General features: G+C 45.9%; 2 protein-coding genes and 1 long non-coding RNA gene across 3 annotated transcripts; all 3 read right to left on the bottom strand.

Annotated features, from left to right (window-relative positions):
• Positions 1-47,041: 47,041 nt before the first annotated feature.
• LOC109767362 (pectinesterase inhibitor 12-like) lies at positions 47,042-47,684 on the bottom strand. The gene has a single exon (XM_020326123.4). The coding sequence runs from the start codon at positions 47,633-47,635 to the stop codon at positions 47,111-47,113; it is 525 nt and encodes a 174-aa protein (XP_020181712.1). The 5' UTR covers positions 47,636-47,684; the 3' UTR covers positions 47,042-47,110.
• Positions 47,685-49,229: 1,545 nt separating this feature from the next.
• On the bottom strand, positions 49,230-64,145 carry LOC141025292 (uncharacterized). The gene is made up of 3 exons (XR_012186772.1): positions 64,017-64,145; positions 61,813-62,602; positions 49,230-50,183 (listed from the first exon to the last, which is right to left on the bottom strand). It is a non-coding gene; the product is annotated as an uncharacterized lncRNA (long non-coding RNA).
• A 5,340-nt stretch (positions 64,146-69,485) lies between these two features.
• On the bottom strand, positions 69,486-71,146 carry LOC109767358 (peroxidase 70). Its single transcript, XM_020326120.4, has 3 exons — positions 70,775-71,146; positions 70,432-70,623; positions 69,486-70,311 (listed from the first exon to the last, which is right to left on the bottom strand). Exons 1-3 carry the CDS (start codon positions 70,988-70,990, stop codon positions 69,751-69,753), a joined length of 969 nt encoding a protein of 322 aa, XP_020181709.1. The 5' UTR covers positions 70,991-71,146; the 3' UTR covers positions 69,486-69,750.
• Between the last annotated feature and the right edge of the window lie 943 nt (positions 71,147-72,089).

Here is a 72,089-nt window from a genome sequence, read left to right as displayed (position 1 = left end):
TTCATGTTCGGATGAGGAAACTGAGCCATCATTCCTTCCATGAACTGGCGGTTCAGCTCAAATTGTTGCATCATTCCAGTAAAGAATTCGGGCGGTGGTGGATCGTTGGCACCACGGCCACGACCAGCGGGTCTAACCATTCTGCTAACATGTAACAGGGGGTAGTTCAGCATTGAGCATTTGCAAAGACAAGGATCATTCATGATGAAACATGCATAATGAAAGTGGTATGATGGATACCACTTCGTAGTCAACACGACAGTGTGTGTACTATTCAGAATACTATTCTAAGAACTATGGCTTATCCAACTTTGGGGTGAATGTGGTCACGGGATCCTAATGTTAGAGTTAGTAAATTCGTTTAACCCGAATGGAAGAGAGATCAGAGTCCCAGAGTATAGACGAGGAGTAAAAGATCCTATTACCATCCAATGGCGACGTGGGCCCGTAAGACACACAGCCATGTCAGTAAAAAAATCAGTGACTAGACTCAACTTCGGCCAAGGAGTTGGAAAGGGGGCTACCTACAGGCAGTCGGCTCTGATACCAACTTGTGACGCCCTCGATTCAATCATACACTAATCATACACGCAAATGTGTACGATCAAGATCAAGGAATCACGGGAAGATATCACAACACAACTCTAGACACAATTTAAAATAATACAAGCTTTATATTACAAGCCAGGGGTCTCGAGGGCTCGAATACATAGCTCGAAAACACAAGAGTTAGCGGAAGCAACAATATCTGAGTACAGACATGAGTTAGACAAGTTTGCCTTGAGAAGGCTAGCACAAAAGCAACAACGATCGAAAAGGCAAGGCCTCCTGCCTGGGAGCCTCCTAACTACTCCTGGTCGTCGGCGGCCTCCATGTAGTAGTAGGCACCCTCGGGGTAGTAGTAGTCGTCAAAGGTGGCATTTGGCTCCTGGGCTCCAACATCTGGTTGCATCAACTGGAAAGAAGAAGAAAGGGGGAAAGGGGGAGCAAAGCAACCGTGAGTACTCATCCAAAGTACTCGCAAGCAATGATCTACAATACCTATGCATCGGTATCAATGAAAAGGGTTGTATCTGTGGACTGGACTGCAGAATGCCAGAAGAGAAGGGGAAAGCCTAGCCTATCGAAGACTAGCATCTTCTGGAAACCACCATCTTGCAGCAACAGGAGGGAGTAGAGTAGCATAAAGTAATGTAGTAGAAGTGTTATCAACCTCGCGGCCAGAGATCCTTTCCTGACTCCCTGCGAGAAAGCAATCCCATAGCCATACTATCCATTTATCACCTCATATCCAAGTCTCGTCTCAAGTATCCAGTTCTAGTTGTATCAATCGGGATACAACTCCAAGTGTCCGTTACCGTAGGACAGGCTATCGATAGATGTTTTCTTCCCTGCAGGGGTGCACCAACTTACCCACCACGCTCGATTAACTCCGGCCAGACACACTTTCCTGGGTCATGCCCGGCCTCGGCCAAACAATACGCCGCAACCCAACCTAGACTTAATAGAAAGGTCAGCACGCCGGACTAAACCTATGCCCCCAGGGGTCATGGGCATCTCCCCGGGAACTCCTGCACGTTGCGTGGGCGCCGGTGAGCAGACCTAGCTACCTCCTTTAAAAAGGCATGTGCTTACCAGTCCAACCCGGCGCACGCCGCTCAGTCGCTGACGTCTATTAAGCTTCGGTTAATGCATACAACGCAGAACGCCCATACTATGCCCACGTGATGGTTAGTGCTATCAGGCCAGAGGCCCCTCGGATCAAATATCCAAATCATAGTGGATTAGGAGCACGCGGTAACAAGCAGAGACTCACGAAAGATGTGACCCCGTTGCCCCGTCTCGAGGACTTGCGGCAAGGGCTAGGAATGCCCGGCCACGCCTCGTAATTATCTCGTGGGCACCCTCCAAGTCAACCCGTCTCCACACCACTCGCGGGTACCCCTCAGGGTCGACCCGCATTTCCAAGTAACAGTGGAAAAGTCCAAGTATCCGTGTGTCCAAACATCAAGGGGAAAACCCGAGGAATCACCCCCGGTGAATTCCACTCGATGTAATCATCAAGGTGAACGTACGAGGAATCACCCCCGAGGCTCACACTTCAGGGTTTGCACGACAGAGTCGTATCGGAAGTGGTTAAGGCGAAATCACCCTCGATGACCACGACCGAATAGCTACACTACAGGGTTAACATCAGAAGTGCTGTAGAGGTCCCACCCTCGGCACTCGTTAGTAACCCAGTAGTGTCGAGCAACTAAGGGGAAAGTGATGTGCGGTGCCAGGGCCTGGTCTTCGATCCCGTTGATCGGGTCTTCAATGATGAAGTAGGGGCAACAAGGACAAGGTGGGGGTCACTGATGGATCACTAACCAACCTATACTAAGCAGCTTAGGATAAGCAGGTAGGTAAAAGTGAGCAGGTTACAAAAGCAGGCTATGCATCAGAATAAGATGAAAACAATAACAGTAGCAAAATCTAATGAAAGCATGAGAGAATGGAATGGGCGATATCGGGATGATCAAAGGGGGGGCTTGCCTGGTTGCTCTGGCAAGGAGGGGTCGTCATCGACGTAGTCGATCACAGTGGCATCATTGGCCTCGAGGTCTACCGGAGAGAAGAGGGGGAAGAAACAGTAAATATAAGCAAACAGATGCAACGCTAAGCATGACATGACGATAAGTAGAATTAGGGTCGACGTAACGTAGTACTACACGTTGCAGACGGAGGGGATAAACATCGAGGATGAATTCCCGACGTTAGGTGGATTTCGGACAAAGGAAAAGAGGGGGAAAGTTCCAAGTTCAGCATTAGGGGCATGTGACAGATGAATGGACCATGTATTCGGATTCGTTGGATTTTTCGGAGCAACTTTCATGTAGAAAACATTTTCATTTGAGCTACGGTTTATTTTCTATGAATTTTGAAAGATTAAACCATTTTCTGGAATTAATTAAATTGATAGAAAAGAATTACTATGTCAGCATGACATCATTGTGACGTCAGCAGTAACCAGCACGGCTGACCAGGTCAAACTGACCAGTAGGGCCCACCTGTCATTGGCAGTGGGCTAACAGCAGATCATTTAAACTTAAACAGACTAATTAGTGACTGGACCCCACCAGTCAGTGACTCACTAGTTTAGCTAATAACTTTTAATTAGGAAAATGTTTTAATTAGGTTAATTATGCGGTGGGGCCCGCGTGTCAGTGACACTGAGTGCCCGGTCAGCATAGTTGACCACGGTCAACATGGTCAACTGAGTCCAGGGTGCCCACGGGCAGCGACCCAGAGGCAGGACCCGCCGGTGCCAGGTCAGCGCCGGAGCAACGCCGGCGAGGCCATCCGCGGCGGCCGAAAGCCGGAGACGGCCGGAATCGCGCTACGGCGCACCATTTGAGTCGTGGTCGGGCGCGTTCGAACGGTGAGGCTGGGCCGCATCCAACCGTGGTGGTGGCGCGGGCCGTAACGGCCGGAATCTTCGCCGGCGGCGAGGGGAGGCGGTGGTGGCGTTCGGGACATCGTCGGGATCGCGCTACGAAGCACCAAACCGCGCACGACAACTTGCGTTCGAACCGTGGAAGCGTTCCGCGTCGACTGGTGGTGGTGCCGGACCAAAAGGTCGCCGGAAACGGGACCGACGACGAGCTATGGCGGCCGCGCGTACGGGACCTCGACAGAGGCTATGCTAGGAGGCATGGGGAGGCACGTGCTCGGTCTCATTGGGCTCCTGGGAGCTCCATGAGTTCGACGGTGGCCTCAGGCGTCGGCGACGTCGACCACAATGACGGCCACGATCTCGTCGGCGGCGAGCAGAGCACGGATGTGGCGACAGCTAGCTACGGCGCGTTCATAGGCTGAAAGGAGGGGAGCAGGAGACGGAGGAGTGATACGTCTCCGTCGTATCTATAATTTTTTATTGTTCCATGCCAATATTATTCAACTTTCATATACTTTATGGCAACTTTTTATACTATTTTTGGGACTAACATATTGATCCAGTGCCCAGTGTCAGTTCCTGTCTGTTGCATGTTTTTAGTTTCGCAGAATATCTATATGAAACGGAGTCCAAACGGGATAAAAACGGACGGAGCTTATTTTTGGAATATTTGGAAAATCTGGGAGAAAGATCAACGTGAAACGGTGTCCGAGGTGGGCACGAGGTAGGGGGGCGCGCCCCTGGCCCTCGTGGTCCACCCATAAGGCGGTTTATGCCCTTCTTCGGCCGCAAGAAAGCTAATTTTTGGTAAAAGAATCACGGCGAAGGTTTCAGTCCAATCGAAGTTATGAATCTCCATATATACCCGAAACGGTCAAAGGACAGGAGACGAGAACGCAGAAACAGAGAGAGACAGAGAGATAGATCCAATCTCGGAGGGGCTCTCACCCCTCCCACGCCATGGAGGCCAAGGACCAGAGGGGAAACCCTTCTCCCATCTAGGGAGGAGGTCAAGGAAGAAGAAGACGAAGGGGCCCCCTCTCCCCTTCTCTTCCGGTGGCGCCGGAACGCTGTCGTGGCCATCATCATCACCGCAATCTTCACCAACAACTTCATCACCATCATCACCAACTCTTCCCCCCTCTATGCAGCGGTGTAACCTCTCTCTTACCCGCTGTAATCTCTACTTAAACATGGTGCTCAACGCTATATATTATTTCCCAATGATGTATGGCTATCCTATGATGTTTGAGTAGATCCGTTTTGTCCTATGGGCTATTTGATGATCAAGATTGGTTTGAGTTGCATGTTTTATTATTGGTGCTGTCCTATGGTGCTCTCCGTGTCGCGCAAGCGTGAGGGATCCCCGCTGTAGGGTGTTGCAATATGTTTATGATTTCCTTATGGTTGGTGGCGTGAGTGAACAGAAGCACAGACCCGAGTAAGTAGGTTGTTTGCGTATGGGATAAAGAGGACTTGATGCTTTAATGCTATGGTTGGGTTTTACCTAATTTAGTTGTGTCTTTATCTAAACAGCCCCTAGCTTTTATTTACGTGCTCTTTATTTTCTTGCAAGCCTATCCAAAAACACCTACAAAGTACTTCTAGTTTCATACTTGTTTCCGGTAAAGCGAACGTCAAGTGTGCGTAGAGTTGTATCGGTGGTCGATAGAACTTGAGGGAATATTTGTTCTACCTTTAGCTCCTCGTTGGGTTCGACACCCTGACTTATCGAAAGAGGCTACAATTGATCCCCTATACTTGTGGGTTATCAAGACCTTTTTCTGGCGCCGTTGCCGAGGAGTCATAGCGTGGGGTGAATATTCTCGTGTGTGCTTGTTTGCTTTATCACTAAGTAATTTTTATTTGTTGTTCTTAGTTGTTCTCTATCTTTAGTTATGGATATGGAACACGAAATACCAAAAAAATTAGGTGTACTTGCTGCTCATGGAGATGGGAAACCTCCTAAAACCCTCGATGCTGGTTATGTGAAAGATATTATGTACTACTTTCATAATCCTGAGAAAACCCCATTCAATTATGTAATGGGAGTAACGTTGGATCAACGTGAATACTTTAGGGATTATCGCTTGACTCAAAAAGGGAAACTATTATGGGATCAAATTCATTTATTGAAGTGGTATGCTAGGCAACTATGCTTGAGATATGATCATACTTGTTGCTCTAGGATGAAGGCTCCACACCTTCCCTTTTCATGCAAATTTGATGATAATAAAAGCATAGCTTCTTATTCTAATGGTATATATGATTACTATGATGTGGAACAAATAGAAGAATTTGTTGCTTTTAAGGGTGCTTATGAAATTGAATCTATGTTTAAAGAGTTTGAAGATTTTGATGATGATGTTCATAGACCTGAAAATTTAGCTATCCTCAAATATTGCTATGATAATTATGAATACAATTCCGATATTAATGCACTTATTGAGAAAGTCTCCGCTGTCCAAGAAGAGATTAATATTTTGCAGGAATCTATGGAAGAAGAAGTTGATGAAACTGTCAGCTCATTGGATGAAAAAGATGAGGAGGAGAGCGATGAACAAAAGGAGGAAGAGCGGATTGATCACCTGTGCCCACCTTCTAATGAGAGTAACTCTTCAACTCATACCTTATTTAATTCCCCTTCATGCTTACCGAAGGATGATTGCTATGATGATTGTTATGATCCCGTTGATTCTTTTGAAATATCCCTTTTTGATGATGCTTGCTATGCTTGTGGCCGAGATGCCAATATGAATTATGCTTATGGAGATGAACTTGCTATAGTTCCTTATGTTAAACACGAAATTGTTGCTATTGCACCCACACATGATAGTCCTATTATCTTTTTGAATTCTCCAAACTACACTATATCGGAGAAGTTTGCACTTATTAAGGATTACATTGATGGGTTGCCTTTTACCGTTGCACATGATTATTTTGATAGATATAATATGCATGTGCTTGCTGCTCCTACTTGCAATTATTATGAGAGAGAAACTATATCTCCACCTCTCTATGTTTCCCACACGATAAAATTGCAAGAAACTGTTTATACTATGGATTGGCCTTTACTATGTGTACATGAATTGTTCTTTTATGACATGCCGATGCATAGGAAGAGAGTTAGACTTCGTCATTACATGATATATGTTACTTTGTGCTCACTACTAAATGCCAAATCATTGCTAATTAAAATTGGCTTTGATATACCTTGGGATCCGGGTGGATTCACTACTTGAGCACTATATGCCTAGCTTAATGGCGTTAAAGAAAGCGCTGCCAGGGAGACAACCCGGAAGTTTTAGAGAGTCATTTATTTCTGTTGAATACTTTCATATAGTTTAAAAACAACAAAAATAAAGAGGGGAACCCATAACTTTTTCAAAAAGAAAAGCGAAAGTGAGAAGGACGAGCATTGTTGAAGTGGGAGCTAGCCTTGAACTTTGTTCATGCTCACGGAAACTTTGTGAATATTGATTACAGAAACTTTCCAACAAAAATAATTATCCCCTTGTACAATTCCATTGTATTATAAAAATAATGTGCCAAGGTTTGCCTTTAGGGTGTTTACAATGCTTGTTGGTTTGTACGGTGCAGGACAGAAACTTTGGCTGTAATGCACGATTTTTAGTTTTTTACTGGAACGTCAAATGGTTCTGATTCTTTTTGCACTGTATTTCTATACAAAAATTTTATTTTTCCTAATTTTGGCAGAATTTTTAAAGTACCAGAAGTATGGTGAATGTTCAGATTATTACAGACTGTTCTGTCTTAGACAGATTCTGTTTTTGATGCATAGTTTGCTTGTTTTGATGAAACTATCAATTTATATCAGTGGATTAAGCCATGAAAAAGTTATATTACAGTAGACACAATGCAAAAACAAAATATGAATTGGTTTGCAACAGTACTTGGAGTAGTGATTTACTTTTATACTAACGGATCTTACCGAGTTTTCTGTTGAAGTTTTGTGTGGATGAAGTGTTCGATGATCGAGAAGGTTTCGATGTGAGAAGAAGGAAGAGAGACAAGAGCTCAAGCTTGGGGATGCCCGAGGCACCCCAAGTAAATATTCAAGGAGACTCAAGCGTCTACGCTTGGGGATGCCCCGGAAGGCATCCCCTCTTTCTTAAACAAATATCGGTATGTTTTCGGATTCGTTTCATTCATGTGATATGTGCAAATCTTGGAGTGTCTTTTGCATTTAGTTTTAACTTTTATGCACCATGCTGGTATGAGATAGTCCTTGGTTGATTTATAGAATGCTCATTGCACTTCACTTATATCTTTTGGGTATGGCTTTATAGAATGCTTCATGTGCTTCACTTATATCATTTGAAGCTTGGATTGCTTGTTTCTCTTTACATAGACAACCGCCATTTGTAGAATTCTCTTTTGCTTCACTTATATTTGTTAGAGCATGGGCATATCTTTTGTAGAAAGAATTAAACTCTCTTGCTTCACTTATATCTATTTAGAGAGATGACAAGAACTGGTCATTCACATGGTTAGTCATAAAACCCTACATAAAACTTGTAGATCACTGAATATGATAAGTTTGATTCCTTGCAATAGTTTTGCGATATAAAGGTGGTGATATTAGAGTCGTGCTAGTTGAGTAATTGTGAAATTGAGAAATACTTGTGTTGAGGTTTGCAAGTCCCGTAGCATGCACGTATGGTGAACCGTTATGTAACGAAGTTGGAGCATGAGGTGTTTATTATCTTCCTTATGAGTGGCGGTCGGGGACGAGCGATGCTCTTTTCCTACCAATCTATCCCCCTAGGAGCATGCGCGTAGTACTTTGTTTCGATAACTAATAGATTTTTGCAATAAGTATGTGAGTTCTTTATGACTAATGTTGAGTCCATGGATTATACGCACTCTCACCCTTCCATCATTGCTAGCCTCTTCGGTACCGTGCATTGCCCTTTCTCACCTCGAGAGTTGGTGCAAACTTCGCCGGTGCATCCAAACCCCGTGATACGATATGCTCTATCACACATAAACCTCCTTATATCTTCCTCAAAACAGCCACCATACCTACCTATCATGGCATTTCCATAGCCATTCGAAGATATATTGCCATGCAACTTCCATCATCATCATATACATGACTTGAGCATTTATTGGCATATTCTTTGCATGATCGTAAGATAGCTAGCATGATGTTTTCATGGCTTGTCCGTTTTTTGATGTCATTGCTACGCTAGATCATTGCACATCCCGGTACACCGCCGGAGGCATTCATATAGAGTCATATCTTTGTTCTAGATATCGAGTTGTAATATTGAGTTGTAAGTAAATAAAAGTGTGATGATCATCATTAGAACATTGTCCCATGTGAGGTTATCAAAATAAAAGTGGCCAAAGAAGCCCCAAAAAAAGAGAGGCCAAAGAAGCCTATCCAAAAAAAGAGAGAAAAGGAGAGAAGGGGCAATGTTACTATCCTTTTACCGCACTTGTGCTTCAAAGTAGCACCATGTTCTTCATATAGAGAGTCTCTTGAGTTATCACTTTCATATACTAGTGGGAATTTTCATTATAGAACTTGGCTTCTATATTCCAACGATGGGCTTCCTCAAATGCCCTAGGTCTTCATGAGCAAGCAAGTTGGATGCACACCCACTTAGTTTCAGTTTGAGCTTTCATACACTTATAGCTCTAGTGCATCCGTTGCATGGCAATCCCTACTCCTCACATTGACATCAATTGATGGGCATCTCCATAGCCCGTTGATTAGCCGCGTCGATGTGAGACTTTCTCCTTTTTTGTCTTCTCCACATAACCCCCATCATCATATTCTATTCCACCTATAGTGCTATGTCCATGGCTCACGCTCATGTATTGCGTGAAAGTTGAAAAGGTTTGAGAAACGTCAAAAGTATGAAACAATTGCTTGGCTTGTCATCGGGGTTGTGCATGATGTGAATATTTTGTGTGGTGAAGATGGAGCATAGCCAGACTATATGATTTTGTAGGGATGAGCTTTCTTTGGCTATGTTATTTCAATAAGACATAATTGCTTGGTTGGTATGCTTGAAGTATTATTGTTTTTATGTCAAAGGATAGACTATTGCCTTGAATCACTCGTGTCTTAATATTCATGCCATGATTAGACATATGATCAAGATTATGCTAGGTAGCATTCCACATCAAAAATTATTTTTTTATCATTTACCTACTCCAGGACGAGCAGGAATTAAGCTTGGGGATTCTGATACGTCTCCGTCGTATCTATAATTTTTTATTGTTCCATGTCAACATTATTCAACTTTCATATACTTTTTGGTAACTTTTTATATTATTTTTGGGACTAACATATTGATCCAGTGCCCAGTGCCAGTTCCTGTCTGTTGCATGTTTTTGGTTTCGCAGAATATCCATAACAAACGGAGTCCAAACGGGATAAAACGACGGAGCTTATTTTTGGAATATTTGGAAAATCTGGGAGAAAGATCAACGCGAAACGGTGTCCAAGGTGGGCATGAGGTAGGGGGGCGCCCCACCCCCCTGGGCGCGCCCCTGACCCTCGTGGTCCACCCGTAAGGCGGTTTATGCCCTTCTTCGGCCGCAAGAAAGCTAATTTTTGGTTAAAAAAACACGGCGAAGCTTTCAGTCCAATCGGAGTTACGAATCTCCATATATACCCGAAACGGTGAAAGGGCAGCAGACCAGAACGCAGAAACAGAGAGAGACAGAGAGATACATCCAATCTCGGAGGGGCTCTTGCCCCTCCCACGCCATGAAGGCCAAGGACCAGCGGGGAAACCCTTCTCCCATCTAGGGAGGAGGTCAAGGAAGAAGAAGACGAAGGGGCCCCCTCTCCCCTTCTCTTCCGGTGGCGTCGGAACGCTGCCGTGGCCATCATCATCACCGCAATCTTCGCCAACAACTTCACCACCATCATCACCAACTCTTCCCCCCTCTATGCAGCGGTGTAACCTCTCTCTTACCCGCTGTAATCTCTACTTAAACATGGTGCTCAACGCTATATATTATTTCCCAATGATGTATGGCTATCCTATGATGTTTGAGTAGATCCGTTTTGTCCTATGGGCTATTTGATGATCAAGATTGGTTTGAGTTGCATGTCTTATTATTGGTGTTGTCCTATGGTGCTCTCCGTGTCGCGCAAGCGTGAGGGATCCCCGCTGTAGGGTGTTGCAATATGTTTATGATTTGCTTATGGTGGGTGGCGTGAGTGAACATAAGCACAAACCCGAGTAAGTAGGTTGTTTGCGTATGGGATAAAGAGGACTTGATGCTTTAATGCTATGGTTGGGTTTTACCTTAATGATCTTTAGTAGTTGCGGATACTTGCTAGAATTCCAATCATAAGTGCATATGATCCAAGTAGAGAAAGTATGTTAGCTTATGCCTCTCGCTCAAATAAAATTGCAATAATGATTACCGGTCTAGTTATCGATTGCCTAGGGACAAATAATTTTCTCGTAACAAAAAGCTCTAAAACTAATTTAGTTGTGTCTTTATCTAAACTGCCCCTAGCTTTTATTTACGTGCTCTTTATTTTCTTGCAAGCCTATCCAAAAACACCTACAAAGTACTTCTAGTTTCATACTTGTTTCCGGTAAAGCGGACGTCAAGTGTGCACAGAGTTGTATCGGTGGTCGATAGAACTTGAGGGAATATTTGTTCTACCTTTAGCTCCTCGTTGGGTTCGACACTCTTACTTATCGAAAGAGGCTACAATTGATCCCCTATACTTGTGGGTTATCAAGACCTTTTTCTGGCGCCGTTGCCGGGGAGTCATAGCGTGGGGTGAATATTCTCGTGTGTGCTTGTTTGCTTTATCACTAAGTAATTTTTATTTGTTGTTCTTAGTTGTTCTCTATCTTTAGTTATGGATATGGAACACAAAATACCAAAAAAATTAGGTGTACTTGCTGCTCATGGAGATGGGAAACCTCCTAAAACCCTCGATGCTGATTATGTGAAAGATATTATGTACTACTTTCATAATGCTAAGAAAACTCCATTCAATTATATAATGGGAGTAACGTTGGATCAACGTGAATACTTTAGGGATTATCGCTTGACTTAAAAAGAAAAACTATTATGGGATCAAATTCATATATTGAAGTGGTATGGTAGGCAACTATACTTGAGATATGATCATATTTGTTGCTCTAGGATGAAGGCTTCACACCTTCCCTTTATCGCCATCGGCTCCCAGGAGCAGGAGCCGGAACCGAAGGAGCTGGGCTAGACCTGCCCCTGGACGCGTTGCTGTGCATCTTCCACAAACTGGACCGCGCCCACCTCATGTTCGGAGGCCCGTCCATGGCGTGCCGCTCCTGGCGCCAAGCGGCCCGCCAGCCCGAGCTGTGGCGCTACGTCGACATGCGCGGCCACTCCGGGCTCAACAGGACGGCGTGGCTCTTCGCCATCCCGTTGAGCGCGGGGCAGTGCCAGTGGTTCTTTGGCGATCGCTACGTCGACGACGACCTACTCCTTTACCTCGCACAGCAGTAATTAAGATCTTGTTCCTTGATCATTCGTTTTGTTCAGAGATTTTAATTGTTCAGAAAATTCAGTTATTGTCGACTACTAACAACATACACACGACACATCCATCCTTGCAGTGCACCCTCGTTAAAGAGCTTGTGTCTCATCGGGTCCAGGCACAACAGCAAACCATTTGCAGAGGCACTGAAGAAGCTCCCTCTGCTCGAGGAGCTCGCGCTTTCGAATTGTAATTATAGGCATGCCTGGCGAGCTCTTGAATTCTGCCCACAGCTGAAGCATTATATACATATCAAGCAATCCGTTCACCCAGGGATATATCCACACATTGGTCGACCCCATTCCCACAACATTGAAGCCTTTGCGATTGCACGGTTGCCCAACTTACTTTCCTTGCAGCTCTCCGGAGACAACCTTGACAATGATGGGTTATCAGCCATCCTCAACAATTGCCCACACCTAGAGTCGCTTGACTTGCACAGCTACCCCAATATCCGCATGGATAGCAGTGTGCTCGGATCAACAACAGGAAGAAACTGTGGCGGTATGCCTTAACTGACGACCGGGTGCATTGTTGGGTCGACAAACATGCATCTTGATATGACATCAACTGATGTCTCATCATATTGTGTCAATTTTCCATCAGGAAAACCTATTAGGTGTTGTTGTTTGTACACGTGGCAGGACATGTACCATGACAATGCATGGTGATGATAATGCTTATAACTTTTGGTATAGTGACACTTGTACTAATCATTAATTGTTGCTACTTTGCTTGTGTTGTTGATATCCGTCTTAGAGAGCATGATAGGATTATGGACAAGGGCACACGTAGGTACACTAGAAACAAATGATATCTCACACCATAAATGTAACTGCCCGAATGCTGCCTTCCCCTCTCGCTCAACAATGTTTGTGAAGTGTTCTCTTGCTTTTGTAAGACGATTTTTTTTTGTTTCACATGAGGATTCACCTCGCTGCCTCAAGTTTGAGAGCTCCCCGTTATTAGTCTTCACCAACAGATTTGCGGAAAATATATATACTTCTGCTATGAGAGCAATAGAAGTTATCGATGGTGTTTTAGTTTTACCCACAACGCTGTTGTTGCGATTCGTCCACGTCGCTGGCACCCTCTCCGAGCACCTTGACTCTGCCGCAACGAGGTTTTCATAGTGGCGGTGTTAGTGGAAGGTAGCTATTGCGGCAGATGTTGGGTTCGGAGTAGCCGAGGAGGCCCGTTGTCCTGTGAATTGAGTGGCGAAGGTTTGGGTGACAATGACGAGAAGATAGTGTACAGCTGACTGCATGTACAGTGCAAGCTCTGAGATAAACAGAGTTGAGTGGTCAAACCCAAACCCTTCGCAATTCTCAACTAAGAAAAATTTCTTTAGTGGACATTAAAATCAATTCATACTGATCATAACAACGTCACACACTTAACAATTTACACTTACTAGAAGATTCAAAACTAAATTGGTAATGACCTCGCCTAGGGAAGAGGACCAGCCCAGTCTGATCGGTCTGCAGCGCCAAGTACGATGTCTAATCGTCTCGTTGCGATATGATATTTTTCTTCTTCTTCATGCCAACGAGAGTAGTAACCCTCGGATGTTGACGCCGTCCATATGCAGTATGATAGACGAGATGTTAGGCAATCATTTATTTATGATTTTTTTTACAATTTATAATTTGAACATATGATCTTAACCATTATAGATTTCATTATAATTAGCAACTATATAATGTTATAGTTAAATACGAAGATGAAATATTTATATTGTACAATTTTAACATCAGTCATGAAATTTTTTAATTTCACTAAATTGTAAGCACATACAAGAGTTTAACGGTCTCTTTTTTTGGTTAACTAGATTATTCTATAAAAAATAGAACACAAATCCCAAGTGATGACGGATCAATTTTGTGCTCTTAGATTAATTACAAACATATGTTGGCTTTCGTGTGTATTTTAGTTTCCTTAAACACGACCTTAAATATCATGACCGAGAGCTATAAAGTTGATCAAGATTTCTAGAATATATGCTAGTCTATTTTCTTTGCAAATAAAAGGGAAATTATCTTGAAGGTTGCGATGAGGAACAGGGGGACGAACTGTTGATCAAACATCACCGTGAAAGATCAGACCATCTACACTCACGAATTAGCATCTCGCTAGTCCGTGCTTCATCAGCACCTAACGCCATGCGACACGCCAGCCCGTGTTGTGGCGCCGCAACTCCATGCTCAGCAGGACGGCACGGCTCCTCGCCATCCCGTTCAGCGCCGGGCAGTGCCAGTCGTTCGTGGGCGATCACCACGTTGACGTCGACCTACTCCTTTAGCTCGCAAAGCAGTAATTAGGATCTCTGTTCCTTGTTTTCAGATATTTTAATCATTCAGAAAATTCTGTTACTAACACGACACATCCATCCTTGCAGGGCACCCTCGTTAAAGAGCCTCAGTCTTGTCGTATCCAGGCTCAACAGAGAACCATTTGCAGAGACACTGAAGAAGTTCCCTCTGCTCGAGGAGCTTGCACTTTCGAGTTGTAATGATACGTATGCCTGGCAGCTGCCTGAATTCTGCCCACAACTCAAGCACTATAAACATGTCAATGTCAAGCAATTCTATGGCCCGGGGAAATTTATCGACATTGGGCCCCCATTACCGAACATGGAAGCCTTTGCAATTGCATGAATGCCTAGGTTAATTTCCTTGCAGCTCTTCGGCGACGACCTCGACAATGCAGGGTTTTCAGCCATCCTAGAGTTACTTGACCTGCGCAATTGTCCTAATATCCGCATGGATAGCAGCCTCCTCGTCAACTGTACCCGGATCAATAGGAAGAAACCGTGGCGGTATGCCTTAACTAGTGACCGGGGTGCATTTTGTTGGAAATATAAGCAATTTACCGTATGATTTTATTAAAAAATAATAGATAAAATATAACTAATATAGTAGAGATGAAACAAGTCATGTAATCTAGCAGAGTGAAAGCAAATAGCATTTGCACTTGTAAACTAGAACAGAACATATGTAGAAGAGAGGCTAGAATAAGAAAGGCTGGAGCAAGAAACTGAGACATGATCTTAAACACATAGAACACAAAGAGTACGGAACAGCGCTAGAACCACTGGTCTTGGGGTCGATGTCCTTGTCAGCCATGTCCTCGAAGAGGTTGTCGACGTCGGGGAAGAAGTCGTCGGCGTCCGGAGCGTCCGTGATGAACTGGTCAGTAGTCGCGCAGAGCGCTCCCCAAAAGCCTTATCACCCTTCTCCAGCCTGCAGCCAAAGAGGTGCGCCGTTCGGATTCAAGCTCCACCCCACGGCGCGGCTCATTCCCGCAACCCACGTCGGGACGAGGCGGGCGGCGGCGGAGGAGTGCCCGTGAAAGTTCCTCTTGTTCTCATGCTCATACATGTGGGAACAAACCTCCCTTATAAGGAGGTCCAAGTCCTACCAAACTAGCAATATGAGACTAAACTTTAGTCCCACCTCCTGCCTTGTACAAATGGGCTGCGTGGGCCTACGGATTTAATAGGAATTCAGAAACTGATTGTTGGGCTAGCCCAAAATAGATTAAAATTCCAACAATCCCCCACAAGATCCTAGAGGTACGCAAAATTTTCTTTTGGTTTCAAAACACTGTTTTATATACCGGTACTGCAGTGGAGAATGTTAAGTTGAACTTCCACCTAGAACTCTATGCTACACTAGTAAGCAAATTGAACAGTAGACTATGCCTTGAACTGTAAGTTTTCTGCGAATCTAGCTTCACACCAAGCCTTGACCAATACTAGGCAACAATGGGTCTTCCTCGCGGATGGAGCTTATGCGTCATACTCTCATACCTTTCGTGAGTTTACTAGAGAGCACCCTACATTCATAGATTGCAATGTTTAACAATCAGACTCATATAGGTGTGTTCTTCAAAAGATATTCTGTAGGACAACATCTCTGCTTAAATGAGTCATTTAGAACACATTAAGATATACATCAACCTGCCATGCAAATTAGGAGAGTATTGCATCTTCATAGAGTGGCATTGTTAATAGTAAGGATACTCTCCTCTCAGTTGACCAACAACTTGTCTTCCCCATCTAATTCACGGGATCTCCGATCACATAGACTAGGTTACCACTATGAACAACTCATATTGTGGGTCTCATACTTATCTCCTTCGATGCATTATCTATCACATTGTGTGATAGACCCTTAGTAAAAGGATCTGCCAGAATTTTAGACGTTTGGATATAATCCAATGCAATAACTCCGGAGTTTCTCATTTTCCTGACAGACTTTAACCTTCTCTGAATATGTCTTGATGACTTCATGTTATCCTTTGAGCTACTCACTTTAGCAATCATAGTTTGGTTGTTGCAGTTCATAAGGATACACGGTATAGATTTCTCAACAACCGGCAAGTCATTCAAGAGTCGACGAAGCCAATCTGCTTCGACCGTAGTTGTATCTAGTGATGTGAGTTTTGCTTCCACTGTTGAGCTCGTTAAGATGGTCTGCTTGCAAGACTTCCAAGAAATAACGCAACCTCCATGAGTGAATACATATCTGCTCTGGCCTATATCTCATCAGCATCAGAGATCCAGTTTGAGTCACTGTACCCTTCCAGTACCTTTGGATACCCACACTAGTAGAAAAAGGGCCATTTGTCCCGATTCATAAGGCCCATTTGTCCCGGTTGGGGAACCGGGACTAAAGGGTCGGTACTAAAGCCCTATATGCTTAGTCCCAGTTCTTACACCAACCGGGACAGATGGGCCTCCAAGTGGCCGCTGCGGCGAGCCCAGGCGGGAGGGCCTTTGGTCCCGGTTGGTAGCACCAACCGGGACCAAAAGGCATCCACGCGCCAGCAGCTGGCAGGAGCTGAGGTTTTTGTTTTTTTAAAGGGGGTGGGTATAGGGGGTTTTGGGGGGTTAATTTAGGTGTTTCATATTTTGTGTTAGCTAACTAACTAATAGAGAGAAGTGTCCTCTCTTATCTCCGTGCTTGGTCGACGATACGTACTATACGTATAGAGAGGACTCGACACGCTAGCTAGTAAGCAAATGAAGGAAACCATTAAGTACAGAAGATCGTCATGAACATATGCATACAGAGAGAAGTGATATTGACCTCTCCTTCTCAGAGAGATTGGTCGAACAACAAGTTTTCGTATATCTATCCGACGCTACTGGCTACATATATACAATATAAGATCTCTTACAATATAATCCCCTAATTATATATGAACTCAGGGTCCACATGGTATTCTCCGTCTTTATTGATCACGTGGTCAAGAAAGAATGCCGCCAATTCCTCTTGAATTGCTCGCATGCGATCTGGTGCTAGGAGTTCATCCCGCATCTGAAATATCTATTAATTTGAAGAAGGGGGTCAATACATATATATGAATTAATGAAACTCAACACAAATGATGGTAATAAAATAAAATTGTGAATATTATTGTTTACGCACTTCATATTTTTTTACAGTAACCTCGCTCACAGGTCGTGTGGCGGATGGACTCGCAAACGTAGTATCCATAGTAATTATTCCCAGCTTCCTGTCACAATCACTTTTTACAAGAAATAGAGGTAAATCAAACTGATAAGCAAGCATGCTAAATGGTATTGATGAAACTAGCGCTTGAATCACTAGGAGATGCGCGGAGCTAGCTAGTAGTACTTACTTTCGGGTGTCTAAATCGCATCTTCCCTAGCAGTCCCGGAGCTTTTGCGGTGAATTTTTTCCAAACTCTGCCAGACAAAGAAAACAATTACTTGATATCAGGAAGTGAACAAAGTTGCCGATATGGTGCGATAATGATCGATTTAACTTACTTCTCGAGCATTTCAGTCATGTCCGCATACTCCTGGGGATCTTTTCATCTCGAGTCTAAGACGGTTACTAGTCCCTGCTCAAGCTTAATCTCTAGGAGAATATAGTGGAACCTGCGCACGCATGCATAACTCATCAATTACATTACTATAACCTCGACTAATAAGGGAAACTGAATATGCACAAGACAGTAACACTCACTTGAAGTTGTAAGGAAAGAGTATTATATCTTTGTTTTGATTTATTACCAACGATCGTAGCAAGTTGGCCTCGGTATCTTTGGCTTGAAATTCAACCGTAAATTGATCTATGAGATTTGTGTTAATGAACCCAATATCACCGATTTATCTTTTCTTCAATTGGGCGATCTTCAATCTGCATAATATAGTAAGGATAATTATATATACATGCAATGAAAGAGCTGAGTTATATATAGAGACTTAATGACAGAAGTAGTACTTACAGACAGTAGCAAGTGACCGTTAATTTATCGAGGGCCTTTTGATTGAAAAACTGGAAGAACTCCTCAAATGGAACAGACAACAGATCAATTCCAACGAGGTCATGCTCCTCTTTAACTCTCAGCGTTAAAGTATTCATTCCCCCAAACTCTCTGCAGGTTTTCATGTACCAATCATGGAATCTTCGCATCATCGTTGTTAGAGATCTTTCATCTTTGACGAGAGGCTTCCCGTAATGGTATTTGTGTTCGTCCACCTCCAAGAAATCATAATGTACATCCTCGGGCAGGTAATCTCCAAGATTGGTATTGGGCAAAATCTCCGGATGATTAGCGACGATATCGCTAGACACCTTTAGCGGGGGGCACGATTGGTTCGCTTGTTCGCCGAGTTGGGCAATTTTTTCCCAGCTCGTCGTTCTGCTAACCTTTGATCACTGATAGTACTTCCCGACCGCTCCGCTTCGATATATGACCTTTGAATAATGCGATCATAGTTGGATTGCGACGGAGAAGGTGGTGCTCGCTTCAGGGCATCGATAGTGCGCTTTGCTTTCACCGGATCTATCTTCTCCTCCGGACGTGGATGTTTCTTTGCTTTCACCCCTTGAAAGTAGTCCCTCACTTCGGCTTCCACGATCTTCTTGTTTTCCTCCATGGTCATCTCGTATGGTAACTGCTCTAGAGGCTTGAGAGATGGACCGAATCTGTATTGCCTACCGCCTCTGGCTGTACTGCTAGACGCCGGAGCAGACGGACCGGCTGCGGCTGTCTTCTTTCCTTGCTTACGAGGTGGAGGAGAAGGACTACGACGCGCCGGAGCAACCGGAGTGGCGGCGGGTCTCTTCCGCCCTTGCTGACGAGGCGGAGAAGGAGGAGGCTGGCTGCTCGGGCGCGCCGGCGCAGGCGGAGAAGGAGGCGGAGTTCTGCCACGTGCTGGAGAAGGAGGCTGAGTGCCCTAATCACTCGCCGAAGGAGGAGGCGGAGGAGGAGGCGGAGTGCCCTGACTCGCCGGAGGAGGAGGAGGAGGCGGAGGCGTCCAGTTCAGAAGGTTGATGAGCTCCTTCCGCCATAGGCATGGAGTCTTCAGAGCAGAACCCAGCCAAGTCTCCCCTTCACCGGTAGGGTGGTCAAGCTCAAGGTCCTCAAATCCCTCCGTTATTTCGTCCACCGTCACCCTAGCATATACTTCGGAATTGGCCGGCAGTGAAATGTTGCGTCGGGTTCAGGAGGTCGAACAGAGCCGACAACCGCCTTGACTTTGAAGTTCTGCCATTGCGTCATAAGGTGGCAATGTTGAGACTCCGTGATACCATCCATGGGGTAGCTAGCAGGAACCGTGAAGACAGGCTCCAGCTGAAGCACCTCGGTGGAAGCCACGCTGCTTCTCCGCTGAGATGGTGGGCTAGCTTCAGCAGGTCGCTTGCTGTGAACTGCTTCTTGTTCCTCTAGCCCTTGTACCCTTGCGTGCAGCGCCTGGAGTTGGGTCTGCTCCACTTTCTTCCTCCTCTCCTGGCATTTGTAACCGCCTGTGTCCGGAAACCCAGCCTTCCACGGAACGGAGCCTGGCGTGCCTCGTGTCCGTCCAGGGTGCTCAGGATTCTGAGGGCCATTGTGAGCTCGTCGTTCTCTCTGTCTGGAACGAATGTCCCTTGCTGCGCTGCTTCGATATACTGCTGAAGCTTCTTGACGGGTATGTTAAGTTGGTCGTTCGTCCAAACGCACTTCCCTGATACAGGGTCCAAGGTTCCGGCAACCCCGAAGAACCAAGTCCGGCAACGGTCTGGCCAGTTCAATGTCTCTGGTTCGACCCCTTTATCAAGCAGGTCATTCTCAGCCTTAGCCCACAACGGTCGGGCTTTGAGGTAGCCACATGACCCCGTGCGATGGTGAAGCTGCTTCTTCGCAGCATTTTTCTTGTTTATCGCTGACATCTTCTTACTCTTGCCCGATGTCTTGTGGGCCACAAATGCAGGCCAGTGATCTCTGATCTTCTCATACCGGCCAGTGAATTCTGGTGTCTTTTCTTGGTCGACAAATGATGTTTTTAGCTCATTCTTCCACCTCCTGAATAGATCTGCCATCTTCTTAAGAGCATGAGACTTGATCAATTGCTCTTTAACTGGCTTCTCCGGATCCTCCTCTGGCGGTAGGGTCAATTTTGCCTTCAGCGCGGTCCAAAGATCATCTTTCTGCATATCGTTGACATAAGACACCTCAGGGTCTTCCTTCTTAGGCTTAAACCATTGGTGGATGCTGATCGGGATCTTGTCCCTAGCAAGAACCCCGCACTGAGCAGAAAATGCTTCCTTGGTCCGGATGGGTTCAATCGGATGGCCATCGCGCGCGATTGCTGTGATCTCAAACCTTTCATCCGAGCGCAACTTTTTCTTCGGGCCTCGTTTCTTTACCGAAGTTGTGCTCCATCCGGAGGGCTAGAAAAAAGAAGAAAGACGAGAGTTAATTAATATGTGTACATACCAAAACAATGAATGCATCAATTAGCTAGTCAGCACAGGCTTAATTAATATATATACCTGGCCGGACTCTGTTCGGTCACCGGAGCCGCCATCACGGTCTCCTTCTTGCACCGGCATTCGGTCACCGGAGCCATCATAATCATGTCTTTCCTCCTCCATTATTCAATCACCGTAGCCTACTTCTTCACCATGTCCTTCCAGACCATCATTGTCATTAAGATACGACAAGCCATCAGCTCCGGCTAAGATTATTGTAACACCCCGAGAATCATGCTACAGTAACTCTCTGTGATTAAGCTAATCATGTTGCTAAACATGGCTTGATCACATTTGAATCACATTTCTTTTCAAACTCCTAATTCAAACTTCAATTAAATTTAAAGTGGAAAATAAAAGTTTTCAAAAATTTAAACAAAAATGTTCGGGCCATGCCAGAAATTGCACTGATAATTATTGTGGAGAAAACACATTTTTATAAAATGCCTAAATACTTTTAAATGAAGTAAAACAGAAAAGAAAATAAACAAATAAAAAGAAAATACAAAAGAGCACAGAACAAACAAACAAAAAAGAAGAAGAAGGAGAAGGCCCCCCCACTGGACCCCTGGCCCAACTGGGCCGACCCCCGGCCCAGCCGGCCTAGCCCACCTCTCCCACTCGCCCTCCCCTTCCCTGTTCCCCCGACCGGGGTCGGAACAGGGGCCGGTCCCCGCCGCACCCCCTCGCCGGCGACGGGGAGGATAAGGACGCCAGCGCCCCCCGCCTCCTCGGGCCCCTCTCCCACTCGCCCTCGCTCACCTCTCGGCCTCTGCGCCTCTCTCTTCCCCCCCCCCAGATCCGCGCCGCTCCTTCCTTCCCCACACCCGACGCGGTCGCCGCCGTTCTCCGTCGTTCCCGCGGCCACCGTGCCCCAATCGCCACTTCGCCGTGTCGTACGCCGTCGCCGCCCTCGACTACATCACCTCCGCCTCTCCGTTCAAGCTTGGAGCCACTGCAACGACCTCCCCGAGCTCGTCTTCAACTTCGGTCGCCGGCGACCCCTTTCTTCCCCGGCGCCGACCTGCTGCTCCTAAGCCTCTCACCGGCCTCCGTGTGCCGCGCGGTGAGCTTCTTCCCCTCCTCCCCTGTCCTTTCGCTCTCGCGCGCCCCCTAGCTGCTTCCCCCCCCCCGCGCGCCCGAACGCAGCGCCGCGGAGCTCGTCGCCGGCGGGTCTCCGGTGACCTTTTGGTCACGGGGTCAAGCCCGTTGAACTCCCCACCGCGCGTAGATGCTCCCCAGCCCCTCCGCTTGCTCGATAGCACGCCGTAGCCCCGTTTCCGTCGGGCACCCGTGCGCGCCGCCGCCTCCGCCGCTCGCCAGCGCCGTTTCCGGCAACTCCAGCTCCGGCCGGTCTCACCACGCGACGCGGCGGGCTCGCCCCGTTCGAACGCGCCCAGCCACTGATATGCGGGCCCCGCCGCATAATTAACAAAAACATGTTTTTATAAATAAAACTAATTAATTAACCTGATCAGTCACTAACAGGTGGGCCCAGTAGTTTCACTAACTAAATTTAGATTAGTTTGAACTATGTTTAACCCACTGTCTATGACAGGTGGGTCCCCCGTGTCAGTTTTGACCAGTCAACCGGACTGTTGACCGCTGAAGTCACTCATACGTCATGCTGACGTCATATCCCTTTTCTGTTAATTAAATAATTCCAGAAATTCAAATAAACTTTGAAAATTCATATCTTTTAAACCGTAACTCGGATGAAAATGTTTTCTATATGAAAGTTGCTCAGAACGACGAGACGAATCCGAATACGCAGTCCGTTCGTCCACCACACCTCCCTAACCTATCGAACTAGCAACTTTCCCCCTCCGGTCTATCTGTCCGAAAACGCGAAACATCGGGAATACCTTCCCGGATGTTCCCCCCCTTCGCCGGTACCACCTACTGTCGCGTTAGGACACACCTAGCACCGCTCATTGTCATGTCACGCATCCTCAGGCTTATGTTTGCATTGTATTTACTGTTTCTTCCCCCTCTTCTCTCCGGTAGACTACGAGACCGACCCTGCCGCTGCCCAGTTCGACTACGGAGTCGACGACCCCTCCTACTTGCCAGAGCAACCAGGCAAGCCCCCCTTGATCACCAGATATCGCCTAATCTTCTCTATACTGCTTGCATTAGAGTAGTGTAGCATGTTACTGCTTTTCGATATCCTATCCTGATCCATAGCCTATCCTTGCTACTACTGTTGTTACCTTTACCTGCAATCCTACATGCTTAGTATAGGATGCTAGTTACCATCAGTGGGCCTACATTCTTGTCCGTCTGCTGTGCTATACTATCGGGCCATGATCACCTGGGCGGTGATCACGGGTATATACTTATATACTATATACATGACACATGTGGTGACTAAAGTCGGGTCGGCTCGTAGGAGTACCCGCAAGTGGATCTTTGTGGCGGAGCGACAGGGCAGGTTGAGACCACCCAGGTGAGAGGTGGGCCTGGCCCTGGTCGGCGTTCGCGGTTACTTAACACGCTTAACGAGATCTTGGTATTTGATCTGAGTCTGGCCATTTGGTCTATACGCACTAGCCATCTACGCGGGAGTAGTTATGGGTATCCCGGCGTCGTGGTATCAGCCGAAGCCTTCTTGACGTCAGCGACTGAGTGGCGCGCGCCGGATTGGACTGGAACGCCACTAGGCTAGGTCTGCTTCTGGCCGCGTACGCAACGTGCAGGTGTGCATAGGGCGATGGGCCCAGACCCCTGCGCGCATAGGGTTAGACCGGCGTGCTGACCTCTCTGTTGTGCTTAGGTGGGGCTGCGACGCGTTGATCTTACGAGGCTGGGCATGACCCAGAAAAGTGTGTCCGGCCAAATGGGATCGAGCGTGTTGGGTTATGTGGTGCACCCCTGCAGGGAAGTTTATCTATTCGAATAGCCGTGTACCTCGGTAAAAGGACGACCCGGAGTTGTACCTTGACCTTATGACAACTAGAACTGGATACTGAATAAAATACACCCTTCCAAGTGCCAGATACAACCCGGTGATCGCTCTCTAACCGGGCGACGAGGAGGGGATCGCCGGGTAGGATTATGCTATGCGATGCTACATGGAGGACTTCAATCTACTCTCTTCTATATGCTGCAAGATGGAGATGGCCAGAAGCGTAGTCTTCGACAGGATTAGCTATCCCCCTTTTATTCTGGCTTTCTGCAGTTCAGTCCACTGATATGCCCCTTTACACATATACCCATGCATATGTAGTGTAGCTCCTTGCTTGCGAGTACTTTGGATGAGTACTCACGGTTGTTTCTCCCCCTCTTTTCCCCCTTTTCTTTTCTATCTGGTTGTCACAACCAGATGCTGGAGTCCAGGAGCCAGACGCCACCGTCGACGACGACACCTACGACACTGGAGGTGCCTACTACTACGTGCAGCCCGCTGACGACGACCAGGAGTAGTTAGGAGGATCCCAGGCAGGAGGCCTGCGCCTCGTTCGATCTGTATCCCAGTTTGTGCTAGCCTTCTTAAGGCAAATTTGTTTAACTTATGTCTGTACTCAGATATTGTTGCTTCCGCTGACTCGTCTGTGATCGAGCACTTGTATTCGAGCCCTCGAGGCCCCTGGCTTGTATTATGATGCTTGTATGACTTATTTATGTTTTAGAGTTGTGTTGTGATATCTTCCCGTGAGTCCCTGATCTTGGTCGTACACATTTGCGTGCATGATTAGTGTATGGTCAAATCGGGGGCGTCACAAGTTGGTATCAGAGCCGACTGCCTGTAGGAATCCCCCTTTCCACACTCCTTGGCCGAAGTCGAGTCTAGACATTACAAAAACTTTTACTAACATGGCTCTGTGTCTTACGGACCCACGTCGCCATTGGGTGGTACTAGGATCTTTTACTCCTCGACCTTTACTCTGGGATTCTGAACTCTCTTCTACTCGGGTTAAACGAATTTACTAACTCTAACACTAGGATCCCGTGACCGCATTCACCCCAAAGTTGGATAAGCCATAGTTGTTTCTTAGAGTAGTATTTTGAACAATTCACACACTGTCATTTGACTCCTTTGAAACGTCTTTGCTTTCAGATGGAACCCACGAGGCAGGTCGTTCGCCACACGACGGCCATTGGTGCCTCGGGATCACCTGCGGTGCTAGCTGAGATGATGACCTATCTGGGTTATCGCTGGCACCCTGAGTACACCGTCTACGAGGAGTACCAGGACTTTAACCAGGAGCAGTATCGTGCCATCGTCCACCTCTACTCTTGGGAGTATGACTCCACTACTGTGCTGCACACCGCACATGGTGTTGGTGTGACCATCGATATGGCTGTCCACGATGCTGCCTATACTGCTCTGACACGTCTTCGTGGAGAGTATCGGGAGTTGGACACCTCCCCTTTCAGGCACATTGCTATCGCGTCTGATGTTGGTGCGGAGGGATACTATAGTGCTGCCTACTCCACTGTCACCCGAGAGCCCTTCTACCATCAGAACCTGGTTCTGCATGCTGATGGGATGGATCGAGCTAACCGAGCTCTTCGCCACGAGATGTACACCACCCGTCAGCACCTTTACCGTGCTCTGACGCTGCTGCACCCCTTTGTCCGATCTGGACAGGTACCGCGTACTGCGATCTACCCAGCCAGGACCGTGATGCCCCACGGTGTCGGTTGGCCAGAGGTGGGAGGCTACTCTCCCGCACTTGGTCCTCTTCTGCCACCTGAGCGTCGGGCTCTACACCTGAGTATCCGCGGCCCCCAGTCTGCTGACGTGGAGGGCTATCCGTTGGCTCACTACCAGCTGTCGGGCTACGATTACCTCCACAGTACCTCTTGGGACTGATGTAGTCTTGCTTAGTTAGTATTAGTTGCAGTCGCCGCGAGCCTGTGTGCCGCCTATGATGTTTTAGTCTATGTACTGAACTCTATGTACTGAACTCTATGCATGCCCCCTTTTGTAAGATATGCCGACTACTATGTAGTAGCTATCGTGCTCCTTTCGTTATGCATGTTTCATCATGAATGATTCTTGTCTTTGCACATATTTCTCAATGCTGAACTACCCCTGTTATATATTAGCAGGATGGTTAGACCAGGTGGTCGTGGTCGTGGTGGCGATGCCCCACCACCACCTGAGTACATGGCTGGTATGATCCAACAGTTTGAACTGAACCGCCAATTCATGGAAAATATGATGGCTCAGTTTCCTCGCCCCAATATGAACCAGCAGCAAGCCCAAGTGACTCTTCAAGATTTCATACGCCTCAACCCAACCATCTACCGCAGCTCAACTCAGCCTCTCGATGCTGATGACTAGCTCCGTGACATCACCTATGAGATGGAGTCTGCTGATGTAGCCCCTGCCAGTTATGTCACCTTTGCATCCTTCTTCTTAAAGGGACCCGCAGCTCAATGGTGGGACAGCCACAGGCGTACTCTGCCAGCTGGAACAATCATCATATGGCCAGACTTCCAAGCAGCTTTCCGTGCCCGCTTCATTCCTCAAGGAGTCATGGACCGGAAGAAGCGTGAGTTCCGCAACCTCACCCAAGGCAACAAAACTGTCGAAGCTTATCAGCGGGAGTTTCTGGACTTGTCTCGCTATGCCGAAGAGGACATTGCAACTGATGCACGCAGACAGGAGAAGTTCCGTGATGGCCTTCAAGCTGACATCAAGCTTGCACTTCTAGTGCATGACTTTGCTGATTTCGCCACCTTGGTGACCAAGGCCATCAATGTCGAAACTGGCCTGCAGGAATACCAGAGCTCTCACAGGCGCAACCGTGACACGGGATCATCTTCGGGCTCGCCCGCACAGAAGCGTAAGATATGGATCCCGAACAGCATGTACCGTCCAAATGCATCTACCCCAAGGCAGACCTATGCTGCACCTCGTCTGCCTCCACCACCATCTAGGCAGTCAAGACTTCCAGCTCCACCATCCCAAGCTCCTGTTCCCACTCCCAATAATGGCTTGTGCTTCAGGTGTGGTCAACCAGGACACCGTGCTAAAGAATGCAACCAGAACCAGAATCAACTAGCCCTTCCAGCAACTGGCCGTGGTAACAATCAGCCCCGCAACAACAATGCTAAGTCTTATGGTCGTGCTCATGCCAACCACGTTGATCTCAACGAAGCTCAAGACCAGCCTGCTACTGTGATGGGTACACTCCTCGTAAATTCAGTACCAACATCCGTTTTATTTGATACCGGTGCATCGCATTCATTCATGTCAGAAGATTTTGCATACAAGCACGACGTTAAATGTGAGGAGATGACCACTTCGGTACTGGTCAAAACCCCCGTGGGACAGTGTCAAACCTCCTTGGTTGGCATCGATGTCCCCGTGGAAATCGAAGGGCTGGAATTCTATGCCTCTCCCATTACCCTCAAGTCGTCTAACATCGACCTCATTTTGGGTATGGATTGGTTGAAAGCGCATACTGCTTCTATAGTTTGTGCCACTAAAACCGTCCATCTGCTACACCCTTCAGATGAAATAGTTGCTTACCAAGCTAATCTGGTGCAAAATGCCGAGGCAAGGCTCTATGCATTGAATGCATTGAACGCTGCACCACTAGAGGGCATTGAAAACATTCCCGTCGTGCGTGAATTCCTCGACGTCTTCCCTGAAGAACTTCCAGGGATTCCCCCTGCTAGAGCTGTCGAATTCATCATCGACTTGAAACCAGGCACCACTCCTATAGCCAAGCGACCCTACAAAATGCCGCCGCATGAACTCCTTGAGCTTAAGGAGGAAATCGACAAATCTCTTCGCAAAGGATTCATTCGCCCAAGTTGCTCTCCTTGGGGAGCACCTTCTCTCTTTGTCAAGAAGAAGGATGGGACAAACCGGTTAGTTCAAGACTACCGTCCTATAAACCAAGCTACCATTCAGAATAAATACCCTCTTCCTCGGATCAATGATCTGTATGATCAACTGGCGGGTTCGTTAGTGTTCTCTAAGCTCGACTTGAGGTTGGGCTACCACCAGATCCGTGTTCGAGAAGAGGATATCCCAAAGACCGCCTTCGTGACTCGCTATGGTTCATACGAGTACACCGTCATGTCTTTCGGTTTAACCAATGCTCCAGCCAGCTCCTCTCGTCTGATGAACTATATATTCGTGGATTACCTCGACATGTTCGTCGTGGTTTATCTGGATGATATCCTGGTATTTTCCAAGAACGAAGAAGAACATGCTGAACATCTTCGACTTGTGCTGGAGAAGCTACGAGAACATCAACTATATGCCAAGTTCTCCAAATGTGAATTATGTCTACCGGAAGTGACCTATCTTGGGCATGTCATCTCTAAGGATGGTATTGCCGTCAACCCTGAACGAGTTCAGGCTATTCTTGATTGGACTCCTCCCAAGAACGTTAAGCAAGTCAGAAGTTTTCTCGGTCTCGCCAGCTATTGCCGTCGATTCGTCGAGAACTTCTCTAAGATCGCCAGGCCTCTGACTAACCTGTTGCATAAGGATGTCAAGTTCCAATGGACAGACAAATGTCAGGAAAGTTTCCAGGCACTCAAAGACAAGTTGACTTCTGCTCCAGTTCTAGCTCCACCTGATACTAAGAAGGACTTTGTCATTTACTGCGACGCTTCCCGTCAAGGATTAGGCTGTGTCCTAATGCAAGACCGCAAAGTGATTGCTTATGCCTCTCGGCAATTGCGCCCTCACGAAGAGAACTACCAGTTCACGACCTCGAACTTGCTGCTGTCATTCATGCGCTGAAGCAGTGGCGACATTACCTTCTCGGTAATCGTTGCGAGATCTTCACTGACCACCAAAGTCTGAAGTATCTGTTTACTCAGCCAGATCTGAACCTCCGTCAGCAGAGATGGATGGAGCTTGTTGCAGACTTTGACTTGGGTATTTCCTATACGCCAGGCAAGGCTAATGTAATGGCTGATGCCTTGAGCCGCAAGTCTTACTGCAACCACCTCCAGGTTCACAAAGTTCAGCCCTCGCTTGTTGAAGAATTCAGGAAGCTGAACCTCCATATTGTTCCTCCGGGTGCACTCGCTCCCCCTCCTAAGGAGTTTGGCAAGGTGAACCTCCACGTTGTTACCCAGGGTTCCCTCAATACCCTAGTTGCTAAACCAGATCTCGAGGACAGCATCAAAAGGCTACAGAAGTATGACTCTGAAGCCCACAAGATTAAGCACTACCTCGCAGAAGGAAAGCCCTCATTCTTCACCATTGCTGAAGATGGCACCCTATACTTCAAGGGCCGCCTAGTGGTGCCATGTGTAGAGAAAAACCTGGATATGACACAGGAAGTTATGAAAGAAGCTCATGATACGCCTCTATGTATCCATCCTGGTAGTACAAAGATGTACCAAGACATCCGTCAGAGATTCTGGTGGACTAATATGAAGCAAGCCATTGCTCGTTATGTTGCTGAGTGTGACGTTTGCCGTCGTATCAAAGCAGAACATCAAAGGCCTGCTGGAACCCTGCAACCTATCTCTATTCCTGAATGGAAATGGGACCATGTTGAGATGGACTTTGTCACTGGATTTCCCAAATCACAGAAAGGTAATGATGCTATTCTTGTCGTCATTGACCGGCTTTCCAAAGTTGCACATTTCCTGGCGGTCAAAGAAACGGTCACTGCTAGCCAGTTGGCAACGCTCTATATGTCCAGGATTGTTTCACTCCACGGTATTCCATTGGTTATCAGCTCAGACCGTGGCAGCTTATTCACTTCAAGATTCTGGGCAAGTTTCCAGGAAGCTATGGGAACTCATCTGTCATTCAGTACTGCGTTTCATCCTCAATCGCAAGGGCAAGTTGAACGCGTCAACCAAGTCCTCGAAGATATGCTTCGAGCTTGTGTTATTTCCTTCGGCAAGAAATGGGAGGAATCTCTCCCGTATGCTGAGTTCTCTTATAATAATAGCTATCAAGCTAGTCTGAAGATGGCCCCCTTCGAAGTGTTATATGGACGAAAGTGCCGAACCCCTCTGAACTGGTCAGAAACTGGGGAACGTCCACTCTTTGGTCCGGATATTATCCAAGATGCCGAAGAACAAGTCCGCATTATTCGCGAGAATCTCAAGACTGCTCAGTCACGTCAGAAGAATCAGTATGACCGTCATCATAAAGACATGGTCTATCAACCTGGCGAAAAGGCTTATCTTCGAGTCACACCTATGAAGGGTGCTCACCGCTTCGGGATCAAGGGCAAACTAGCTCCTCGCTATATTGGCCCATTCACTATTCTCGAAAGGCGTGGAAAAGTGGCATACCAACTGGAGCTACCACCGAACCTTTCTCAGGTTCACGATGTGTTCCATGTGTCACAGCTCCGCCGTTGCTTCAAGGACCCAATCCGAGCTGTGGATCATGAAGTGCTCGAATTGCAGCAAGACCTCTCCTATAAGGAGTATCCGGTCCGCATTCTCGACCAAGCTAAACGCCGCACACGTCAGAAGGCGATCAAGTTTCTCAAAGTCCAGTGGTCGCACCATTCTGAAGATGAGGCCACTTGGGAACGAGAGGATCGTCTGCGCGAAGAATACCCCGCACTGTTTCCTTCTACCTCCTAAATCTCGGGACGAGATTTCTTGTAGTGGAGGAGATTTGTAACACCCCGAGAATCATGCTACAGTAACTCTCTGTGATTAAGCTAATCATGTTGCTAAACAGGGCTTGATCACATTTGAATCACATTTCTTTTCAAACTCCTAATTCAAACTTCAATTAAATTTAAAGTGGAAAATAAAAATTTTCAAAAATTTAAACAAAAATGTTCGGGCCATGCCAGAAATTGCACTGATAATTATTGTGGAGAAAACACATTTTTATAAAATGCCTAAATACTTTTAAATGAAATAAAACAGAAAATAAAATAAACAAATAAAAAGAAAATACAAAAGAGCACAGAACAAACAAACAAAAAAAAGAAGGAGAAGGCCCCCCCCCCACTGGACCCCTGGCCCAACTGGGCCGACCCCCGGCCCAGCCGGCCTAGCCCACCTCTCCCACTCGCCCTCCCCTTCCCTGTTCCCCCGACCGGGGTCGGAACAGGGGCCGGTCCCCGCCGCACCCCCTCGCCGGCGACGGGGAGGATAAGGACGCCAGCGCCCCCCGCCTCCTCGGGCCCCTCTCCCACTCGCCCCCGCTCACCTCTCGGCCTCTGCGCCTCTCTCTTCCCCCCCTAGATCCGCGCCGCTCCTTCCTTCCCCACGCCCAACGCGGTCGCCGCCATTCTCCGTCGTTCCCGCGGCCACCGTGCCCCAATCGCCACTTCGCCGTGTCGTACGCCGTCGCCGCCCTCGACTACATCACCTCCGCCTCTCCGTTCAAGCTTGGAGCCACTGCAACGACCTCCCCGAGCTCGTCTTCAACTTCGGTCGCCGGCGACCCCTTTCTTCCCCGGCGCCGACCTGCTGCTCCTAAGCCTCTCACCGGCCTCCGTGTGCCGCGCGGTGAGCTTCTCCCCCTCCTCCCCTGTCCTTTCGCTCTCGCGCGCCCCCTAGCTGCTTCCCCCCCCGCGCGCCCGAACACAGCGCCGCGGAGCTCGTCGCCGGCGGGTCTCCGGTGACCTTTTGGTCACGGGCTCAAGCCCGTTGCACTCCCCACCGCGCGTAGATGCTCCCCAGCCCCTCCGCTTGCTCGATAGCACGCCGTAGCCCCGTTTCCGTCGGGCACCGGTGCGCGCCGCCGCCTCCGCCGCTCGCCGGCGCCGTTTCCGGCAGCTCCAGCTCCGGCCGGTCTCACCACGCAACGCGGCGGGCTCTCCCCGTTCGAACGCGCCCACCCGCGCCCGTGTAGGCCCCCTGTAGACGAATCCCGACGGGGCCGAGCGCCCTCCGCCGCGTTTTCGTGCTCGCCGGCGTTCAACCGCCGGCCTGCTGAGCTAGCACACCTGGGGACACCCCTGGGTCACTGCCAGCGGGCCCCGCAGCCCCCGTTGACTGGGTCAACCCAGTCAACGTGCTGACTGGGCAGGCCCAGCCACTGACATGCGGGCCCCGCCGCATAATTAACAAAAAAAATGTTTTTATAAATAAAACTAATTAATTAACCTGATCAGTCACTGACAGGTGGGCCTGGTAGTTTTACTAACTAAATTTAGATTAGTTTGAACTCTGTTTAACCCACTGTCTATGACAGGTGGGTCCCCCGTGTCAGTTTTGACCAGTCAACCGGACTGTTGACCGCTGACGTCACTCATACGTCATGCTGACGTCATATCCCTTTTCTGTTAATTAAATAATTCCAGAAATTCAAATAAACTTTGAAAATTCATATCTTTTAAACCGTAACTCGGATGAAAATGTTTTCTATATGAAACTTGCTCAGAACGACGAGACGAATCCGAATACGCAGTCCGTTCGTCCACCACACCTCCCTAACCTATCGAACTAGCAACTTTCCCCCTCTGGTCCGTCTGTCCGAAAACGCGAAACATCGGGAATACCTTCCCGGATGTTCCCCCCCTTCGCCGGTACCACCTACTTTCGCGTTAGGACACACCTAGCACCGCTCATTGTCATGTCACGCATCGTCATGCTTATGTTTGCATTGTATTTACTGTTTCTTCCCCCTCTTCTCTCCGGTAGACTACGAGACCGACCCTGCCGCTGCCCAGTTCGACTACGGAGTCGACGACCCCTCCTACTTGCCAGAGCAACCAGGCAAGCCCCCCCCCCTTGATCACCAGATATCGCCTAATCTTCTCTATGCTGCTTGCATTAGAGTAGTGTAGCATGTTACTGCTTTTCGATATCCTATCCTGATGCATAGCCTATCCTTGCTACTACTGTTATTACCTTTACCTGCAATCCTACATGCTTAGTATAGGATGCTAGTTACCATCAGTGGCCCTACATTCTTGTCCGTCTGCTATGCTATACTATCGGGCCATGATCACCTGGGCGGTGATCACGGGTATATACTTATATACTATATACATGACACATGTGGTGACTAAAGTCAGGTCGGCTCGTTGGAGTACCCGCAAGTGGATCTTTGTGGCGGAGCGACAGGGCAGGTTGAGACCACCCAGGTGAGAGGTGGGCCTGGCCCTGGTCGGCGTTCGCGGTTACTTAACACGCTTAACGAGATCTTGGTATTTGATCTGAGTCTGGCCATTTGGTCTATACGCACTAGCCATCTACGCGGGAGTAGTTATGGGTATCCCGGCGTCATGGTATCAGCCGAAGCCTTCTTGACGTCAGCGACTGAGTGGCGCGCGCCGGATTGGACTGGAACGCCACTAGGCTTGGTCTGCTTCCGGCCGCGTACGCAACGTGCAGGTGTGCATAGGGCGATGGGCCCAGACCCCTGCGCGCATAGGGTTAGACCGGCGTGCTGACCTCTCTGTTGTGCTTAGGTGGGGCTGCGACGCATTGATCTTACGAGGCCGGGCATGACCCAGAAAAGTGTGTCCGGCCAAATGGGATCGAGCGTGTTGGGTTATGTGGTGCACCCCTGCAGGGAAGTTTATCTATTCGAATAGCCGTGTCCCTCGGTAAAAGGACGGCCCGGAGTTGTACCTTGACCTTATGACAACTAGAACTGGATACTGAATAAAATACACCCTTCCAAGTGCCAGATACAACCCGGTGATCGCTCTCTAACCGGGCGACGAGGAGGGGATCGCCGGGTAGGATTATGCTATGCGATGCTACTTGGAGGACTTCAATCTACTCTCTTCTATATGCTGCAAGATGGAGATGGCCAGAAGCGTAGTCTTCGACAGGACTAGCTATCCCCCTTTTATTCTGGCTTTCTACAGTTCAGTCCACTGATATGCCCCTTTACACATTTACCCATGCATATGTAGTGTAGCTCCTTGCTTGCGAGTACTTTGGATGAGTACTCACGGTTGCTTCTCCCCCTCTTTTCCCCCCTTTTCTTTTCTATCTGGTTGTCACAACCAGATGCTGGAGTCCAGGAGCCAGACGCCACCGTCGACGACGACACCTACGACACTGGAGGTGCCTACTACTACGTGCAGCCCGCTGACGACGACCAGGAGTAGTTAGGAGGATCCCAGGCAGGAGGCCTGCGCCTCGTTCGATCTGTATCCCAGTTTGTGCTAGCCTTCTTAAGGCAAATTTGTTTAACTTATGTCTGTACTCAGATATTGTTGCTTCCGCTGACTCGTCTGTGATCGAGCACTTGTATTCGAGCCCTCGAGGCCCCTGGCTTGTATTATGATGCTTGTATGACTTATTTATGTTTGAGAGTTGTGTTGTGATATCTTCCCGTGAGTCCCTGATCTTGGTCGTACACATTTGCGTGCATGATTAGTGTACGGTCAAATCGGGGGCGTCACAATTATGTCCCCCAACACCTCTTTTGCCGCCTCGTCTCGTCCGTGCTCCATTGTTTCTGCAAATATTACAACATGGAAATTATTATACAAACATGACATCAGGTGGATATATTAGTGGCAAACGTAGACCGAGCTACCTAATCACAACAAGGAATCATATTAGTGGCCTCGACGCTTCTCTAGGGTTTGGGGTGGCCTCGGCAATGCTTGAAGGGTTCGGGATGGCCTCGACGACAACACTCGGCGATCCTCGACCCCTCGACGACCCTCAAACCCACGACCCCTCGCCCTTCGAACCCTCCATTACTAGGAAAAGGCCTGCTAGTGGCGCACCTGTTTTGGCTACTAATGGCGCACTACAGGTGCGCCACTAGCATCACGCCATTAGAATTTAATACTAATGGCGCACTCCCTGGTGCGCGGTGCGCCATTAGTATACCCGGTACTAATGGCGCACCAGGGAGTGCGCCATTAGTATACCAGATACTAATGGCGCACCAGGGAGTGCGCCATTAGTATATCCCATGGTGCGCCATTACTATTTGACTTAGTAATGGCGCACCACATAGAAGTGCGCCATTACTAACATTTTTTTTCAAATTTTTTTCAGAAATTTTTTTTTCAATTTTTTTTTCATTTTTTTCTTAATCTCGGGTCACTATGGCTTAATCTCGGGTCAATATGCTTAATCTCAAGTCAAATCGCACAAAGTGGTCAAACTTCCCGGAAGGTCACCCATCCTCACACCACTCCAGCCCGAGCACGCTTAACTTCGCAGTTCTATCCAACCCCAGCACCACCTCACTTAACAGGCACTTGTTGATATATCTATCATATCAATCCTATTAAACCTTGTTGATGTCTAGGACTTTGTTCATGTTCATGAGTATGATGAAATTTTGAAAAATATTTCAAACTTCCCGGTCATATTACGTATCATTTTTTGAAAAAAAATTCAAAAAAAAAGTTTGAAACCAATTTTTTTTCTGTTACTAGTGGCGCACCTAGCAAATGGTGCGCCACTAGTAAGTTTGAATTTTTTTCATTTTTCCCCTCTAGATCTTAAAAGCCCCGTAACTTTTTTTCTGTAGGTTTTTGAGGATTTTGAAAATGTTTAACTGGGTTCGCCCAGTTAAAATCGGATGCAACTTTTTGAGTAGATGATTTTTCATATAAAAAACTTTTTAATCCGAGTTTGTATGCAAACGTTATGCCATTTTACACATTCCAGAGATATTTTGTAAATAAAGTCGAAATTCATATTTGTAAATTTTCCCAACAAGTAGACCACATATCACATGGGAAACTTATTTTCTTTTATTTTTTTGACATTTCCATCATTTTCTTTTATTTTTTTTAACTGAAAAGGCGGTCCGGGGGGGTGGTGCATTCGGTGGATTTTTTGGGCCAAGTTAGTAATGGCGCACCGTGGGAGTGGTGCGCCATTACTAGTTCAACTAGTAATGGCGCACCACACACACGGTGCGCCATTACTAGTTTTGAAAAAAAAGGGTGCATTCGGTGGATTTTTTGGGCCAAGTTAGTAATGGCGCACCGTGGGAGTGGTGCGCCATTACTAGTTTTGAAAAAAAATAAAAAAATTGAAAAAAAATTACTAGTGGCGCATCGTGGATGTGGTGCGCCATTACTAGTTTAACTAGTAACGGCGCACTATCCCCTGGTGCGCCATTACTAGTTTTGAAAAAAAAAATTGTTACTAGTGGCGCACCGTGGATGTGGTGCGCCATTAGTATTTGGACACTAATGGCGCACCAACACATGCTGCGCCATTAGTATATAGTAGTGGCGCACCGCATGTGTGGTGCGCCATTAATGTCAATATTATCTATAGCCCTTTTCCTAGTAGTGCTCGACCCACGGTGACCTCTACCCTAGTTCCCGACCCTCGCCCCTCGAACCCTCGGCGGCCCTCGACCCCCCCCCCCCCCCCATGTCGAAGTTATCGTGGAGGGGGTATATTGACTCCCCCCCTCAGGTCAAAGTTATCGGTGAGGGGGTATATCAACAACGACATACCCGATAAAAAATAAGAAGAGGAAGAAGAAGAAAAAAAGAAGAGAAGAAGAAAGGAATAGCAGAGGAGATCGAAGAAAAAAAGAAGAAAAAAAAGAGGAGAAGAAGAAAGGAACAGAGGAGAAGAAGAAAAAATAGAATATTTCTAGTTTTTCTTCTCCTCCTGTATTCCTTTCTTCTTCTCTTTCTTCCTCTTCTAGTTTTCCTTTTTCCTCTCCTCTTCTTTTTCTTCTTCTTCCTTCATCCTTCTTCCTAGATAAAACTTTTCTAAAAATGTAACTTTTGCATATGTAAAAGTTTTTATTTTTCTTCCTTCTTCCTTCTTCCTAGCTAGATATATAAAACTTTTTCTAAAAATGTAACTTTTGTATTTATAAAACTTTTTCTTCTTCTTCCTTCCTTCTCTTCCTTCTTCATAAATATATATAACTTTTCTAAAAATGAAACTAACCTAAAATGCACTAAATCAGAGAACATACATAGATAAAACTTTTCTAAAAATCTATCTTTTGCATACATGAACATATATACACAGAGAAAATACATACATATATGCATTTTTTTATAAAAATGCAAAAAACTAATCATCATATATATGAGCAAAAAATCTGAAAAAGGACATATAATCAGATATACACACATACATATACTCACACATATACATATAATCTGGAAAAAAAACATCATATATATGTGGAAAAAACCGGCAGGAGAGGACAGGGGAAGGGGGGCGGCGCCGGCCTGACCAAGGAGAGGTGCGGCGTGGTCAGGGCAGGGGCAGAGGCACGACGTCGGTGTAGAGGGCGGCGACGGCGGCGTGGTCGGGGCAGGGGCGACGGCGGCGTGGTAGATCGGGCCGGGCAGGGCGAGGCAGAGGCACGGCGAGGGCGCGCGGCGTGGTCGGGGGGCAGGGGCAGGGCGACGTCGGCGTGGTCGGGGAGCGGCAACGGCGGCGTGGTCGAGGCGGGCTAACGGCGGCGTGGTCGGGGCAGGGGCGGCTGCGTCGACGGGGCAGAGGGCGGCGACGGGGCGAGCTCGGGCAGCCTGCCGGCGTCGTCGGAGGGATCGAACAACTGAAATGAAATTTTCACAAGTACTGGCTTATATAACAAAGGCTTTAGTCCCGGTTCGTGGCAGCAACCGGAACCAATGCCCCCTTTAGTCCCAGTTGGTGCCACCAACTGGGACCAAAGGTCTCTTTTCAGCAGCCCAAAGGGCGGGAAGCAGAGGCCTTTGGTCCCGGTTGGTGGCACCAACTGGGACTAAAGGGGGGCATTGGTCCCGGTTGGTGCCATGGACCAGGACCAAAGGGTTGCATTGGTCCCGGTTCGTGCCACCAACCGGGACCAATGGCCTTGCACAGCGGCGTGGTGGTGGGAGTTTAGTCCCACCTCGCTAGTTGAGAGTGCCCTGCACCTGTTTATAAGCTCCGCTGCCTCTTCCCTCTCGAACTCCTCTGAACTACAGGCCTATGGGCCTAATATGACACTGTTATGCCTATGGGCCTGCTGGGTCTTCCGCGGGCCTGAATCCTGGCCCAACTAGCTGGGTTTATAGTCGTATTCAGGCCGTGATGGCCCAGTAGGTGGCATTTTTATTTTTTTTCCAGTTTTTTGTTTTCTTTGTTGCTTTATTTTTTTATTTTGTTTCTACTTACAACAATATACTTACTGTTGCTATTTTTATTTATTTTATTAAAGTTTATTTATTTTATTTTATTAAATTTTATTTTATTTAATTAAAGTTTATTTTATTTTATTTTATTGCTACTTATTTATTTTATTAAAGTTTATTTTATTTTATTAAATTTTATTTTATTTAATTAAAGTTTATTTTATTTTATTTTATTGCTACTTATTTATTTTATTAAATTTTATTTTATTTTATTTTGTTTCTACTCTGAAAAGGTTGAAAGTTGGCATGGTATCATCATTTCACCCACATAGCATGTGCAAAAAAGTTGAGAGGGTTACGGCAAAAACTAGATGCACTTCGTGTACAAAACGGACAATCTCTTTCGAAGTATCAGAGTTTCATACGGAAACTCATCTGTTACAAAGGGATTTCATTTTTTTGAACTTATTTGAACTCTAGACTTTTTGTGTGTTCAAAATGCACCATTCAAAGCCACATCATCAATTTTCAAACCTTTCTAACTTTGTTTGTTATTTTTCATGCATTTACTGATTTTTTTGAGCTATAAGACCCTGAAATTCAAGAGCATTTCAAATGAACTCTGAAAAGGTTGAAAATTGGCATGGTATCATCATTTCACCCACATAGCATGTGCAAAAAAGTTGAGAGGGTTACAGCAAAAACTAGATGCACTTCGTGTACAAAACGGACAATCCCTTTCGAAGCATCAGGTTTCATACGGAAACTCATCTGTTACAAAGGGATTTCATTTTTTTGAACTTATTTGAACTCCAGACTTTTTGTGTGTTCAAAATGCACCATTCAAAGCCACATCATCAATTTTCAACCCTTTCTGACTTCATTTGTTATTTTTCATGCATTTAATGATTTTTTTGAGCTATAAGACCCTGAAATTCAAAAGCATTTCAAATGAACTCTGAAAAGGTTAAAAGTTGCATGGTATCATCATTTCACCCATATAGCATGTGCAAAAAAGTAGAGAGGGTTATGGCAAAAACTAGATGCACTTCATGTACAAAACGGACATTCTCTTTCAAAGTATCAGGGTTTCATACGAAAACTCATCTGTGACAAAAGGGATTTCATTTTTTGAACTTATTTGAACTCCAGACTTTTTGTGTGTTCAAAATGCACCATTCAAAGCCACATCATCAATTTTCAACCCTTTCTGACTTCATTTGTTATTTTTCGTGCATTTACTGATTTTTTTGAGCTATAAGACCCTGAAATTCAAAAGCATTTCAAATGAACTCTAGAAAGGTTGAAAGTTGACATGGTATCATCATTTCACCCACATAGCATGTGCAAAAAAGTTGAGAGGGTTACAGCAAAAACTAGGTGCACTTCGTGTACAAAATGGACAATCTCTTTCGAAGTATCAGGGTTTCATACGGAAACTCATGTGTGTCAAAAACCATTACAGATTCACACAGATAGATAAGTGACCAAATTAATAGAAGTTCATCATCACATTAAAAACAAAGTACATACATAGTTCTCATTGAACAACATATAGCTCTCCAGAGCATCTAGTTAAACCATACATTGAAACTATGTAAAACCTTTCAATGCAACAACAAATGCGATCATAATCATAACCAAGGTAACAATTGATCCAACGGCATAAGATACCAAGCCTCGGTATGAATGGCATATTTTCTAATCTTTCTAATCTTCAACCGCATTGCATCCATCTTGATCTTGTGATTATCGACGACATCCGCAACATGCAACTCCAATATCATCTTCTCCTCCTCAATTTTTTTATTTTTTCCTTCAAATAATTATTTTCTTCTTCAACTAAATTCAACCTCTCGACAATAGGGTCGGTTGGAATTTCCGGTTCAACTACTTTCTACATAAATAAAATCTATGTCACATTGGTCGGCATAATTGTCATAAACAACAAATGAACCAAATAGTTATAAAAAGATAATATATATACCACATCCGAATCATAGACAGGACGAGGGCCGACGGGGGCGGATACCAAAACCATCGCACACTACTGAAATTAGCTTATTTGCCGTCTGCCAACTCTTTGTCGTCCGCTTGCTGGCGGCAAAGAAGGTCTTTGCCGTCAGCCACACGAAAACGAACGACAACGATGTGGCTGATGGAAAACAAGGTCTTTGCCATCAGCCAGTTCTTTGCCGTCCGCTGGCTGACGGCAAAGAATCTTTGCCGTCCGCTAGCAGACGGCAAAGAGGTGGGTGGGTCCAGTTATTGTTTGCTAGCAGACTGCAAACACTGGCTGCCTATTTGGTCACTTTGCCGTCTGCCAGCAGACGGCAAAGATTCAGATCACTTTGGCGTCCGCTGGCAGACGGCATAGCTGGCCACGTGGCAGCTTCCCAGTGCTAACTAGCTGAGCTCTTTGCCGTCCGTCAACGGACGGCAAACATCTTTGAATCTTTGCCGTCCGCTGGCGGACGGCAAAGAGCGCCGTTAACCCCCTAACGGCCCTCACCCCACCCCACGGCCGTCCGTTATCTTTGCCGTCTGCTGGCCTCGGATGGCGGACGACACAATCCTTTGCCATCCGTTCCTAAGAAGCGGACGGCAAAGAAGGCCTTTGCTGGCACGTGTTCAGACGGACTGTTTGCCGTCTACTGGCGTACGGCAAAGAAGTTTGTCGTCCGTGATCTATCCCTTTGCCGTCTGCCATGGCGGACAGCAAAGAAGTTGATTCCAGTAGTGGCACTATATAATAACAAGCAATAATAAAAGTAAGAAAATTAGACAAGTATCTATCTAAAGTAAGAATATTTTTTCTTTCAGAAAGAAGATAAGAACAAGAGGCTCACCACGTTGGTGCCGGCGACGAGATCGGCGCAGGCGATCGACGGCAGTGAATACGGGGACGGGACGTGACGGACCGCTAAACCTATGCAAATATCGGGGGAAATGGAGCTTGGAGGTCAACCTTCGAGAGGAGAAAGCTTAACTAGTGTGGCTCGAGCATTTCATCGAACACCTCATGTGCATAGGAGGTGAGCTAGAGCACCCAAATGCCCTCCCCTCGCCGGCCAGGAAAACAGAGCACTATGGAGTGCTCTGCTGCAGCGATGGGGTATTTATAGGCAACTCATTTGTCCTGGTTCGTGGCTGGAACCGGAACTAAAGCCCCGCCTTCTGTCGCGGTTCGAGCCACGAACTGGGACCAATGGATGTGGGCCAGGAGCGAGGCCCATTGGTCGCGGTTCGTGCTCGGAACCGGGACAAATGGGTCCAGACGAACCGGGACCAATACCCACGAGGCCCCGGCCGGCCCCCTGGGCTCACGAACCGGGACGTATGCCCCCCATGGGTCCCGGTTCGTGACTGAACCGGGACTAATGGGCTGGGCAAGCCCGAACCAAAGCCCTGTTTTCTACTAGTGCCAGTGTAGTGAATTCCATTACTCGCAGTGCCTTTCAAGTAACACATAACTCTCTCTAGAGCTTTGCAATGCACATCTCCTGGTTTTGAGACAAACCGGCCCACCTAGCTAACAGCAAAAGAAATGCCAGGTCTTGTAGCACTGGCTAAGTACATAAGTGAGCCAATAATCTGAGAATATTTCAATTGATCTCTATCAATTGTCTATTCTTTTGAAGCAACACGCTAGCATCATATGGTGTTGGAGAGGGCTTGCAGTCACTGTAGCCAAAGCAACTCAAGATCTTTTCCACATAGTGAGATTGAAGCAATGTAATCCCACCATCATCGTCTCTCAACAGCTTGATGTTCAGAATAACATCAGCCAATCCTAAATCCTTCATCTCAAAACAATGAGAAAGGAAATCCTTGACCTCCATAATAACATTCAGATTTGTTCCAAAAAACCAATATGTCATCAACATACAAGCAACAAATAACTCTCTCGCCCCCACCATGACGATAGTACACACATTTGTCAGCTTCGTTTACAACAAAGCCTGCAGCTGTTAAAGTTCTTTCAAACTTCCCATGCTACTATTTGCGAGCTTGCTTAAGTCCATACAAGGACTTCAGCAACTTTGTACGCTTTTCCTTCCTGATCATCTACTACAACCCATCTGGTTGTTCCATATAAATTTCCTCATCCAATTCTCTCATTAGGAAAGCGGTCTTAACATTCATTTGATGAACGAGAAGACCATGTGGGCAGCTAGTGAAAGTAGTACTCGAATAGTGGCCAGTCGAGGCATAGGTGAGTAAGTATCAAATAAGTCTTCACCTTCCTTTTGGGTATAACCCTTAGCCATGAGTCGTGCCTTGTACTTCTCAATAGTACCGTCAGGCCTAAGCTTCTTCTTGAATACCCATTTGCACCCTATAGGTTTGCACCTATAAGGACGATCAGTAATCTCCCAAGTTTCAATTGCCAAACGGAATCCATCTCACTACGGACCACTTCCTTCCATTTGTCAGGATCTTCGGATGCATAGGCCTCTGAAATAGAATTGGGAGGGTCATCTATGAGATACACAAGAAAATCATCACCAAAGGACTTTGTAATCTTCTTTCTCTTGCTCCTAGTAGAAACTTTATTCCAAAGTGTTTCGTTGAAATTTAGGTTCAGTAATTGTGACTAATTCCTGATTCAATGAACTAGGCATCTCCTGATTTGATGAGCTGGCCATATCCTTCATGGGAAATATATCTTCAAAGAAAGTCGCATCATTCGACTCCATGATTGTACCGACATGCATGTCAGATACCTCAGATTTTACAACAAAAAATCTATAGCCAATGCTATGAAAAGCATATCCTAGGAAAACACAATCTACAATTTTTGGTCCAAGCTTGCGCTTCTTTGGAATTGGCACATTGACTTTCGCCAAACAACCCCATGTTCGTAGGTAAGAGAGTTTTAACCTTTTCTTCTCCCATTCCTCGAATGAAGTTATCTTTTTGTTCTTTTTGGGAACTCGGTTTAGGACATGACATGCAGTCAATATCGCCTCCCCCACCATGTCTTGGAGATACCCGATATGTCTAACATGGCGTTAACCAAATCAGTAAGAGTACGGTTCTTTCTTTCGGCTACCCCATTTGATTGAGGTGAATAGGGAGGTGTCCTCTCATGGATTATACCATGTTCCACACAAAAGGAATCAAACTCATTGGAAAAATACTCTCCACTACTATCGGACCTATGCCTCTAGATCTTTCGATCAAGTTGGTTTTCCGCTTCAACTTTATAGATCTTGAAAAAGTTCAAAGGCTCATCCTTAGATTTCAGAAGATACACATGGCAGTATCTAGTGGAGTCATCAATTAACGGCATGAAGTATTTCTTTCCACCTTTTGTCAAAACATAATTTATTTCACAAAGATCTGAATGTATGAGCTCTAATGGTACAAGATTTCTTGTTTCCGCGGTCGTATGAGACTTACGAGGTTGCTTAGCTTGCACACAAACTTGACACTTAGATCCCTTGACAGTGGTGAAACTAGGGATTAAGTTCAACTTGGCTAGTCGCGACATGCAACTGAAGTTAACATGACAAAGACGTGAATGCCATACGTTTGATTCAGTATTGTTGCAAAGTTCCTCCACGAGAGAGGAAGCTTAGCGATGATGCCTCCGGCAACAAACTTGTCCGGTAACATGCAATTGAAGTGCTCCAGTTCTTTAGAAAATGACTGTATCTCATGAGCTTGCTCAACCACGTAGCGCTCATCAGTCATCCTGTAGTCATAGAATTGTTCCATGATATACAGCTCAGTGCCGGCATCCGAGACCCAAAACTTGGCCTCGAGTGCATCCCACCTATCTATTCCATTATCAATTGATGCATAATCATCAACTATGTTCTCATCAAGACACTCAAGAGAGCAGCCTTAAACAAGGTAGCGGTGTTCTGAAAAGCTTGTTCCTGTTGAGGATCAAGACCTCCTTCAGGTTTGCCAAGAGTGGCGTTATAGCAGCTCATGGTTTGAAACCATAGAACGGCTCTCACACGCCACCTTTTATAGTGGATACCCTCAAATATAGAAGGCCTCATGAAAGCAGCAAAACCACTCGGGGTAAATTGCCTATAACAAGGTTTTTGGATTGTTCAAAATATGAGCAATTTATGATATGATTTTATTAACTAAAAAGGTAAATAAAACATGACCAATATAGTAGAGATGAAACAAGTCATGTAATCTAGAAGAGTGAAGGAAAATAGCATCTGCACATGTGAACTAGAACATAACGTGTGTAGAACAGAGGCTAGAACAAGAAACATGACAATGTCTCCTCGAGCTCTCAGCGACCCTACATGCGGTAACCAGCGGGGACGGGGTAGTGGCACGACGCAGAGCCAGCAGGAACAGGGCGACCACGGCGACTCATGCGTCACAATCGCCGGTGGGATGCGGCCATGGATGCACGACGTCACCTAGACGTCGTGCATGCTCGGGAATGTCGAAATCGTGTCATCGACATGCCACGACGCATGTACATCTGGTACATCGCGACAGTACCTTGCTCATCTGGATCATGTGTAATCACCATCTCCCTGCGGTGTAGTCAACAAATTTCTCGTGATGCAATACCGATCATCATTGTGCCAGCGATATCAAGTCTGTCGTGATCTCACAAGAAAAATCTACACCATAGAGGAACTTCATTCAAAAAAAAAGTAGTCCTAAAAATGAATCATGGAGAGAATGGGAATCATTTTTTTTTTCAAAACGGCGGATCGAAGTTTATACCTCCATAGGATTGAAGAAAGCCTACTTGATGTAGACTTAACACAGGTTTGACGGAGAGTTGATGGAGTGAAGCGTGTCGCTAATGTGTTTCAGAACTCTTGCCGGCGGGTCCGGTCCAAGGTTGCGTAGTGGGAAAGAGCGTCGTAGACCAAATAGTCGATCACATAAGGTCCATAAAGTAGATGGACACAAAGAAGCAGAAGAGAGCCTTTCTTTATTAATGATTGAACAATGTATAATGGTTGCTCCTCATCTTAGTATACTAGAAGATACCCCGCGCGTTGCTGCGGACACACATGTTAAACTATAAGCTCCAATAAACATCCGAGTCAGCAAGAACACATGTTGTGAAAACACATTTTAAATTGTAAGATCCACTAAACATCTGACCCGGTGAGAGCATATGAAGAAAAGCAATTACATTTTATTTATTTATAAATACTACATGGAGATTCAGACATCAGGGATACACATACCGGAAACTGGCTACTGGTGTATGTATGCACCAACAAATTGTTTATAAATCTGAATTACACCAGCTATAATTCTCAATATACAATATATACGCTAAGAAAAATAATTAATTAGTTAATCTAGAGGGTTGTTGCCTTCGATATATTTTGTTCGAAACAATACGCCGGGAAGCAAGGAAATCACTCAAGAAATTCGTAAAGATTGTTAATTGGGTTTCCAATAATAAGTAATTTGATTACAATTCCAAAGAATAAAAGAAATCCAGAAATATTAACTGTTAATGGTATAGCCTTGGATGCAACTGTATATGGGAACAACCAAAAAAGGTAAATGCCACTAATATAGTAGCTAGCGGAAGAAAATATAGCTTTTAAGATATTGTGCATTTTTCATCTGTCAGTGAACATCCATGCAAAAATAAAATAAAATAGAAAGTGAATATGCGCATACCAATAGAAGATGCCTTGTCTAACGGGCTATATTAAAAGTTGAGTAAAGAACGCCAGCAAGAAGTGTATTAGCATAGCAACCACTTCATCTATGCAATTGTCCTTCCGTTGCATCATCACAAAGGAGTGTGTTTGCATAACAGTCAGAATTAATACAGCCAACAAAGCGTGCACATGAAAACTACAGGAGGAGAAGATCGACATTCATTGAAAAACATGAAGAAACAAAAACTCTGAGTCCCCTTGCTAGAGAAAAGGAGAATAAGATGGGATTGCCATGGACTAACCAAACTGTGCCAGGTCACTCAGATCTACCAATTTGTTTTGAACGCTGACAAAAAAAATATAGAGAAGGAGAGATAGTGGAGGTCAAAATGAAGAGATGTTGCATGTGAAAGAAATCAGAAGGAGAATACAGAGGAGGAAAGCGACTGCAGCTCACGTTGTAGTGCAGTGCAAGATGGTGGGCGGGCCTTCAGTTCAAGGCTGTGTGGTATGGAGGAGGATGGAGGCCTGCATCCCAGTCCACGTGTTAAGGGCATCTGGATGGAGTATATATGGGCGAGGGTGATGAACGGATTGTTCCATCTCCGGTCAGTTTGCGGAGGAAATTAATGGTCATGAACTGTTGTCTCTCCTGTTAGTATGTAAATGGAAGACGAAGACGAATAGTTCTGCGTGATTACTCATCCATTGAGAATAATATAGCTCTTGACAAAGACAAATAGAATAAAAAATATTTTTTCATAGATGAGGTGGCATGTGTGGGGCACATATGGTGAGGTGGGTAGGCTGCATGTCAAGAAAAATAGATAGTGAGGATGAACTATTTAGATATTATAAATAAGTACCCACATAACATAAAGTGTGGAATGGTAGGGGCTAGGAGGTGTGCCATAGGCAGGCCTCCACCGCCGCACCCTAGGTGGGCCCGGTTTCTCAACAGTTTCAGCGTTGTGTGTTGCCTTCATCCCTGGCAAAATATTTCTGCCGCTTAATCTCCTTTCCCCTTAATTAGCTAGAGGGAAAGGTATCGCCGTTGCTTTTTTCATATCATAATGAAAACAAATCCATAGAAAAGAAATATGCGCCAACACGTATTGCATAGTCCAGTGACATTTTTTGTATAGAGAGTGCTCCCCCAAATACTGCTTTTGGAGGCCGAGCTCCATAGATGCCTCCTTTTTAAAAATTCATATTATTGCATTGCAAAATATTATGAAAAAAATACAGATATACATAGAGGCATAATGTACATGCGTGTAAATTTTCAAAATAAAATACGTTGAAATGAGGGCTGTGTAAAAAAACAAATCTGGTGGTTTTTAACCCATAGTACTATTCATCCGCAAAAGTCCAGAATTTTTTTTGTATTGATCGCATTTCAGCATATTTCTTCCTAAAAATTTTACACATATACATTTCATCCTTGTATTCTTGCATATAATTTTTCAAAATTTTCTGAAACCGAGAAATTCGAATTTTAATTTTTTCAAAAATAAATGGCTCCATAGAGCTCGGTCACTAACTCGCTCCCCTCTGATTTCATTTAATAGAAACTACAGTCTTATAGCTACTAAGAAAGAGAAAAGAAGTCGTCAAAGCTATCCTCGGGCACCTATCAGCCGGCCAACAACCTAAGCCAAGAAGCTACAGGATACTGTCATCAGGTGCCCAGAAAAGAGTTGCAATATTTGGACGTCTTGCATACTGCATAGTCCAGTGATAACATTACGGGGTTTATTAATTTCGAGGACTTTGTTCATTGAAATGGCAATGGACTCTACCCAGATACATATCCTCGGCGGCTAGCTAACTACACGCAGCCGCTCCGTTACACCCACAGTGATGATGCACTCCATCTCGAACTTGGAGTTCTCGGCATGCAACGGCGACTTCACTCCTGCCTTGCGGAACTCGTCCTCGCAGCTTCGGGGGACGTTCCACGCGGAGCCGAGGCTCGTCACCGCGTCGCCCACCTTGTTCGACCAGATGAAAATGGCTGCCTCGTCGAACAGGCCCACAGCCATGGAGTAAAAATGGTCGCAGAGGAAAAGGATCGCCTGGATCTTCGGGTCCTTGTCCTTGGCCTTCAGGGCGGCGATGCGCTTGAGGGTGACCGCGGCCGTCTTTTTTGCGATCCCAGTGGCGATGACGGCGAGGCCGCGCTTGTTCGCCAAGGCGCTCTCCTTGTCGGCCTTGAAGAACTTGATGCAGATGTTGTAGGTGTCAGGGTTGCCGAAGCTCCTGCACGCGTCTTCTAGAATGGAAGCGCTGGATGAGGCGAGGAGCAGCAGGAGGACGAGAAGCGAGAGAGCTTGCGACTGCCTCATGGCTTTGCTGCTACGATTTTCTTGGGTTTCGTCTGAGATGTTTTGTGCGTCAAGCTCAAACTGTAGGTGGATGGTGTGTGTGTATATATATATATAAGTTTGTCATCTAGAACAATAAACACGGATATATCATACTACCGAAGGATCTTGGCACAACAATTAAAATGGCTACTTCTAATTAACATTCATTCCTTGATATATCTATCTATTGATTGAATTGTTAAAGCAATATAAAGCAAACGGTCCAGATTTAAAACATAGAAAATAATATGGTTGTGGTTTCATCACGCGTAAATGAAATGACCAATGGAGATTTATCAGAAGATCTTTCCAGATTCTAGTAATTACTCAATTTCAATTTACGCAGTGGGTGGCATATAATCAGTAGAAGAAGACGACTATTATGATTTTATTTTTACACTGGTCATTCTGCGTCCAGTTGTTTATCATATATATATTGGCTTTTTTTTCAAGATGGCTTTTGTTTTCGGTGATATTAATCAGATCTAAGATGCACTTTATGTCTTTAAGAAAACATCCAAAATTACACAAGCATAGGAGGAGGCTAAGGAAGGTAGGAGAATAAAAAGCCCCAAACAACATATGAGAGGGATTGCACAGGCCTCATGGTTTGTTGACAGGGAGCGCGCCTTAGCACAAGTTCCCCGGTCCAGGCATGAAATCCAAAACAATATAGTAGTACCTGGTTTAATGCCTAAAGCAATGCATCTGTACGATTAAAGGGGAATGTGCATGTCGTCGTCATTAGGACGCAACCATTATGCTAAAACAATTTGAAAATCGTGAACCGGATAAATTTGAAAATTAAGCCATTAATGAAATTAATTAGAGATAAAATTAATTATGCATGCAATTAATCACGTCCATTTGAAGTACGTAGGCATTTTATCGCGCCAAATCAATTTAAAAATCGAGTCATTAATGCAATTAACTAATTAGGTCGACAGTCAATTATGTGTGTGGATAACGAGGAATATGGATTTTTTCAGTTAGGAACACAATTAATTAATTAGACATGCATGCAATTAATTAGGTCCATTTAAATAGGTATTTTATCATGCCGAATTAATTTGAAAATAGTGTCATTAATACAATTAATTAGACAAGTAATTGTGTGTGTGGTTAATTAGAATTAGGGATTTTTCATTTAGAAACTCAATTAATTCATTAGGCACACATTTAATTGTGCTTGTAGATAATTAGACAGACAATTAATTATGCCTGCAATTATTTAATTAGGCGAACAGTTCGCGTCGAATCAATTGAAAGCACTCACGGGCGAGGACGGCCAACAGGCTCTTGCTGATGTTGGTGACAGTCAACTGGCTCTCAGCGACATGACCAACCAGCGCTTACCAATGTGGCCAACGGCTACCATGCGCTCGCGCGATGGGCGACCAAGTGTTTATCATGATGAACTAGATGGGAAGTGCGGCTTGCCGCACCCCGCACCCCTGCCGGGTGCGGTTACATACAACCTGACACAGTAGGCCACGCTTCAAATTCAATAGGTTGACATGATGAAAGGGAAAAGTGCAGACGTTTAGAACATTATACCAAAAGCAAAGAAGAATAGCAGTCCACAATAACTTTTTTACAATGCATTGAGAGTTATATCCAACTTGGTAGAACATGATTCATTTTTGATTCAGGCTATTACACAAATAGCAAAGCACGATGGCAGCACCCACCTAGTCCACTACTGGTTATACAATATGTATTCCACAGATGGAAGGAAATATAGACGACTGATTCCATCGTTTGAATTTCTCAAAGAAAGATATAGGAGGAACTAAGCACTAATAACAACAATGGTTTGGTTAATTACATTACTTTGAGGATGTCATAGAAAATGTCACATGATATACCAAAAGCAAGTCCTAACAGTAGCCTAAGAGAACAGATATATATAGTTTTTCTATGTCATATGGTGATAGTAGTGTATTGGATAGCTCTGTCTGAAGATCTTGCTCGTCGAGGTGTTCTCTAAAAGATCTGTTGATAGAATTCTAAAGAGATGAGTGAACCTAGAATGGAAACAAATAAAATTTTGCAACCCAAAAAAGTATAACCACAAGCATGGTACAAGAAGCACAACATTACTAAAAAAATGTCTTCCTAGTTTTGATGGAGGTACTGCCAAAAGTAAGGCAGGAAATCTCAAATTAGAACACCAAAAAATGTCTTCCTAGTTTTGATGGAGGTACTGCCAAAAGTAAGGCAGGAAATCTCAAATTAGAACACCAGGAAGCAAACCATAAAAATAAGTATGTGCAGCAGACACAAGATTAGCCATGGTAGCTAGCTACACAAATCCATGACCCCCTAATCATATACACAAGTCCTCCCCACCTCTCTCTTCATGTTGGCTCTGACCGGCACGGCACACCAGTCAGCACCACAAAGGGGTCAAACACAACCAGGCCATGAAGTACTCAGCAAGAAGAAAGGAACAAAACACTTCCACGCAGGACGAATTTAAAATGGAGCAGCAAAGGCTAATTATACATGAGAAGATTGTTACCGACTGTGACGCCCGGATAATCAAGCTACAGTAAACCTCTGCTAATGGTGCCACGTCACCTCGGTTACTGTTGATAACTGGAGTTAGTTCAAAAATGATTCAAATTAAAATCTAAAATATAGGCAAACAGTAAAAAATTTAAATATCAAAACTAAAATGTTCGGGTTGTGTCATATAAATCGTAAGTAATTATGGTGAAGAAACCAAGCTTTGATAAAATATTTAAAGGCTCTAAAACAATTAAAACAATAGTGAAAACAATTAAACAAATGCCTATTGAATATATAAAATGCTAAAACTATTTTATTATGGGTTAAGGATTAATCTCACAGTAGTTTGTTGATAAATACAAATTTAGGCACTAATGGTAATTTTTGTAAAACTAAAGAAAATAAGTAAAAGAAAAGAAAATACAAAAGAGAAAACAAACAGAAAAAAAGAAAGAAAGGAGAAACACCCCCACACACACACACGACCCTGGCCCAACTGGGCCAACCCCGAGGCCGAGCCAGCCGGCCCACCCCGCCCCCACTCCCTTATCCACTCCCCCAAACCCTAACCCTCCACCGACACCCCCCCACTCTCCCCCTCCCTCCCCCGATCCAGATCAGATCGGGCTCCACCCCGTCGCCCCGATGTTGCCCCGCTCACCCCCGACGCCGCCCCGCTCGCCCCGACGACCCCGTCGCCCCGCTCGCCCCTGACGCCGCCCCGCTCGCCCCCGACGCAGCCCTGACGACCCCGCGCCCCGCGACCACGCTGCCTCGCCGTGGGACGTCGCCACGCCGGAGCTCGTCCTCGCCGGACCTCCCCGCCGGCCTGCTCCCACGTCGCCGTCGTCCCCGACCCCCACCTCGAGCCCCGCTGCCACCCCCCTACGGCCACAGTGAGCCACGCCCCTTCTCTCTCTCCCTCGCCCCGTGCTCGTCCCCTCCCCTGCTCGCCGCGGTCGCCGCGCCCCCGCGCGGCTCGGCCGCGCTCGTCACCGCGCTCACCGCCTCCACCACCGCGCCCCATGGCCCCCTCCGTTCGCCCTGCACCACTGGGCCGCGCACGCCTCCCCTCGCCTCCGCCGCTCGCCCCCGCGCACGTCGACGCGTCACCGCCACCCGGCCCGCGCACTGGCCGCACCGCGGCCGGCCTCTGCCGTGGCCGGCGTCGCCGGCCCCTGGTGGCCTCGGGCGCACACGGGCGCCCACGCCCGCACCGGCCACCCGCGCCCCCGCTTTGGCCCCCTGGGCCACTGCCAGGTGGGGCCTCGCCCCCCTGAGCCACTGCCCCTGGGGCCGAACCCCCTTGGGCCACAGACAGGTGGGCCCCCAAGCCCAGAGAACGTTAAAAAAATGATTTAAAAAAATAAAATAATAATAATAATATATAAATAACTAAAGAAAACAAAAATAAAAATAATAACAAAACAAATAATAAAAATAAATTTAATTAATTAATTAATTAATTAATTAATTAATTAACTAAATTAATTAAGTTAATTAATCCTGTTTAAATTAATCTAATTAGTTAGTTAATTTAATTAAACAGTAGTTAATTAGCTAACAGCCCCTCACAGGTGGGATCCACCTGTCAGGTTGACCAGGTCAACGGTCAACGTTGACTGCTGACGTCAGCATGACCTCATGCTGATGTCATAAATCCAAATTTCGAATTAAATTAAATAATTAGTTAAATTCCAGAAATTAATAAATTCTTTTGAAAATCATATCTTTTAATCCGTAACTCGGATGGAAATACTTTGTACATGAAAGTTGCTCAGAACGACGAGACGAATCTGGATACGCAGTCCGTTCGTCCACCACACATCCCTAACCTATCGAACTCGCAACTTTCCCCCTCCGGTCCGTCTGTCCGAAAACGCGAAACATCGGGAATACCTTCCCGGATGTTCCCCCCCTTCGCCGGTACCACCTACTGTCGCGTTAGGACACACCTAGCACCGCTCATTGTCATGTCACGCATCGTCATGCTTATGTTTGCATTGTATTTACTGTTTCTTCCCCCTCTTCTCTCCGGTAGACTACGAGACCGACCCTGCCGCTGCCCAGTTCGACTACGGAGTCGACGACCCCTCCTACTTGCCAGAGCAACCAGGCAAGCCCCCCCCCCCTTGATCACCAGATATCGCCTATTCTTCTCTATGCTGCTTGCATTAGAGTAGTGTAGCATGTTACTGCTTTTCGATATCCTATCCTGATGCATAGCCTATCCTTGCTACTACTGTTATTACCTTTACCTGCAATCCTACATGCTTATTACAGGATGCTAGTTTTCCATCAGTGGCCCTACATTCTTGTCCGTCTGCTGTGCTATACTATCGGACCGTGATCAATTGGGCGGTGATCACGGGTATATACTTATTTACTATATACATGACACATGTGATGACTAAAGTCGGGTCGGCTCGTAGGAGTACCCGCAAGTGGATCTTTGTGGCGGAGCGACAGGGCAGGTTGAGACCACCTAGGCGAGAGGTGGGCCTGACCCTGGACGGCGTCCGCGGTTATTTCGACATAACACGCTTAACGAGTTCTTGGTATTTGATCTGAGTCTGGCCATTTGGTCTATACGCACTAACCAGCTACGCGGGAACAGTTATGGGCACTCGACGGCGTGGTATCAGCCGAAGCTCTTTTTGACGTCAGCGACGGAGCGGCGTGCGCCGGATTGGACTGGAACGCCACTAGGCTAGGTCTGCTTCCGGCCGCCCTCGCAACGTGCAGGTGTGCAATTGGCGATGGACCCAGACCCCTGCGCGCATAGGATTTAGACTGGCGTGTTGACCTCTCTGTTGAGCCTAGGTGGGGCTGCGACGTGTTGATCTTCCGAGGCCGGGCATGACCCAGAAAAGTGTGTCCGGCCAAATGGGATCGAGCGTGTTGGGTTATGTGGTGCACCCCTGCAGGGAAGTTTATCTATTCGAATAGCCGTGTCCCTCGGTAAAAGGACGACCCGGAGTTGTACCTTGACCTTATGACAACTAGAACCGGATACTGAATAAAATACACCCTTCCAAGTGCCATATACAACCCGGTGATCGCTCTCTAAAAGGGCGACGAGGAGGGGCTCGCCGGGTAGGTTTATGCTATGCGATGCTACTTGGAGGACTTCAATCTACTCTCTTCTACATGCTGCAAGATGGAGATGGCCAGAAGCATAGTCTTCGACAGGATTAGCTATCCCCCTCTTATTCTGGCATTCTGCAGTTCAGCCCACTGATATGCACCTTTACACATATACCCATGCATTTGTAGTGTAGCTCCTTGCTTGCGAGTACTTTGGATGAGTACTCACGGTTGCTTCTCTCCCTTTTTTCCCCTTTCCTTTCTACCTGGTTGTCGCAACCAGATGCTGGAGTCCAGGAGCCAGACGCCACCGTCGACGATGACACCTACGACACTGGAGGTGCCTACTACTACGTGCAGCCCGCTGGCGACGACCAGGAGTAGTTAGGAGGATCCCAGGAAGGAGGCCTGCGCCTCGTTCGATCTGTATCCCAGTTAGTGCTAGCCTTCTTAAGGCAAACTTGTTTAACTTATGTCTGTACTCAGATATTTTGCTTCCGCTGACTCGTTTGTGATCGAGCACTTGTATTCAAGCCCTCGAGGCCCCTGGCTTGTATTATGATGCTTGTATGACTTATTTATGTTTTAGAGTTGTGTTGTGATATCTTCCCGTGAGTCCCTGATCTTGATCGTACACATTTGCGTGTATGATTAGTGTACGGTCAAACCGGGGGCGTCACAAGTTGGTATCAGAGCTAACTGCCTGTAGGAATCCCCCTTCCAAACTCCTTGGCCGAAGTCGAGTCTAGCCTTTACAAAACTTTTACTAACATGACTGTGTGGCTTACGGGCCCACATCGCCATTGGGTGGTATTAGGATCTTTTACTCCTTGTCTATACTCTGGGACTCTGAACTCTCTCCTATTCGGGTTAAATGATTTTGCTAAAAGGACTAACTGTAGGTTCTCGTAAATACTTCCTCCCGGAGAGCCCTTTATCACAGATGGTCGCCGACTGCACCAGAAGATGTTGAAGATACTCTTCGATCATTCCCGAGACCCTTGTGCCCTCTGCCTTTTCAATTCCCTACTACCGATATATCCATATGGATAACAACATACACTTGTTGTTCATACAATTACTCTGAGTTTCTCGTGTTATTACTAGATACATCGAATTGCTCTCCGGCTTTTTAAGAATCCCTTGTACCACTGCCTTGCAGTTCTTTTCCACCTGAATACCCCTACGAATAATTTCTCGCACTTATCGAGTATCCGCTCATCCCCAAATGATTCATGTATTTCACAAAGTCTTCAAAATACTATTTGAACTTCCGAAATCCTGAGTAGCCTATTGCTCTTGAAATTCTTACTTGTTTGCATTATGGTTAATCCCATAAGTCTAATTCTTATTGGCATCTCTTGTCATTATCATTTTGAGTCCGTTGATTCAATTTGTTGCGAAAGCTCGCAATCCTCAATCAGATCCTAGAATTCCTCCTTCCGGCTCAGACGTCATTTTAAACGTGAGCTGGATCTCGACCAATCAAATTTGCCATCGATTGTACCCGTAAGTTTACTCGACTTATCCATCCTCAATTAGGGCGTTTGCTTCTGATCCCTTGAATTTGAAATTATAATTCCTTTGCATTGAGCCTTGAGTTAGTCAGTTGTTTCTATAATCTGATCTCCTGGCATTCTTTCTTCCTTTGGTCGAGTACTGATGCTCACATCAGATCCCTTGTGGACCACCAGACCCTTTTGTCGGATCCTATCCGACAATGTCCTTCATATTAAATAAGCTTGTGAGCTTTTCCTCGGATACATGATGCCTTTGGTAAATTGTATCCTCTGCTTTGTGAACCATGCTCTACTTTCGAGCTTGTGTTAATTACTCCAAAAAATAAAAAAAATTGGTATATGTTCCTAAGATGCCTCGATGGGTTGAACCAATGCCTTACCTAATCTATGTGAGCCCGAAAGATTTCACGGGCCATACTCATCTGGTATTTCACCAGGTAAAACTTTCAACACTAATGCCTTTATCGAATGCGAGAAGTGAATGAAAGGTTATGCATTGGAGAAGTGGGAGTCGACCTTGAACTTTGTGTTCATGCCCATGGACACGATGTAGATCCTATCTTAGCATCTTCTTGTAATAATAACTATTTCCTTGATATGATATCGTCTAGTATCTGTGTATTGATCCTTTTGCAATCGTGGTTCCGACCATGTTCTCCTTTAAATACCATTTCTCGTGCAAGTTTAAGCACTTGTCCTCTGCAGAGCAATACCCCGTCCAACCTCTACTTCGGTCTGTCGTCGAGTATTACCCCGTGGTATCTCGAGATTATCACGAAACTACATAACTTCTTATGAGTTCTCCATCAAGTACTACATTCTCATTGATTCCAATTTTTCACGGGCTTTGAGTTATTAAACACTCAAAGACACCGATAACTGACTCGAGTCCGCATCGCGATTAAGCAACTCTTGGTAACCTTCATTACTTACGAGTTTGAACTCAATCACGTCATTCCTAGCCTGCTTGGCTATATCCTTGTCGAGCCGATTTTAACTGTGCTACCTGGTCCTTAATCCCGAAGCACAACTTTCGACAATGAGCTAATCTTACGTCGATCTTCCTCATCATATCATTTCGCCTTGAACAACGAGCTTGGTTTCGAGTTTGTGTCGTACCCTTGGTTCCAATAACCTTTCGCTTCACCATTCATTTGACATGATGTCATCGCCGATCGATTACATCTTGAAATCTCTCGACAAAATGTGTCGTGATCATCATCAACCTTATGAGCTCTTCCAGGATATCAATTGAGTTCATGATGAGAAATACCATCCTTGCCCTCGATGATCTGCGTTATCATCGACCACTTTATTGCCTTTCCACCAACACAAGCTTATTCATGTTTGGTGTTATACCATGAGTTCCTTGCTATCCAGCAATTGTTCTCCTTTACCTTGGAACATTAACATCTCTTATGTCATCAATGTTGTGAGGATTTCACCACCTCTTAAGAATTTTTGGTATAGTGATACTTCTCACCATCACCATTCTTTCTTGGGTCCTCGTATTGATTCCAACCGAGGTACCAACAAGTGAGCAGTGCTGTTTGGATTCTGCCCTTCTAGCAACCCTATTGCTTTGAAGTTAATGGTCAGCCGTTCATTCTTAGACTATTTATTATTGAATCACCATTCTGACGTTGGTCGTGCAACCCAGCCCATATTTCTGGTGCACCTATCAACCAATGTTTAAATTGGGTATGTTTTCCTCGAGCATATCCCCTTATATCATTTCATCTGACTAATGTTATCTCCTTGTTCACATAATTGTGGAAACCCATCTTTTGGATGTCTCGATGAATTGTCGCTGAGTTCATCAGCTACCTCCTTATCCCTTCATTGGTTTAATGATGAGCTTTTGTTTCGGAACTCGCTTCTGTAGTAAATTTCCCGAGAATCTTACATTGTCATCTCGACAATTTGTGTTGCACCTTCCTTCTCAGGCATCCTGAGTCTGAGGTATCCTGACACCAATCAGATTTGAATGTCGGTCAGATAATGGTTGGAACATATTTCCAAGAGTTATAACAATGGTCTTTATATGACCCAGTGAGGTGATATCATGCCTAGAGCACCTGGCCGGAGGACCTATTGTTATATTATCCTATTTAACAAGGTTAGCCATTCTTCCATAAGGAAATCGTAAGACTTATTCTATAAGTTGTTCCTGATGGATCCTTGTGTATCTAAATTCTGACCCTTACTTGATGTCCATGTCAATGCTATCCCGAAGCATGTCTGTGGTACTCCGATTTTCGACAAGAACATTTGAAGCCCAATGCTAAATGTTTCCTGCGCAATTATCCAAACACCGCTGTATGGGTAATGTCATGAAAATTCTCTCCCGTACCTAAAGAGTTTTCTACATTATATCATGTCATGGATATCATGCTCTGCTTGTCCTTGGGAAGGATATACCCTTGAAATATGTGTTTAAACACATTTTCCTTTCCATTCTTCTGTTTAATCTGATAATCATATTTTCCTTTCCATTGTTTGGTTTAACCTTTCTGGTGATCTATATGATCTAAGCAGTAGTATTCTCCTGCTTATGTAAACACCTCGGTGTACAATTCTGTCAGTAAGACCCTGTTACTATTGTCGATGATATTCCGGTAACCACCGATGGACGAGAACTTTGCCTATTGGTCCGCCTCGTTTCGACGAGCAGGAAAATGGTTCTCTTCGTCCCTCGACCTTGGTACCAATGTTGTTGCCGACATAAAAGATAGGCTATCCTCTGACATGCCTTGCTTACGTGATCACGCAAGACGTCTCCGCCCTTCCTACTTTTAACCCACATGGTGGGCCCATAACCCACAGTTCCACAGGCTCGAAACCTGACTCTCCTATACACCCTGTTGTCGAAGTTATTCCTCGAGCTTGACTTCGTATGTGATTCACGGGCCACCTATCTAGTGATCTATTCTGGTACCAGACATAATACTTATTTCGATTGCTTTGAACCCCCTTTCACACTTTGTTTCAGACTTCGAACGATTGCCTACCCGTTTGAAACTTCTCATGTTACTTTCTTACTTGCTCTCGGCCTTTTCTTAAGATTTAGTTCGAGAGTTACTTTCCGCCACCTTCCCCGATGATATTGACCAGATAGTCAACCTTGCAGAGGTCCGTTCTCCCAGAATACCCCCTTATTCTTTCGTACGTACGATGGAGTTCCTGAAGAAAGGACGACAACTTCATCATGATGACCTGAAACAGCAGAATGAAGGCAACAACGTAATGGATCAACCTCTTCGAGAAGAGCAACCAAGACCAAGAACACTCCGTAGAATTTTGTAACCCGAACCTTCCCCCTTTACTTCCCTCTTAAATCTCGGGACGAGATTTCTTGTAGTGGAGGAGAATTGTGACGCCCGGATAATCAAGCTACAGTAAACCTCTGCTAATGGTGCCACGTCACCTCGGTTACTGTTGATAACTGGAGTTAGTTCAAAAACGATTCAAATTAAAATCTAAAATATAGGCAAACAGTAAAAATTTTAAATATCAAAACTAAAATGTTCGGGTTGTGTCATATAAATCGTAAGTAATTATGGTGGAGAAACCAAGCTTTGATAAAATATTTAAAGGCTCTAAAACAATTAAAACAATAATGAAAACAATTAAACAAATGCCTATTGAATTTATAAAATGCTAAAACTATTTTATTATGGGTTAAGGATTAATCTCACAGTAGTTTGTTGATAAATACAAATTTAGGCACTAATGGTAATTTTTGTAAAACTAAAGAAAATAAATAAAAGAAAAGAAAATACAAAAGAGAAAACAAACAGAAAAAAAAGAAGAAAGGAGAACCCCCCCCCCCACTGGACCCTGGCCCAACTGGGCCAACCCCCAGGCCCAGCCGGCCGGCCCACCCCGCCCCCACTCCCTTATCCACTCCCCCAAACCCTAACCCTCCACCGACACCCCCCACTCTCCCCCTCCCTCCCCCGATCCAGATCGGATCGGGCTCCACCCCGTCGCCCCGCTCGCCCCGACGTCGCCCCGCTCGCCCCCGACGCCTCCCCGACGACCCCGTCGCCCCGCTCGCCCCCGACGCCGCCCCGCTCGCCCCCGACGCCGCCCCGACGACCCCGCGACCACGCTGCCTCGCCGTGGGACGTTGCCACGCCGGAGCTCGTCCTCGCCGGACCTCCCCGCCGGCCTGCTCCCACGTCGTCGTCGTCCCCGACCCCCACCTCGAGCCCCGCTGCCACCCCCCTACGGCCACAGTGAGCCGCGCCCCTTCTCTCTCTCCCTCGCCCCGTGCTCGTCCCCTCCCCTGCTCACCGCGGTCGCCGCGCCCCCGCGCGCGCTCGGCCGCGCTCGTCGCCGCGCTCACCGCCTCCACCACCGCGCCCCACGGGCCCCCTCCGTTCGCCCTGCACCACTGGGCCGCGCACGCCTCCCCTCGCCTCCGCCGCTCGCCCCCACGCACGTCGACGCGTCACCGCCGCCCGGCCCGCGCACTGGCCGCACCGCGGCCGGCCTCTGCCGTGGCCGGCGTCGCCGCCCCCTGGTGGCCTCGGGCGCACACGGGCGCCCACGCCCGCACCGGCCACCCGCGCCCCCACTTTGGCCCCCTGGGCCACTGCCAGGTGGGGCCTCTCCCCCCTGAGCCACTGCCCCTGGGCCCGAACCCCCTTGGGCCACAGACAGGTGGGCCCCCGCGCCCAGAGAACGTTAAAAAAATGATTTAAAAAAATAAAATAAAAATAATAATATATAAATTAATAAAATAAAATAATAATAAAACAAATAATAAAAATAAATTTAATTCATTAACTAAATTAATTAAGTTAATTAATCTTGTTTAAATTAATCTAATTAGTTAGTTAATTTAATTAAACAGTAGTTAATTAGCTAACAGCCCCTGACAGGTGGGACCCACCTGTCAGGTTGACCAGGTTAACGGTCAACGTTGACTGCTGACGTCAGCATGACCTCATGCTGATGTCATAAATCCAAATTTGAATTAGATTAAATAATTAATTAAATTCCAGAAATTAATAAATTCTTTTGAAAACCATATCTTTTAATCCGAACTCGGATGGAAATACTTTGTACATGAAAGTTGCTCAGAACGACGAGACGAGTCCGGATACGCAGTCCGTTCGTCCACCACACATCCCTAACCTATCAAACTCGCAACTTTCCCGCTCCGGTCCGTTTGTGCGAAAACGCGAAACATCGGGAATACTTTCCCGGATGTTCCCCCCCCCCTTCGCCGGTACCACCTACTGTCACGTTAGGACACACCTAGCACCGCTCATTGTCATGTCACGCATCGTCATGCTTATGTTTGCATTGTATTTACTGTTTCTTCCCCCCTCTTCTCTCCGGTAGACTACGAGACCGACACTGCTGCTGCCTAGTTCGACTACAGAGTTGACGACCCCTCCTACTTGCCAGAGCAACCAGGCAAGCCCCCCCCCTTGATCACCAGACATCGCCTATTCTTCTCTATACTGCTTTCCGTTAAACCTATACTGATGCATAGCCTGCCCTTGCTTCTACTGTTGCTACCTTTACCTGCAATCCTACATGCTTAGTATAGGATGCTAGTTTTCCATCAGTGGCCCTACATTCTTGTCCGTCTGCTGTGCTATACTATCGGGCCGTGATCACTTGGGCGGTGATCACGGGTACATACTTATTTACTATATACATGACACATGTCATGACTAAAGTCGGGTCGGCTCGTAGGAGTACCCGCAAGTGGATCTTTGTGGCGGAGCAACAGGGCAGGTTGAGACCACCTAGGCGAGAGGTGGGCCTGACCCTGGACGGCGTCCGCAGTTATTTCGACATAACACGCTTAACGAGTTCTTGGTATTTGATCTGAGTCTGGCCATTTGGTCTATACGCACTAACCAGCTACGCGGGAACAGTTATGGGCACTCGACGGCGTGGTATCAGCCGAAGCTCTTTTTGACGTCAGCGACGGAGCGGCGTGCGCCGGATTGGACTGGAACGCCACTAGGCTAGGTCTGCTTCCGGCCGCCCTCGCAACGTGCAGGTGTGCAATGGGCGATGGGCCCAGACCCCTGCGCGCATAGGATTTAGACTGGCGTGTTGACCTCTCTGTTGAGCCTAGGTGGGGCTGCGACGTGTTGATCTTCCGAGGCCGGGCATGACCCAGAAAAGTGTGTCCGGCCAAATGGGATCGAGCGTGTTGGGTTATGTGGTGCACCCCTGCAGGGAAGTTTATCTATTCGAATAGCCGTGTCCCTCGGTAAAAGGACGACCCGGAGTTGTACCTTGACCTTATGACAACTAGAACCGGATACTGAATAAAATACACCCTTCCAAGTGCCATATACAACCCGGTGATCGCTCTCTAACAGGGCGACGAGGAGGGGATCGCCGGGTAGGTTTATGCTATGCGATGCTACTTGGAGGACTTCAATCTACTCTCTTCTACATGCTGCAAGATGGAGATGGCCAGAAGCGTAGTCTTCGACAAGATTAGCTATCCCCCTCTTATTCTGGCATTCTGCAGTTCAGCCCACTGATATGCCCCTTTACACATATACCCATGCATTTGTAGTGTAGCTCCTTGCTTGCGAGTACTTTGGATGAGTACTCACGGTTGCTTCCGTCCCTTTTTTCCCTTTCCTTTCTACCTGGTTGTCGCAACCAGATGCTGGAGTCCAGGAACCAGACGCCACCGTCGACGACGACACCTACAACACTGGAGGTGCCTACTACTACGTGCAGCCCGCTGACGACGACCAGGAGTAGTTAGGAGGATCCCATCGTTCGATCTGTATCCCAGTTAGTGCTAGCCTTCTTAAGGCAAACTTGTTTAACTTATGTCTGTACTCAGATATTGTTGCTTCCGCTTACTCGTCTGTGATCGAGCACTTGTATTCGAGCCCTCGAGACCCCTGGCTTGTATTATGATGCTTGTATGACTTATTTATGTTGTAGAGTTATGTTGTGATATCTTCCCGTGAGTCCCTGATCTTGATCGTACACATTTGCGTGCATGATTAGTGTACGGTCAAACCGGGGGCGTCACACCGACCATATGTCCCCTGCATTAAGGTGAATGCCTGCTCCAGAAGTCGATGTGGTGTGAATCTTTAGAAATGCTCATAGTACTCCAAACTCTTACAAAATCATTCACATGTTTTTTCTTCAGCATAATAATGGGGGTGCATGTACAATAACTCGCGGGATAGATGAGCACGAAGGAAAATAGAAGGAAATTCGAGATATAAATCAATCGACCAGAACCTTGACTTCCAGTCGATGAACGCACATTGGTATGCTTGCGAAGGGAGGCAGCGACATTAGAATCACATAAGTATCTCACGTTAGAGATCATCAGTACCTTACATAGCGTCGTGCCGACTCCTACACCATGTTGTCGTGGAAGGAAAAACCAGAGAGTAAGGCCCATTCCGAAAGCTACCAAATTCACCATACGGAGTCCATTATATTCACCAACATGAAGCATCTGGCACAAGTTTCCAATTATAAGAGAAATATAGAACGCTAATTACTATTTTTGTAAGAATGTTGGACCATGGCAACAAAATGCACACATCCAAACACAAAGTATATATACTACCAATTACCATGTCTAAAGTGGCAATAATGTGATATGAAAAAGAATTAGATAGTACTCCATCCCATTAGATTATATTACTTACACTAAGCTATAACCTAGGGGGTTTACCGGAAACAAATCAGTAATAGTAAATAGGAACAAAAATAAATTATTTTAAGTATTTGGTGCATCAGAATTTGCTATTATCTTTATTGGCCGACAAAATTAGCCTTCATATATTTTGGCTATTAAGATCACCTAGTGGAAGAATTCACATGTTATTCTTTCTGCCCATCCAAGGTTGGACAAGAAACTATGCACATAGGAAACAGATCCAACATAATTTCTATGATCATTCACAGTAAGTCCATAACACAAACCATTACTTTTCTCGATGTTCATAAAACATCAATCATTTCCTAAATATACTTATCTAATATATGCCTAAGAGGCTAAAACATGCTGATGGCCAGCATATAGTTTGTTCTACATGCCAGTCTAACCAAAAGACATTACAGTGTAATGCAGTCAATGTAAATTTTGATCTAACACAACCATAACCCTGCATCGGTAAAACTGAACCAAGATTGCATAATTCTGCATTGGCAAAACTAACATAGAACTCTAAAAGAAGGATAAACGCCAAATAATTAGAGTAAGGAATCACGCCTATCAAACACAAGCATTGACTTCATATCATAATCCACAGATGCATAATACATAAACAATCTGCAGAAATATCTACTGTTGGAAACTAAATCAAGCTAGGCAAGTGACATATATAGATTCTCACAGTAGAGGGGTACAAGAGCAAGAGGAGCTTACCCACCTTCTTCTTCCCAGCAGCTCTGGAGGACTGCAATCCTGCCCCTTGGGAACCAGCCCCTGCAAATGAACAGATTGACATATCAAATTGCATCTCTAGCGGATGAATAGGGGAAAATATGAAGCCTCTTTGCATATGTCATCCATATGAAATAAAGCTAAATCAAGAATGCATAATTCTGCATCGGCAAAACCGTATCAAGATCGCATAATGTGCAACGAGGAACTCAATTAGGCCATGTATTTTGCAGGTAGACTTTATTCTGGCACACCATATTGTAGCTAAGATCTAATAAACATTCTTTTCAGTGGAACTTTAAACAACCCAAAGCCCTTTTATACAGAGCTAGCTTCAGTTGCAGAAATAGTAAATAAACAGTGATCGATGTGAACAGCACATACAGAGAAGAGAAGGAGGAGGTGTTCATCACCAAATGATCCTTTTTGTCAGAGGCAAAGACGAGGAACTGCTTGTTACTGACGCCATCTGTCCCGCTGCAGCTGACGTCGCCGGTCTAACCTGGCCATGGACACACCCATGACAGCAAGCTGAGTCAAGAAAAGGCGGCATCTCCCAAAGAAAATAGATGCACGAAAAAAAGATTTCATCACCCACAAACGATATTTCAATACCTAACAAACAAATAGACTCTCCACTCAATTGATCACAAATTTGTGGCCAGTGTATTCCTCTCTACTGGCTAACAGCTTCACCAAAGAAAATCATCTATGTTACTAAAGGGGAGGTGCAAAGGACAACCATCTATGTTTAAGCCTAGCTCATCAGTCAATTTAAGAATCAGTCTGCCTCCTATAACTGTTGATGAGCTAAGGAAAGCACAATAACTAAAACGTGCACTCTTGTGTATACCTTAAAACCCGAAAAAGTGGGCAACCGTCTACTTAAGAGATAAAGCAGCCTCAAAACTGCTACAACTTCCACTACATGGAGGGCGAGCCGATGCGTGTGCAATTCTCTTCGCAGGACACGTCCTTGACCCATCAAGGGAGTGAAGGGAATGGTGGTGTTTAGTGGAGACAGGACATACGTCCTAATTTTTAATCTTTAGGTTTCTATTAGAAATTTTATTTCCATGTTTGTGCTACAATTACCTGCCATTTCATTTGCATATATATATAGTTTAGTCAATTTCATGATCGATAACACGTCAAACAGTACTTGGTCAAGGCGTCGAGAGACTTTCTCACATATTTTGTGTCGCCCACCAAGGACACTATCCTGATGACCAAATAAATCGTGGCTCAAAGTCAGAGCATCTCTAACAGATGATGTAAAATAGGGCAATGCTCAAAAAACTGTTTTTGGGCATTTGGACACAAAACAAAGATACAACAGATGCCCTATCCTTATATAGCGCTACAATTTTTTTTGGAGCAGACCCATGTTTTACCCCCGCGTGCTGCATATTTACAGCACTCCACCCGGCTGCTGCAAAATACAACCGCACCATAGGTGTTGGCAGCCCGCCCACCTTTCGTGACCGCCGCCGGCCATAGAATAGACCCACTGCCAGCCAGTGCAGCCTCCCAACTACGACCCCGACGCGCCGTTCCCATCCCACCACATGGACTGCTGTGTCGATGCCCAAAAGGAGACCGCTGCGGCTCTCCCCGGCCTCGTGACTTGAATGAGGAGGAAGAAGTCGCTGATTGCGCACTGCCGGATGACACGGGCCTGCCACTCTACTAGGAAGGCGACAAGTTGTTCAGGAAGCTCCCTGCAGAGGAAGAGCACGTGCCCCCAGTGAAGGGCGGGCTAGCGGTGGTGAAATCTGTCGTGAAGGGCCTCTTGACGGTGGTAATTGCGGAGGTCGACACAGTTTGGGGCAGCGCACAATGCCCGGTGTGTAAGGATTGCATCGAGGCCTTCCACTAATTAATTGGAAGGAAGAGATTTGTGCTAGAGAGGATGGCATCGAGGCTTATTCCTCACTGACGACGCTCCCTGTCTTCTTTCACATGTTCCCCTTGAGCTTCAAAGACACAGGTTTTTCTCGAGAACAAGGCTGCATGTTAGGCTATGAGATTAGTGCTAGAGATTCCATTTTGATTCGCTGTTGACACTCATGTGTACATGATGCAGATACTCCCGTGTCAATCTCTTCATCCTAATACTCTCTACATTAGTGATATACAATCCTTTTCTCTGTCACTTAGAATTGGGGATTTTGTTTAATCCTTCAGTCCTTTCAATTTTGAAACAATTCAAGAAATAAATCTTAAGTTTTTTTGTATTCTGTCGGATCATATAATTATGTATGTCACAAATACCTTGAGCTCATGTTTAAGTTTGAACGTTTCATAGTGTTTGGAATATTACCATGGTTGGAAGTTTTAGGGCACCAGTTTTACATGATGTGCTATGGCAGAAAAATTTCTAGTGCCCTATTTTGCATCATCTGCCATGACAGAAAGTTTTTGGTGCCATAAAACTGTTTTTGGATGCCGTATTTTTTTTGCATCATCTATTGGAGATGCTCTAATGCTGAAATCTCCTTCATATTGGGGTGCTTTTGGTTCACTTGAAATGTTCGACGTTCTCCGGGACATGCATGGGACTCAACCACGTATTCAAGCTGGAAAAGTCCAACCTACCCGGCATGATGGAGGGGGCGGCAGAAGCCCGACACTTTTACGAAGTATTACACAAGGCTATCATCTCTACTCTTATAAAAAACCGAGTTGGTGGTGATGGTGTGCCTGCCATCTTGTAACATAGACCGTCCGATCTATATCTGACGGATAGAAAGCAAACTATGACAATTTTACAAAAGATACCCGCACCTCTCTCCACATTTACAGATAAGGCCTTGCCTCGTTCATCCTTATCTCCCATAACCTCATTGCTGAAAAATTAAAAAAGGAAGTCTCTGGAACAATCTGGCATGGTTGCCGTTGCCGGCGCCGTCCATCCCCATGCCTCCGTCCAGTCCGACCACCAATAACCACCACGCCCCACTCCTCCTCACCTTATCTCTCATCTTTCTCGAGATATCATTTTTTCGATGAAATTCTCGAGATACCATTTTTTTGATAAAATGCTCGGGATATCATTAGTTTTTACACATGAGATTACTCCTGCATGGGTCAATCATAATAGGTGTTTTGTAAAAAAATGCATCTTGATGTTCTGTGCAATGCACGGGCATCTTGCTAGTCAATGTAAACGAGGAAGGCACCGAGGCAGCCGCTGTCACTACTGGCTTTGGTAGATTTATAGCGGCCTACCAACGGCCAGTGCGTGTCGACTTTGTCACTGATCATCCATTTGCCTTCTTCGTGATGGACGAGGTGTCAGGTGCAAATCTCTTCGCAGGGCATGGCCTTGTCCCATCAAGGGGGTGAAGGGAAGGGTGGTGTCAGTGGAGAGAGAACATATACACGTCCTAAATTGTAGTATGTAGGTTTCTATTAGAAATTTATTTTCCATGTGTTTCTGCTACAATTACATGCCATTTCACTTGCATATGTAGAGTTTAGTCAACTCCATGATCTATAACACGTCAAACAAAACTTGTTCAAGGCAACTTTCTCGCATATTTTGTGTCACCCACCCAAGACACTGTCCTCATGAGAAAATAATTGAGATACTTTGCAGTGATGATTGTAATTTAGGAGTTCATGTATTAACTATGTGTTAACACTTTGTTTTGGTTCTCTATTAAAAGGAGCGCCTTAATTATCCTTAGTTTTCACTAGGACCTCGCTGCCACCGAAGGGTAGGACAAAATATATTATGCATGTTCTTATCAGAAGCACATGTGACTATATACATAATACATGGCTACATATGATTGATAAATTGGAGTTAGTTTTGTGTCGCTCTATTAGGTCGTAATAGTTGCATATTGAACCTCATCCAAACATCCCATCGCTAATCCATTCTTAGGCTTTTCTGCTATTGTCACAGTTTATTTGTTACTGCTCCACCTGCTACAAACATGTTACTATTATTGCTACTTTACTGCTACTCTGCAATTAATAAATTATTGCAAGAAAGCGATTTCTCATGTGTGGTTGAATTGACAACTCAATTCTTTGGATTATAAATATTCTTTGGCCCCCCTTGCGTTGAATCAATAAATTTGGGTGAAATACTATCCTCAAAGACTGTCGTGACCCTTGTATTTGTGGGTAATGAGTAACTCGGTCGCCTCCGAGCTGCATATCATATTCGTTTGCCGAGATTAAAACAAGTTCAATGAATCGTCCTCAAAAGCATCCACACATAGTCGGGCTACGGCTGCCCGGCTGCCTCCAGAGTGGGGAAGTCCACCTCAGCCTTGATCTGTCGAAGCAGATAGCCGACATGCATGGGCGACCACTATCATAGTAGATTCCGGCAGATCCCTCAGTAGAGTATCTCGAAGGAGAATAGGCTCGATGGTAACAGGAGCACAATTTACCCAGGTTTGGTCCGTGATGATAGAGGTAATGCCCTACTCCTACTCGTGTTTATTTGATAGGGTTGTGTATAAAGTATATGTGAATATGAAGGGATTGTGTGTATGCTCTTGACGAGCCTGACCCTGGCCTATATACCATATCAGGGGTCCTAGGGTTACAGATCCTAGTGAGCTATGTCGGTTGAGGTAGAGTCCTCCACGGCTCCAGTATCTTCGGCTTGTACGTCATGTTTTCCGGAGTACTCACATAACATGTCATCTAACACCCAACGTCGCCTAGGATGGAACCGACTTAGGGGTCCTTGGCCCGACCCACCAGGTCGGAATACGACATGGCGAGGACCACCTAGGCCATGGCACCATCACCCTCATTAGGGGCGGATGTCTTTTCAAGGAGGGGACAACTGGCGAGGCGCTGATGGAAATTGCGGGGCATTGTCATCACCGAGGAGCAGTGTAATTGGTGGAGGTTCCATCGGGGGTATCCTGAACGGAGAAGACAACGGGGTGGGATTGTACTGCTTGTGGCCCAAAAAAATCGAAGGTGGGTTATGTGGGAGAGGGCGGCCCAAGGAGGAAGACAAATGCATGCAGGGTAGGAAACGGAACGTTACATATTTTTTTACGGTTTCCCGTTGTTTAGCTTAACTATCCCCTGTGCAACCCTCGTTTCTTCATACAAGGGCCCCACATGATTTGGCTCTGATCGCAGATCTGCTCTCTCGTCTAGTATTTTGAAATTACTACTAGCTCTCTGTTAAAATAGAAGAAGTTTTAGGCTTGTTTATCCTAAAAACAGGTCTTATATTTTAAGACAGAGGAAGCAATTCGTTAACATGGTATGGTTTAGGGCCAATAAGTTATTCGGTCTAGGCCTCTTGCTATGCAATCCAAGACCACAAATGAGATGAGCGGTGCTGGTGCGGCCCAGAAAAGGTAAGGTGTGGTGGGAAGCAACAGGCAAGGTGACTGATGTGGTAGAAGAAAAATATTTTTCTTTAGAACCGTATACATTGTAGGAGTAAACTGAGTATCCTTTGGAACGCGGATCTTTGGGTCTCGGGTGCCAATGCACACAGTTCCAAAATAAATGTTGAAAATTACAAAATTAGTCAACAAATCCTAAAAGTTCTTGGAAACAAGAATAGTATGGCTAAAATTTGCCATAGTGTTATACTTATGTGAAAAGTTTCATGAAGGAATGACTAGCTTCCAGGTGTTCTAGGCGGAATTAAACAAAATCAGCACTATGTAAATGTTACAATTCACACTTTTGTAATAACAAATTTTTTTTGTTTTTGTCCCAGAGTCCACAGAAGTCACTCCTTCGTGAAACTTTTTATATGAGTATAAAGCTATACCATTCTTGTTTCCAAGAATTTTCAGAAATGTTGTATTTTTATGCAATTTCTAAATTATTATTATTATTATTTAAATCAGGCGCAAGTATATGGGACCCGAGACCGATTGGCTATTTCTAGTATCCTTGGCTGCTATTGGTAGTTGTATGTGATTCATAAAAGGGGCTTGCTTCAGTACACTCGTCTTAATCTCTATTATAGGGGAGTTCGTTTCATCGCCTCCACTCCAGTTAATCCCATTTTATCACATACCTCTCCTCCAACCGGTTCGCCTCACCTCCTTGCTCGTTTTTCTTCTCCGCATTATTTACCATCCCCTACCCATACCTAAATGAAATTAATTTTTACCAAAATTTAGAATATGGTGCTTGTAAGTTATATGTCAGATAAAACTGATTTTGAACCACTAAAATATGTATACTCCTTTGCAACGTATGGGCAATTAGCGAGTAAAATTAAACCAAAGGGTAAACTGGAAGAAAAGAAAGATCGAAAAAAATCTCTCTTCACATTTGTTTTCTCTCACAGTTTTGTCGCAAATCTCACTCCATGCTTGGTTTCTTTTATAGCACTGCATGCATACGTCGGAGCGACTTACATGATGAAGCAGGTACCTAACAACCCTGGAGCTTGAGGGTTACTTACCTATGGATCCCAGCCCCCAGGCATTATCTGAACCAAACGGCTCTTATTCTGCCATGCATGCTAGCTGGTTGGTACGTAGCCAACCTAACTTTACATACACATTTTACGCCTATATATTTGTAACACATATGGCGAGACGATGGACGGATCAGCTGTTGACGACCCTGCAGTTGCGCCTAATCTGGCCGGCGGTTCCCGTGAGCGGGTTGATGTTACCCATCTTGATCATCGCCGTCACAAAGTCGGAGGCGAAGAGCGCCGGGTTAGCGACGTACTGGCGCACTAGCGCGTCCTGGGAGCCGCCGTTGAAGAGCACCTGGTCGGAGTTCAGCAAGCCGCGCTTAGCGACCAGGTTGCGGTAGTAGGCGTTGTCGAAGAGGAGCTGTGTCTGCACGTCGAACGGTGCCAGGTTCTTGTCGCCGTTGGGGCCCTGGGCGGGGCAGGTGCGCTTGCGCAGCGTGGCGAACGCCGGGTCGATGTTGGTGCCATTGTAGATGTGGTCGCGGAAGTTGAGGCACTGGGAGAAACCGATGGTGTGCGCGCCGGACAGCGCAGTGAGGTCCTGCGGGCTCAGCTGCTTCTTGTCGAACGCCTTGATGAGCAGGTTCAGGCTTAAGCTTGGCGCCGGGAGGTCGCTGTTCGCCTCAGTCAAACTGGCCGTCGTCGAGTCCCGCCGGCCGAGCGGCACCGACCAGCTGGGCCCGCCTAGCTGCACGTACCGATTGATCCAAGCTTTGTCAGCAACAAGAAAAATGCAGTGTACCCTCTGTCCATTTTTTTTTAAAACTAGATACCCTCTGTACATTGATTGTGTTGTACTCGTACGTACCAGGAAAGTGCCGTCCCGTGCTGCGAGGGCGGCGATGTCGGCGCAGGAGACGATGCCAGGGCAGAGCAGCTCCACGTTCTTCTTGATCTCGTCGATCACCTCGTAGCCCCGCACCGAATCGACGTTCGGAAAGGCTGTCTTCTCGCCCACGAAGCTACCCACGTCATCCAGGAGAATGGACCCGTCACAGCCCTACATATACATATAACATAATCCCACCATTAATCGTGGTCTAATTAAGCGTGTTCACTAGCACACATTAATACTATGCTACTGTATAGTGTGATCGTAAATCAATTCGACATAAATTTCTTTTGCTAAAGAGTTCATCTAATTTAGTTACTTGGACAAAGCAGTCGTGGAAGTGGAGCCTGAGGAGGGAGGCGCCCATTCGGCGCTCGGCGAGAAGCGCCTTGATCATTGTGGCCCGCACGATGAGCTGCAGCGTGGGGCAGCTCTTGGCGTAGAACGACGGGGACAGCTGACTATACGCGGAAGAGGAGAGGAGGAAGAGGGCTAGCAAGCAATGCCAGGCCCTGCAGCTGGAGCTGGAAGCCATGGCTCACAAATCTATCTAGCTACGTACGTAGGCTCAGTGTGTTCTTTCACCGTAAGGATTGCTAGCTCAGTGGCTTTGCATAACTGTGGCGGGCACGAGCCACCTATTTATAATAGCACTCTTGTTTCAGTTGCATGAGATGCATGTAGAATGGTCAAAGTTAGGCCGCTAGGGTTGTGGAGAACTATGACAAGTTCCACGTGGTATGTTTCTCTGGTTGACTAAGAGCAACGCATCTCTGCATAGATGCCAAAAACTGATCTGTCTTTATTTATATATATGTTGCTCATATGTCGCTACCAAATGGCATTCCGGTATACACAAGAAATTATGTATAAATAATTTAGTGTGTGGTTGTCGATCTTTATGGATAAAGATCATGTTCAGCAAGCCAATTTTATGTAATTGGTGATAGGACATGGGACCGGAGAAGGATGTAGGCCGTGATGTTTATATGTAATCAAGTCATGATGGCAACTATTCCAGGCAAACAAAGATAAAAGAATAGAAAAAAAAACATGAATATGAAAACAGAACTTAGTTTGGAATTTTCATTTAAAAGACATAAAACTTTGAAAATCGGAAGCCAAAATAAAAGGCGGGCACGAGGGACATGCGTGAGCCCGCACTTGCATGCCATAAATCCTCTCCCTGGGAGGCAAGTGTGTTAATTTTGTTTGCCGGATGAGAGGTGAATTAATGTTGCTATAGGTCAGCTAAATTCAATACTACCAGATGAGATATTGTTTGCACTCGCATTATGTTTGTATGTTCATGTTTTTGGCCAAACAACATATGTGAATGGGTAGCTTTCAAATTGAGTTCCAAAGTAGTAGGTGATGCCAAAAGGAGTGGGGGTGCCATACGCAAAAGGAAGCAACACATATGATGACAAGCAAATCGAGTTCTTGCATAGTTTCGATAATCCATGAACATGATCCATGTATGAGGGCACATAGATCCATGCATCTCGATCGGAAAAGTATCAATAGAAGGAGAGTCGGTTATGAATTTTATATTGTTTAGGTTATTATTATTCATACTTTTGAAAAGGCGACTATAGAGAAATGTGATATGTATATGTATGAAAGTATACTTT

The sequence above is a fragment of the Aegilops tauschii genome, chromosome 6 (assembly GCF_002575655.3).
Source record: "Aegilops tauschii subsp. strangulata cultivar AL8/78 chromosome 6, Aet v6.0, whole genome shotgun sequence".
Classification (NCBI taxonomy): Eukaryota; Viridiplantae; Streptophyta; class Magnoliopsida; order Poales; family Poaceae; genus Aegilops; species Aegilops tauschii.
Note: the sequence above shows the minus strand (reverse complement) of the source record. Positions and strands in the feature narration are given on the sequence as shown.

Bases quoted from the DNA above. Each gene is read 5' to 3' on its own strand.
- LOC109767362 (XM_020326123.4), bottom strand. From the start codon at position 47,635: ATGAGGCAGTCGCAAGCTCTCTCGCTTCTCGTCCTCCTGCTGCTCCTC.
- LOC109767358 (XM_020326120.4), bottom strand. From the start codon at position 70,990: ATGGCTTCCAGCTCCAGCTGCAGGGCCTGGCATTGCTTGCTAGCCCTC. The intron at 70,624-70,774 runs GTAACTAAATTA...ATGTATATGTAG, and splicing joins TCCACGACTGCTTTGTCCAA to GGCTGTGACGGGTCCATTCT. The intron at 70,312-70,431 runs GTACGTACGAGT...CGGTACGTGCAG, and splicing joins CACGGGACGGCACTTTCCTG to CTAGGCGGGCCCAGCTGGTC.